Source organism: Trachypithecus francoisi, unplaced genomic scaffold, assembly GCF_009764315.1.
Source record: "Trachypithecus francoisi isolate TF-2019V2 unplaced genomic scaffold, Tfra_2.0 Lachesis_group18, whole genome shotgun sequence".
In the NCBI taxonomy this organism is placed as follows: Eukaryota; Metazoa; Chordata; class Mammalia; order Primates; family Cercopithecidae; genus Trachypithecus; species Trachypithecus francoisi.
Window position 1 is genome coordinate 45,086,204 of NW_022681463.1, and position 72,089 is coordinate 45,158,292.

The window sequence follows — 72,089 nt, forward strand, 5'->3', positions numbered from 1 at the left end:
TTTAAGAAGTGCCATAAAGAAAATAAATCAGTTGTCAAGACATGGCATAAAGGGATAGAAGGAAATAAAGTTGCTCATTTAAAATGGGTGGTCGGAGAAGGCTTCTTTGATGAGGTGTCATTTGAATTATTTTGGATGAAAGAGTTAACTATAAAAAGTGAACTTTAAGTAGAAAAACAGTTATCGAAAAGATAAGACACTTTGTATTTGAAATGCAATGGAAAGCTATGGAAGGTTTTTACATAGAAAAATATCATTGTGTGTTGTACATTTTTAAAGGATCAGTAGACAATGATCAGAGGAAGCAGATAAAATAAGAAACTACTGGAGTTCAGATGAGAGATGGTGGTGACTTGGTGTGTATATATGATTGTGCAGTCTGTGTATTGCACACCTCTAGGTAGTGTCATTCTCATAGACGGCAAAGTTTATGGTTTCCTAAAGAGTTGTACAGTTAAAACTTGTACAACTGTATACAATGATCCTGTTTACAGGGGCCGTGGGATGCAGCAGTGGTAGATGGACAGAACTGGCAGGATCAATACATAGAGCAGAATAAATTATGCTTTTAATTGTATGGACATTGGTGGGGAGAAATGGGAAAATTTATATTTCTTTTACAACTTAGCAGATATTGGTGCTATTGCATAACTCTTGACTGCTTCTATAATTTCCTTTCTATATTCATTGTTATCATAAGCCATTGAATACATTATAAAATTCATTTTTTAAAATGGTTTTTAAATTTTTTAGAAGCCCTGGACTAATTTTTGCCATATGGATATGATATGCATTTCTTTTGTTAACATGAAAAAATTCTATAAAATATTAGCTTAACAAATTGGAGACAATATGGTCTTTCAAAAATTCAAGCTATACACAGTAAGTGGTCAATAGCTATTTATTGATGGTGATGATGTTGTCTGCCCTTTGAAGGGCAGTTAATAATACAATGCAAACAATGTGCTGTTAAAATCACTTGAATGGGTTATTTAATAATATGATTAGACTAATTTACTGCAAGATTGAAATTCTTATCTGGCATTAATATGGACACTAGACTAGGCTTTGAAAAGAGTCACATTATGCACAGTGCGTTTTTCAGAAGATTTGCTTTTGTATATTCATGTAATTTGGCATTGAAATATTGGTTTAACCTATTATCGAATTCAAAATGTTGCGATTTCAAGCCTTCTCTATAGAGAAGTCACTTTTTTTCTTCTTCTCAACAAAGCAAAACATATTAGTTCTTTGGAGGGTTTAACACACTAACTTGGTCTTAGAGGACTGGTGTTTTAAAAAGGAAAACAAATAACTTCATTGTAAGGAGAATCTTCAGGGCTCTCTGAGAGGATTGGCAATTCATCCAATATTTTACTGCTGTCACTCTGTAATCTGTTGATTGGTGTTCATAATTCTTCACAGAGATATTGTAAAGATTAATGAAACAGAGTTTGTAAAGTATTTTATCTCCGCAAACGCTAGTTCTGTGAGCTGAACGTTTAGAAGCCTCATTATACACAGTCTATACTGTGCCAGAACTCTTAAACTGTTAGTAAAATCTCTTAAGTGTTGTACTTTATCATTGCTGTCTCGATAATGCAGGGCTGTGCTTATCATATCAGTTTTTGTCTCTTCAGGACTGTTTAAGCATAGTACTATTGATACTTGACATTTATCAGAGTTACAGTGATCCTTTTAAATTTGGAGGATACAGAATTTGTATGTTATCTATCTTATAATGTTATCTAATAATGTCAAGCTCTATATAAGCACAACCCAGAATTATATAAAGAGCAATGCTCTTTAAAGTCTAGCCTCTGTATTATGAACCTCCCAAAGGTTTGCATTAAAAAAATTGCAGTATGTTCCTCTCCCCACACAGCTTCAAAGTATAAAAAAGTTATTCAAATGGTGAAAAGGTAGCACCTCATATCAATGCAACTTCCTGCATCTTACCGTAAAATAACAATAATTCCATAATGTAATTTCTTCTGGAAAAATCTTTAATTTCTAGAAGAAAGCAAACATAAACGTCCTTCATATTATTTAATTCTACCTTGGAGTAGAAGGTGGTGAAGCATAGAGAGGTGAGGGAACTCTAGAGTAACCAAACACTATTATTGTGAGTGATAGGCGAAGTGGTTGAATCCTCACTCACAGTTGCTTATAGGTTTCTAGGGACGGTCATGCTTAGGAAGGCAATCAATACCACTGAGAAGATACCAAAACACAATACAATGTTCAGTCACTTACATGATAGCGTTTCTTCGGAGGAGGAAATGTAAGCTAATCTTGTATAAGTCTAATTTTTGTTGTAAAATTTGGTTTTTCTTGCTATAGTTGGAAGAATACAATAACATTGTGTGTTCTGAAGAATGTAGTTATTTAAATTTTGTTATATAATTCATATAATGTATTTATTTGGCTTTATGATGTAAGAAATGTCATCCTATTTAGAATAAAGAATTTGTGTAACTTTTTCGTAGTTTTCTGACTTGTTATACACTTCACAAAATATTTTCTAACATAAGAGTTTCTGAGAGAGAGAGAGATATATACATATAGACAGATATATATACACACATATCAGAATATATAGGTATATATTCCTCTCCCCAAACAGCTTGCATATGTGTGTGTGTGTGTCTGTGTGTGTGTGCGTGTGTGTGTGTGTATACCTAAACAAACTGAGGAAGGAAAGGTAGTGAAGAAAATGGGGGAAATAAGATGAGACACATAAAAATAGATATAAGATGTGAAGATCTAGCCATCCTAATTTTGTTATACTTTAAAATAATGCCCTTGTTGTAGTCAAATGTTTGCTTTTAAGAAAGATATATTTTTAAAGTATAAACTGTAATTTTAATTAGAAAGTGATCATGTTGCTTATAAGATATTTTAAACCACTATTCAAGCTGTAATCATCTTTTAAATAATCAAAAACAGAGACTATGTTTCTATAGTACATTATGTAGATATTAAAAAATAGTATATGTTTAATGTGACTACCTGCTTTTTGTGAGAAGAAAACATTTTATAAACATGTCTTTTTAGTGTAAATTTAGAGAAATTTATTCTAAATAAAATATTTTTATAAATACATCTATATTTCAAATTACAAAATTATCAACTACCATTTAGAAAGATGTTTGATTGCTTGTAATCCTCAGATTTAGTTAAATTAAAAGGACTCAGTGTAAATAAACAAATCCTCATAAAAGAAATCCAGAAACAAAATTATGTTTTCTTTTGCTGAAATATTCTACTTATGTTCACTATTTTAAAATATTTATTCTAAATGCATTTTGCAATAATATAAATGCATGTTTCATTTTTGATAAATTTCCTGTAAATCTTACAGTACGTTTATCATGATAGCAATATTTGAAGGGACCCTCTATCAGATATTCCAAAATGCTATTTTACAGACTTTTTCTACCAGGATAAGTGGGGAAGAATTTAAAGACTAAAGAATCTGAGTGATAATTTCTGAACATCGCTACAGGAAAATTAACTGAGAGTTCTCTTTGAGTATGATCACTGGTAACAAAATTTGATGATGTATCGAAAGATAGTTTTTAAAAGCTGGCAATAATTTAAAACCTTATCAAATTGCAAAAATTAAAAATCAACTTTTACTAGTTAGAATATTTGGCATTCGGTCGGTAGTATTGAAGATTTGTAACACTTAATAAGTTTGACTCTAACAGGATTCTGAAAACAAGACTGTCAGAAAGGGGAAAAGCGCCACCTATTGATCAGAATATGCAAATTATGTATCGGTCTTTGAAGTACCTGTATAAAGCAGAAGAATTTTGGAGCTTTGCTTTGGAGCAAAACAATTTAGGAGTTGAAAATTTTAGCTCCTTAATATAAAACTACTTAAGTCATAGTCATTCTCCAGAATATGATCTTTCATTTAAGGATATATTAAATACATCTTGAAGCACAGTGTTTTACTGGCCTTCTTACTATGTTATCTTTGTAAGCAACAAATTACAACCCTCTCAGCAGTGTATTTGATTAATTTCCTACTGAAATTATGAAACATAGGCATATTTTTAACTCAACAATGAACGTTGTAATTAAAATGAAATTAGTCTTCACAATCCTGAGAAACTTGTGTTAAAAATGAAATTTTAGTGTAAGAGTCAGATGTGGTCAAATATGAACTGTTTGACATGACATCATGGAAGTAGCTTAATAAATGGTCTTAATATATGTAATTATAAATAATTATTAGTTACATATTTCACTTTAGAATCTTAGAGCTTGATAATGAATAGTTAATTCATTGAGTGACATTTCAACAAATTGTGTTGAAATTCATGAACCATGTAGGCTGAGTGAAAAGGTAACTGTTATTATTTTAAAATAAGATTTTATGTCTTCATAGAATTGAGAAAGATTGACCTTCACATGAGATATCTCCATTCTCCTATTACATCTCCAATATCAATAGAAAACTGTTTTTAATTTACACAAGAATATCTTTTATCCTTTCAATGCATGGAAGATTATCAGGCTTAAATCCTGAACATATCTACAGGCAGAAACTGCCCCCAATCTCTGAAGTTATAGGGAAGCAATGTTGAGTAACATTTTAGAATAGTTCTTGCTCAGCAAAATGTTAACCATGTAAAATCACTTAGCCTTCAAAAAAGAAACAATACTCTATGTAGTTAAAAGAATTACAGAATTGTAAATACTGCTAATTAGATTAAAATGTGCTAAAATTCCCATCAAATATGATTTCATATGCACAGTATTAAATTACAAAGACAGGCAATGTCCAAATTTCCATATTTTCTAAAGATGATGTATAAAGATTACAGTTTGTGTATCTGTTTTACTAAAACGTAATCATAATGCCTCCATTTTACTAGCTTCACTGTGAAACTTTACAGGTTATCTTTGTTCTTTTCCAGATCAATAAAGTAACAGCAGATAACTATTAATATATTTCTTTGCATCTGCACAGTGAAAACTTTAAATATTAAAACGAAATATTGCAGCCCATATATCATCTACTCTTACAAGACAGGAATGACAGTATTAAGATGCACATTCAGGATAGCACTCTTTCTACTTTGAACGCTGTCAAGAACAAAGTGCTTTACAGACTTAAAATAAATCTAGGTACTAATCCATTGAATTTCTGACAACAGGAGCCCAAGGTTTCCATGCACTTAGCTGAGTACTGCATAAGAGCTTGTGCATTATTTATGTCCACTAATGGTGTTGCAATGCGCTTTGTGTGAAGCAGTGACAGTGCAATCTGCTAAGATAGCTGCTGCTGTGGACAAAGCCATACATTTTCTTGAGCTTGAATTTTTGACAGAATACTCTATTAATGCCAATTCTGCTTAAGTAAATGCTGAACAGGGGTCAGTTTTTCCTTCCCCCCACCTTTCTCTTATTATTTAAGAAAACAGTGCCATAAAATTGAAAATGATGTTCTAAGGTTTACTGAATTTTTCAGTACAACAGTGGCTGATAAAGGTCACTCTACTTTTTTGTCTACATTTATGATTTCGTGTGATGGTCCACAGACTCAATAGGAAAGCTCTTAGCACTGGAAAAGGGAGGTGCTATTAATCCCAGTTTCAGTGCCATTATACTCTTCAGTGGATCAATAGAATTAAATGAGCTGAGATATTAGGAAAATATTGAAAAAAGCAGGAGGGCTGTATTGTTTGACCAGGGTTGGGATGAGTTGAAAATACAGAACCATCTAAAGCAGCTGTCAATAAATCATGAAAACTATACTCTGAACCAAATGGAATATAGCACGAAGACTCAAACTTTAAATGCCTATAATATCTGTTGTGGTTTTTTTAATTAAACATTTTATTTGAAATATCCTTTGCAGTTCCCTTTTTTCAATCATGTATTTTTTAAAGAAAAAATGTTCTTAAACTGATATTTATATGAGGGAAGTTCCACGCATAAATTACAAAATATATTTTGGTATATGAAGCACATTATAAAAGAAGTGGAAAGAGATTTCAAATATTGAGAAATGAAATGCAAAATTCTTTTCACCTCTGAACATCTGTATTGGTCTCTCTGTTTCTCTCTCTCTCTCTCTCTCTCTCTCTATATATATATATATATATATATATATACACACACACATATATATACTTCTTGAATTATAGATATATGGCAAATTTTTCTCTTTATTGTGGTAATGTTTTACCATTTAATTAAACAGTAATATTAAATAGTAATAAGTCAATACATTCTAGTCTTCTTAATAGCAAAACTAACTTGTGTTTTCTTTACTTTAGCCAAGAATAGATATGTTACATTGAGCATTAATGATATAATGGTTTCTTCTTTGAACAAATAAGAGTAGTAAAGACTTATCAATTCCAATTAAATGAAATTGGAAGCCCCAGATAAAGGTTTCACAATCACATATTTAATTCTTGGTTATTAAGCCTGATCAGATGTTGCCACATTGTAAAATTACCTTGCAGCAAATAAATTTAGGATATTGTAACATCTTTATTTCCAAAGCTTATCTCTAAGAAAGATCTTTACTTGAGAAAAATATTTTTAATCTCTGAATAATGTGATGGAGACTGAAAATGGTTCATTTAAACTTATGTTCTCTTCATCCTGGACATGCCAGACTATGTGTACCTTCCTCCCTTGCTGTTAGGTGTGGCCATTTCTAGAAAAAGTAATGTGAGAATGAGTGACATAGCCCATTTCTAGGCTGAGGTGTTCAAAAAGTGGCCTTGGCCCCTCTGTGTCTTCTTTCCTCCCCTCTGAATGAGTGCAGATTAAAGGGATTATAGAAATAGTAGGGGTACAAAAAGGAAGAAACATGGACACCACAACAGCTGCAAAGAATCGCTACGAATTGGAAACACATACCTATGTGGTGAAGCAAGCAAGAGTGATCATCAATGACACCTATTGGGCCTATTTGTTACCACTGCTTAGGCTTCCCAAAACAATAGAGATATCTTTAAGTAAGGATCAGTGATTTTTGACACGTAATGGCTGTGAAAGATAAACACACTACTAAGTAGAGCACAAGAATTACTTTTCATTTCTCTTCCAACATTTCAGATTGTTCTATGTGTAGCACTCTAGTCTATAATCTGTTTTGCTTTTGATGATCTAGAAGATGACTTCTCACAAAATGACAAATTGTACTTGAGATGGCCCGAAAATGAGTTTAATTCAGTTGTGTATATCCATTGCTAGTAGAATACAACTTCATTTGACTATCCTGCTTAAAAACAATATTCTTATTTTAATCAACTATTTTGTTGACTAAGAAATTATGAATCTGTCCCTTGAGCAAACAAGAGAAGGTTTTATTTCCCTGAGAACAACTTTTGCATATTGAGCACAAGACTGAGTATTGAGAAGATTCAATAAGGATTTGGGGTGTCATATGATCTGTCTGACTTCATGTTGATACAGTCTAATCTCTATTAATTATAATAATAATAATTATTATTATTATTATTATAATTATTATTATTATTATTATTGAGGCAGAGTCCCCTTCTGTCACCCAGGCTGGAGTACAGTGGTGTAATCTTGGCTCACTGCAACCTCTGCCTCCCGGGTTCAAACAATTCCGCCTGTTTCAGACTCTCGAGTAGCTGGGATTACAGATGCCCACCACCACATCTGGCTAATTTTTGTATTTTTTGTAAAGATGGGGTTTCACCATGTTGGCCAGGCTGGTCTCGAACTCCTGACCTCAGGTGATCTGCCTGCCTTGGTTTCCCAAAGTGCTGGGGTTACAGGTGGTACGTCGCGCCCAGACTCATCTCTATTGATTTTTGATAAGAATTCTTCAAGTTGCTAAAGAAAAATTGGTTAATGTGAATGATCTTGGAACATAGTACTAACTCTCAGTGATCCATCTTAAATTGAAGACCAAATCTGAAGGGACAGATTGAACCTTTAGAAGACAAGATCACTCAGAATTACTGTTTAAAACAACTTTATTTTTCTTCCAGTTTTAGAAAACAATAATTGTATAACAAAAAAGTAAACCCTAAATTCCCTTCTCCTTAACTTCCTCCCTCAATCCCCAATAGCCTTTTTCTATGTACATCCTCAATGTCAGTCCATATGTACTTTTATACAAATGGTAGAATTAATTTTTAATATGTATTTACATAAGTTGTCTGATGCCATATTTATAGCATTTTCAGATTTCTAATCATAAACATTTAATGCATATTTGTAAAATAAATGAACAAATTTATAAAATAATATTGGCATTAACCAGAACACTTGGGTCCAAAGAGATTTTGCTCGCCTATGAAGTTTAACCCTTAAACTTCCATATCTCAGAGTACAGAGTCAGCTTAACATCTTAAACCTAGTTGTTAATCAAATGAAATGTATAAATTTCTAACAGCATCTTTTTTCAGTCTGAAACTCTGCAGCAAAGTGGAAACCAAGGATGCAAGCATTCCTGTGCCCCTAATAACTTCTAACGTGATAGAGCAACTGTCAGTCTTCAGAATGAGGAAATATTATTATTCCCCTTTACATTAGCCAAATTTCCAGACATATAGATACATTTGGTAGATTCCAAATAAAGAGGAACTTTAGAAAAATTAAGTAGAGTCTTAGAATAATTGAGATTAGTTAAGATTACCTAATTTGTGAGCAGGAAAAGCAGAACATGACTGTCATAAATTAAACAGAACATGACTGTCATAAATTAAAGGTGACACTTATTGGAAATACACTAGAATACTTTACAGATTAAAGGAAGAGTTGAATAAGAGAGATTTGAGAAGCAAAGAAGCCAGGAATAAACAGGGTTCTGGCAGCAACAATGCATGAAGACTTTACCAAAGTAATGTTGTTGGTCATGTCCAATTATAGGCTCCTGAATTCTCTTAAGTGGACTATGAGCAACACCTAATGTAATAGTATGCAATTAGAAACTACAAAGATATAATTCCCAGGGTAGTTATTGATTTGTAAAATGTTTATTTTTTTTAATGTATTTGTGTATACTAAGTCTATTGTTGTACATATTTCTTACTGTGGTCCCAGTAAAAAGTTTTAAGTCAGAGGCTCCAAAGCAGTGCATTTGATGTAATTCAGTTTCACTGTATTCTAAATACTAAGTTGCTTGGGAAAACATTTGATTAATTTATCTTGGGCCATATGTCTTCCCAAATGTATTAATTCAAGCATGACTATGAATACAAAGTCCAATAATATGGACATGGGGGTGGCTCCCGAGTTCCCCCCCAACCCCAGGTTAGGTAGATTTTCCAAAAGATATAATTCACTGTATTTATTAAATTCATGGACTTTGATTTTATGAATTATTGAGATGATTATTATTATTACAATATGCATCATTATTGGAATACCAGATCTATGGAACAAAATTGCTCTTTTCAAATGTGCATTTAATAACTGGGAGAATCGAACCATGGGTACATAGCAATGTTTAGAGTAACTTATTTTGAAGTAGGAGAAATCACACTCTTCTTGTATTAAGTGAAAGGTAATGTAAAATATATATATGCTGAGCCTCTATTCTGTTTTCCTGAAAGAGGTTTAAAGTGTAGCTAAACTCAAGAACATCTGGAATCTTGTGGTTGGAGATAAGGCTTAAGTTGCAGACTGAGAAGTTTGATAGGCAAGCTATTTCCACCTATCCACCTCATGATAATCAATAGATAATTAATAGGTTAAGTTAATATGGTGTCAGTATTAGTTAAATCTACATGGTAGAGTAAGCTGGCATTATAAAAATTATATTCTAGAAAAATGCTCAAAAGTATAGAAAGTTTTAAATGATTTAAAAATTGAAACAAGCAAGTCAAAATAGTAGAGTATAATCATGTATTTAAAAGATACATATATGTCTGTGGTACAGAAATATGATATATGCAATCATTATTTATACTGATGCAATTGTCCTTAAATATGCAATCATTATTTATACTGATGCAATTGTCCTTAAAAGTTATTTTGCTAATGTCTATTATAACCAAATTTTCTACAGTAAACACCTTCGTAGAGTAAGAAGAAAGAGAATTTTACTTAAAACCATATGTAAACCACACATATAAAATTGTGTGTATATTTATTTTGTTTAATTGATAGCTTGAGTGATCTTTAGAAAGCAACTAATTCAAAACTCCAAATAGAGAAATTAAATGATTTTCTCAAGCTCAAGCAGCCCAGAGACGGCAGATTCTAATGCATGTCTTTGTCTCTAGATCCTAAGTCAAGTCTACATATATAATATACATTTTCAAAATGAAGTTGTTGGGTATGTGAGGGTAAAGACTTAAATAATTGTTTTAAAAAGTAAGTACAATTGTGTTTTACATTTAAAATTTAGACCTCATTGCTAATTACTTTTAATGTTTTCTGGGCACTCAATTGCCACTTGTCCACTTTGTCTATATAACATCCCTTCTTTTGGTTTGTAAAAATCAATTAGAAGAGTTGTCAGTCGTGGTTACCACTGGGGAAACTCATGCCAAATTTACGATGGCAACAACGTTATATCTAATTAACACTGGGTGCTATTCTAAATATCCACGTTAAAAATCTTTTTTTTTTTTAGACCAAGTCTGATCAAATTTTCTCAGAAACATTCTAATGCAACATTATTAATATTAGCACATGAAAAGGAATTGCTACCTTCTGTCTTTTTTTGTTTGTTTTGTTTTTGATTTTGTTTTTGTTTTTGTTTTGAGACGGAGTCTCGCTCTGTCCCCCAGGCTGGAGTGCAGTGGCATGATCTCAGCTCACTGCGAGCTCCGCCTCCCGGGTTCACGCCATTCTCCTGACTCAGCCTCCCGAGTAGCTGGGATTACAGGCGCCCACCACCATGCCAGGCTAATTTTTTTGTATTTTTAGTAGAGACGGGGGTTTCGCAGTGTTAGCCAGGATGGTCTTGATCTCCTGACCTCGTGATCCGCCCGCCTCGGCCTCCCACAGCGCTGGGATTACAGGCATGAGCCACTGCGCCTGGCCCAAAATCTTAAAATAATGTCATAGTTGAATCTGATCCCTAGTAAAATTTCAATGAAGTTAATTGAAATGTATTTATTAAGCCATAACCCAGACCTTGTAACACCAGGGCAATATCCACAGATCTGGGGAAATAAAAAGGTAAACTTGGAATTATAACTTAACAAAACTTATTCACATAAACCTGTATCTCTAGTAAATATATAGCAGATGTGCTAATGTGTCCTAAGGTAAATGCATAATATTTTCTCCATAACATTTTATTTCTTTCACCTGCTTGTCTTTTACGCACCTGTGTCTTATTGGCAGTTTGCTCAGCTTGAATTTGGAAGACGTAAGTATCAACAAACTATATAACTACTATTTCCCCTTGTATGTTTAAAGTTGTTCATAAAATGTTTGCATAGAGTTCATGAGTCCTTATAATAAGAGTGAAGTTTCTGAGCATTTATAGTTTTTCTTGGGTTGCCCGATTTTTTCACGTAAAAGAGGAAAGTTAAAAGTATACGTAGTATGAGGTGGTATGTTTTATAGTTTTAAAAATGCTTTGCAGCCAGACGGCATGGCTCACGCCTGTAATCCCAGCACTTAAGAAGGCCGAGGCAGGTGGATCACCTGAGGTCAGGAGTTCCAGCCCAGCTTTGCCAACATGGTGAAACCGTGTCTCTACTAAAAATACAAAAATTAGCCAGGCGTTGTGGCGGACACCTGTAATCCCAGCTACTTGGGAGGCTGAGGCAGAAAAATCACTTGAACCGGAGAGACGGAGGTTACAGTGAGCCAAGATCGAGCCATTGCACTCCAGCCTGGGTGACAGAAGGATGCTCCATCTCAATAAATAAATAAATAAATAAATAAATAAATAAATAAATAAATAAATTTTAGAAATGCTTTGCTTTTGCTGATTTTGCATTTTTTGGATATATTCCATTTTTTAAAATCTTACTCTCAGCAACTATGATTTTAGGACACCTTTTGTTCATGAGAAAAGCAAGATCAGATGTTTTTTACTAGTTGTAAATCTTATTATTCAATTTCACATTTTTTATGCTTATGGAGTGAGTAATGTTTTCTGTCTGGTAGCCTAGGTCCAGATTATCTAACTCTTAGAGGAAAAACGCAGTTTGGAAAAATATGATTTTTTTCTAGTCATAAATCACGCTCACTTGGGGATAAGTTAAATGTTGTCATTGAGTCCTACCTGTTTATTCACATATTGTAACTCGAATTTTGGTATTAAAATCTGAGCTAACAGCAGTATTAAAACTGCATGAAGAAACTATATTAATCATGTTTTCAGGTATATATCATGTCCAATGTGAATCTTGGAAACTAAATGAAATATAACCATCAAATTGAAAACACCAAAAGGTAAGGTAGCAAGTGAACTTCTGAATAGAGAAAAAACACTGGTATTATTAGTCGTGGAAAATAAATGGCAGAGGGCAACTTTGTTGTTGCTTTTTATTATATAACAGGATATTGCATGACATATTTGCATGAGACATTTCCACATAAAATATAGAAAAAAATGGAGTTATATAATACTATACATGATATGATTAATTTGCTAATAGTAACAAGTTAGATGTCCTATAGGGAAAAGAATATATTCAATAATCAAGAAGAGTAGAACATGTTTGTACCTTGAGAGAACCAACTCAATAAATACCTGTTGACAGAAGAAAGAGAGAAGGAGTGAGAAAGAGAGGGGATGAAAGAAGGAAAGAGAGAAGAAAGGAAGACAGAAAAAAAGAGAAAGGAAGGGGAGAACAGGTGATCAAGAAATAATCTAGATCAAAAGGCGTTTTAAGACATCATGGTTATTTTCTTATATCATAAACATTTCTCCTATAATAATTCTAATAGAAACATTATTTGATGAGATGCATAATTTTCTGGAGTTTTTTTTTTTTTTTAACATATTAGACAAAGTTTTCGAACCTCTGATTTCAGTTTCCTTAGCTGGTTTTAGTCCACTTTTTATTTTTATCTTCTCTGTGACACTGCTGAGTATGACATGGTTCCATTTTATCAGCTGAAGTTGGACTAATTTTCTTGACCCAACCAATCTTGCAAATATTTTCAATCCCTGATGTCACAGGCTCTTTTTCTACTATTTTGTCCACACCTCTTTTCCTATATTCTATTTTGTCCCACTGTTTACACATTTAATATATGTCTTTTTGCTCAGAGTATAGACTTAATTCTCTGCAAATATAAATCCCATATGATTATTTATTAGTTTAATGCTTCCACATTTCTAGATAGTTTTATAAAATAATGCTAAACTTTTCAACAGTCTGTTCTTTAAAATTATAGATAACTTGAGTACTCAAATAATGATGCATTAGTACTTTCTAATAAAGATACAACTAGTAATTAATAAGAAGTTTCCACCTAATTGATAAATTATTTTAAGATGAAATTTAAATCAGTGTTACAAGTTTTTTGTTCAGATGAACAAGATATAAGAAATATTTTCGTTCATTTATATTGTTATTTAATTTCTACTGTGTTGTAAAGGACTACAACAATCTTTGTAAACAATTTTAAAACTCCAATAAGTTTAAATAAGGAAACAAAAATAATTATGGCCAAATTTTCCTTTGCAACTACAGTCATGTGTCACTTAATGGATATATATTCTAAGAAATGCGTCACTAGGAAATTTCATCTTTGAGTGAAAATCACAGAGTATTCTTTCACTAGACCTACTGCTAGACTAGATGGTACATAGTATAACCTACTACACACCTAGACTCTATGGAATAACCTTTTGCTCCAGAGTACAAACCTGTACAATATGTTACTAAACTGATTACTCTAGGCAATTATAATCCAATGGTAAGTATTTGTGTATATAAACATATCTAAACATAGAAAAGCTACAGTAAAATATGGTATAAAAGATTAAAAATGCTATTCCTCTATAGGGAACTCACCATGAATGGAATTTGAAAAACTAGAAGTTGCTCAGGTGAGTCAGAGAGTGAGCAGTGGCTGAATGTGAAGGCCAAGGACATTACTACATACCACTGTAGACTTTATAAACACCATACACTTAGATTATGCTAAATTTATCTAAATTTTTTTTCAATAAAAATTAAATCGCATACCAAAACTTTTTGCTTTATAAACTTTTTAGTTTTTTCTTTACACTTATGATTCTCTTATAATAGTTTAAAACACAAACATCGGCGGGGCACGGTGGCTCACGCCTATAATCCCAGCACTTTGGGAGGCCGAGGCGGCCGTATCATGAGGTCAGGAGATGGAGACCATCCTGGCTAACACAGTGAAACTCCGTCTCTCCTAAAAATACAAAAAATTAGCCAGGCGTGGTGGTAGACGCCTGTAGTACCAGCTACTCAGGAGACTGAGTCAGGAGAATGGCATGAACCCGGGAGGCGGAGCTTGCAGTGAGCTGAGATAGTGCCACTGCACTCCAGCCTGGGCCACAGAGCAAGACTCTGTCTCAAAAAAAAAAAAAAAAGTCACAAACATATTGTACAACTGTATAAATATTTTTATATCCTTATTCGATCAATTTTTTGTTTAAAACTAAAACACAAATGCACACATGAGCCTAATCCCACACAGGGTCAGGATCTTTAATGTCACTGTCCTTCACCTCCACATCTTGTCTCACTGGAAGTTGTTCAAGGGCAATAACACATATGTAGTTGTCGTCTCCTATGATAACAATGCCTTCTGGATCAGTCCTGAAGGCCCTGCGGAAGGCTGTTTTACAGTTAAGTTTTTAAAAATAAAAGTAATAATATACATGAAATAATGGTAAAAACTATAGTACAGTAAATACATCAATGAGTAACAGTCATTTATTATCAATATCAAATATGTAGTATACATAATTGTATGTGCTATACCTTTATATGACGGGCAGTGCAGTATGTTTACACCAACATAACTACAAACATGTAAGTAATACATTGTGCTATGTATTATGTCATTAGACAACAGGAAATTTTCAGCACCATTTTAATCTTCTAGGACCACCTATGTATATGGGATCTGTTGTTGATGGGAAAATTCATTATGAGGTGCATCGCTATATTTGCTACTCATTTAACTAAACACTTTAATTTTAATAAAATGTCATAACCTCTTTGTAACAAAAATGTTAATTATTTACTCAATACAATTCAACTAATAAGTGGTAGGGTCAGAATTCAAACAGAACCACAAGGACTGGTATTCCCACTATTTCACTTAATGAAAAGAATAAATAAGAAATGTTTACAAATCTCTAAAACACAGGAAACTGTCCACATCATTAAAATGACTGTTTAATTTTCTGTTAGAAAAATGGATAACTCCTAATATATTTCAGAGTTTGAACTTTGAGATCCAATAGGCTTGAGTTCAAATCCTGCCTCCTCCTCCTATCATATGAATTTCCTTCAACCTAATCCTTTGACCTCATTATACACCAGTTTTCTTATATATACAACTAGAACAAAATGATAAAATAAATTTGAAACATGGTGTCTGACATATGTTACATGTGTAAAAACTGTATCTAATCATTATTATTTTGATTTATTTGAGACTTAAATATTTCCTGAATAAAAAAAGAAACTGACCAATAGGCAAATGTCTTTCCCTTTCTCTTGTTTTCTTACACATGCTTCTACCAGGAGGAAAAAACACTATATTTATGTAGCCATTGACTTGCACATTCCTGTAAACAGGATTTATTCTTTCTAAACTGTAGATAATTCTTTCTACATCTGATATATTATGAATCATATAAAATGAATTACCATGTCTGCATCCTTTCTCTCCCTTCCTAGACAGATAAATTCAGAGACCTATATAAACCACATATACACCTTTTTATGCTTAGATGTTATAATCCAATCCCTATAAATGTAAGTTAGTTTGACTCAACTAATTAGAGAGCGTTGAATAACATAAGTAGAAAAGTAACAAGAAATCTCACTTATCATCTGGTTCTTTTATTCGGATTCTGGAAACACTCTAGCATCAAGAGAGTAAATATTAGCAGGAATCAAATTGTTCCCATAAGTGTAATATTTAATCTTATCACAACATACTGTCTATAGAATTTCATGGTATACCTTGGTAGAAATTTGGCATGCAACTTTGTTAGAAGTAGTTTTGTGTTCACCATGTTCATTTTACATGAGGTTTCCAAGGCAAGAGGGGTTACAAGCTTGACTAACTCACAACCAGCAGAAATTTTATTGCCATTCTTTTTTAGTAGTTTTAACTGGTACTTATCCCAGAGGGATGTACACTAAAAGACAGATGTTGGTTGGTTCTTTTTCTTTCGTCTTCCTTTTCCTTAGGCAAGAAACTTTTCTATTTATTAATCAAGAGTAACACATATGCTGACTAATTACTACTCAGAGATTTTAAAACTGGATACCTTTTATTACTTTATCTCAAATTCTTTCTATTATATTCAGAAACGGTAAACAAGAGGCATGATCTTATAATTTAGCTTAGCATAAAATAGCTTATGTCATTTGAACTGGCTAGCAGAGTACCTAAATTTTATGTCTTCAAATGGTGACTTTTGTATTATTAAAATAAATGTCCTCTGATTTATTTAGCGTAATATTTCCATTTCCTATTTTAATTTCACCTTTATATCCAAGAGGAAGAATTCTTTCTTTCTTTCTTTCTTTCTTTCTTTCTTTCTTTCTTTCTTTCTTTTTTTTTTTTTTTTTTTTGAGACAGAGTCTTGCCCTGTCACACAGGCCGACTGGAGTGCAGTGGCGCCATCTCAGCTCACTGCAAGCTCCGCCTCCCTGGTTCCCGCCATTCTCCTGCCTCAGTCTCCGGAGTAGGGGGATTACCGGTGCCTGCCACCACGCCCGGCTAATTTTTTGTATTTTTAGTAGAGACAGGGTTAGCCAGGATGGTCTCGATCTCCTCACCTCGTGATCCTCCCACCTTGGCCTCCCAAAGTGCCGGGTTTAGAAGCATGCGCCACCGCGCCCGGCCGGAAGAATTCTTAGAAATTTGATTCAAAATATGGAAATAAAAATGGTAATGTCATAAAAATCTAGAAGTTTTAGTATTTTTAGGTGAGACAGTGTATTTATTTATTCCTGGCAGCAAACATACTGTTTCTCATTTCTCAACCAAAGAACATTTCTCCATCAACATAAGAAACCTGTACTTTTCCTTCCTAAGATGAAACATTCACATGAAGCTCTGAACGATAAGAAAGAGGACATTCTAAACGATTAGAAATTTTAAACATTTTGGATATGATTGTAAAGTCAGGATTGTCTCAAAATATCTAACGCTGTTCTACTCTTCCATAATAAAAATAAAATCATTTTTGACATAAAAGCTTAAACAACACACAAACCAAAACCCTTGTGCTTTACCTAGGAGAATTCACTTGCAAAATGTATGTAAGAGAATGCTAATAACTAGAAAGTGAAAGTCTTTTTAATTGCACAAGTATTTGCCTTAAAATGAATTTACATCAGAAACATTTCTTTAATTCTATGCTTAATGAAATAAAGAACATAGAACATTTTCAGAATTAGATCTTACATATGTGTATATGTATTACATTACATTGTGTTAAAATGTAGGACAGGTTATATGAATTTCTAAAAGGAATTATTGATCAAAAATTGTTCAATATTTTTCTTTATAGTATAAATCCCAAAATATTTCTACTGTTTGTACTGTAAACATTATACAATAACTATATACTTATGAGGGAAAATATATTTTATAAAATATAAAGCGGTTGATAATACTGAAAATCATGTAATCACATTCCATATTTAAAATAAAGTTCTGAGAGGTAATTAAACATTAAACATTTATGAGATAAAGTGTGACAGTATATATAAAATGTTTTCACCGTGAGTTTAATGTCTTGTCTTGGATGAAGAAGGCATTGAATTATACAGCAAAACATTTTCTAATAAGGAGTAGAATTTCATAAAACATAAATGGGATTGGTAGTTCAGTTAATTTTTTTTTTTTTTTTTTTTTTAGAAAGAGTCCTGATCTGTCGCCCAGGCTGGAGTGCAGTGGTGTGATCTTGGCTCACTGCAACCTCCGCCTCCCGGGCTCAAGCAATTCTCCTTCCTCAGCCTTCTGAGTAGCTGGGACCAAGACGCTGCCACCACGCCCAGCTAATTTTTGTAATTTTGTGAGACGCGTTTCACCATGTTGGCCAGGCTGGTCTCGAACTCCTGACCTCAAGTGATCCACCTGCCTCGGCCTTCCACAGTGCTGACATTACAGGCATGAGCCACCACCCCTGGCCCAGAAGTTCAGTTAAATCTTGAAGACCTGTATGAGAATTATTTACCTGAAGTTAGTTCACTACTCCTTCTTCTTTGTTTTTTTTTTTTTTTTTTGAGACGGAGTCTCGCTCTGTCGCCGGACTGGAGTGCAGTGGCCAGATCTCAGCTCACTGCAAGCTCTGCCTCCTGGGTTTACGCCATTCTCCTGCCTCAGCCTCCCGAGTAGCTGGGACTACAGGCGCCAGCCACCTCGCCCGGCTAGTTTTTGTATTTTTAGTAGAGACGGGGTTTCAGCGTATTAGCCAGGATGGTCTCGATCTCCTGACCTCGTGATCCGCCCGTCTCGGCCTCCCAAAGTGCTGGGATTACAGCTTGAGCCACCGCGCCCGCCTTTTTTTTTTTTTTTATTGAAACTGGATGTGCTTTGTTACCCAGGTAGTCTCGAACTCTGACTCAAGCGATCCTTCCTCTGAAGCCCACGGAGCAGCTACGGCTATAAGCACAGGCACTGCTCCTGGCTTTTTAATGTTTACAAACTTTTTAGCTTAGATTCTTTTGCAAACATTTTATATTTCTTCACTGAGAATATCCCATGACTTTTGTTTGTTTTGTTTTGATTTGTATTTAAAATCTGTACCATATCCTTGAAACCACAATATATGTTGTATTCCATAATTTTAGAATTAAATTTTTTGTGTAAAATTTTGAGTAGGACTAATAATATTTGTAATTGAAGTGAGGAATATTTTTAGAAGTTCTAAGGGTTAAGCTTTTCCAATGGTCCAAAGAAGGTACACACAGAATTCTACAGCACACACACAAAACCCATTCTAGTTTTAATAGATCTAACTTATGTTGCATATTTAAAAAAATAAGTTAGAATTAAAACCTCAACTAGACCTGCTCTCAGAACAGATGTATGAGAAGTAAAAACAAAAAGCATACTGAAATTTCTCTATGGGAAGCAGTGTCTTTGCATAGCCAACAAATCAAACACAAACACAAAGAGACTAGCCAAAAATCAATCACTAAGGTAGTCATGCAGATCCTTACAGTCATGAGAAAAAAAGAAAAAAATACAAATGAGGAATATGCAAAATTTCAATTTGAAGGTTCCTGTGATCATTGGGGAATCTAATGTTTCCCAGCCATTTAAGGAAAAGTCAGCAGTCTTGTGAGAAAACAACTATTGGGAAAAATCCCGCCAAAATATGTAATAGGAGACAGAATAACAGCAAAGGCTTCATGCTGTCCCCAAACAGCACCTAGGTTAATATCTCAAGCAGCTGTCCTGATCTCTGTGGTCTAAGCTTTTAACTAACTTTAATTAAATGGAACCTTTGGTGTGCAAGGGTACATATGCCTGGGATATGAATAAAAGAAACAAACAGCAGAGCCTGGCATATGGTTGAATACACATACATCATTTGATTTTTGATTTTTTGCAACTATATTTTAACATTCATGAGAGGTTAAAAAGATGAGAGCAGAAATAGAATTATCTCTCTGGACTTCAACTTTTTGCCTGCTATTTCTACCATCACAGCTAGTATTAAAAAGCACTATAAGTCTTAATTGTCAGATGCACAATCTGCAATGTTTAAATGGACCCTTGTGGATTTTGGTCCAAAACCAAACCAATCGGTTGCAAGCTATTTTTCTCTTCTGTTAGATGTTCTGCTGCAATATTTGCATAAATGTAACCGTGCTGTCCGTCTTTTAACTTTCACTCAATTAATTATGCTTCCAGCCCCCTGCTGATGGACAAAAATGAGACTTCATCTGCAAATAGCTTCAGCAGTTTACAGCTTATTAAATGCCAAAATCTAGTTAAGACAGTTTGAGAATTCTCATGTCAGGCATTTCAACATGCCATTTTTAACACAGAATTCTTATTAAAAAAGTGAACCCACTACTCCAAGTCAAGAAAAAAAAAATCACTGGTATAAAGGTAATGAACAGATTAGAATTTTATACAAATTGTGTACTTAGCATATGTGGCTTACTCTGAGCACACTTAATTGGTTTGCCTAATAATGAAACAGCTATAAGAAAGACTACCAAGTTGACAAGAAAATGGTCTCTATAAATTACAAACAGCTTTCATCTATAGAATCGCCTTTTATAATTTATATAAAAATCTGAAAGAGAGGCAGATGAATAAGAAGTATATACTCAAATATTCTTTTAAAAATAACCTTTCTTACTTAATGTGACAGGTTTTACATATTGCATCAAACATCTGGTGCATTCACAATCTAGTATTCTTTATACCTTTTGTGGTTAGCTCCTCATTTAAGCCAGAAAGAGAAAGGAAGAATATGTCTGTTAAAACAGAATGAATAGATAAAACTTCATATATCTTTTTGCATTGTTATGAAAGGATTGAAATAATTCCATAATTCTATGTGATGTATTTGACCTCCCAATGTCTCTATGAGCACTCCTATAAAATTAGATTAAATAAAAACTTCCTTGAGAAACGTGTGTGTGTGTCTGTGTGTGTGTGTGTGTGTGTGTGTGTGTGTGTGTGTAATCTAGTATCTGGAATATAGCTTAAATGTTTCTGCAGATATTTTATTTTCTATGTCTGCTTTTTAATGATGCTTTTATTGATAAAATATGTGGTTACATTTCCTCATTTTATGGAGTGGGGGAAAATTCTATTTATTCCACTAAAAGAATTAAAGTATTTGTTATAGTAAATAATATTTTCATGTAATTCAGCATTAAGAATATTTTAGTTATTGTCACAGAAAAGGCAGGGTAAGTGTTTATGACGATCGACAATCAGTTTCATATCTGAAGTGGTTGATTTTTTTCTTCAATCTTATTTCATATTACATGGGACTCTATTGCATTGGATTTTATTGACAAATTGTGTCATGTTTATATTCTCCTCTTATGCACTACCATGACAGAGCTGAATGTGACATGATGATTTATGACAGAAATGTCAAAGATTATTTTAAAAGCAATTTCTTTCTGATCATATACCAATTAACAGCTTTCATAACAAATCCCCAAATTTGTAGTTGACATTTGATCAAAAGGAAGATATTTCATTGCTGATATTTGAATATTTGGGATATATAAAAGAAATTTGTGTTTCACTCTTAATGGCTACTGTTGTGGAAACATACAACAGTTTCAGTATTGCTCTGACACAAAATATAATGCATTACACCAAACACATGTTATAGCCCCCCTTTCTAAAGCTTCTGATGAGGAGAAAAAGTACCAAAATTAAGTCAGGCATTTTCTTTAAGTTTTCATGAATGCTGCATGATTTCTTAAATATATTTGTTAATAGCACATAAAAGTGTAGACTTCTGGAACCAGATGAAAGTGAGATGATATTATAGTCTGAATGTGTCCTCCAAAATTCTTATGTTGAAACCTCTTCCCCAATGTGATAGTAGTAAGAGATGTGGCCTTTAGGAGGTCCTTATGAATGAGATTAATGGCCTTATAAAAGAGACTTGAGGGAGTCTGTTTCCCTGCTTCCACAGTAGGAGAACACAGCAAGAAAGCATCATGTATGAGGGTCTTCATCAGACACTGAATGTGTGCCTCCTTAATCTTGGATTCCCAGCCTCCAGAACTGTGAACAATAAATTTGTGCTGTTTATAAATTATTACCCCATCTAAGGCATTTTGTTATAAGAGCCCAAATGGACTGAGACCGATGATTTTGCTAACTTGGAACAAAGGAATATTTAAAGTAGATGGAGCTTTAAATAACATTCAAACTTTGTGAAGATACATAAATTTTTTTTTGGACATGGTTAAGCCACTCTAGGTTAATTTGGGATTTGTTTTTCTATGGATAATTAATATGTGACAAGTGAGAGATGGAAAAGGCTTTGTTTGGCTTTTTTTGTTGATGTCTCTTGGTTAAAAAATGTAAAATTTTTAAATTTTCTTATTTCTCAGAAAGAAAAAGAATCTATAAAATTCAGTTATGTGAGTGTGGTTGTAATAAGATTGAGACATGTTAGACATGTTCTTAAGATATTTTATGGGGGGCTGTGTATTGTAATATAATAGAGTGTAGTGCAACTGCAACTGATATGTACAGCTGATGACCATTTTATCTACCATGTCTGACAAGAGAGTAACAAATACACAACTCTAGTGTCACAAACAAAATGATTTATTAAGCAAAGAAATAGCTTATTAGCAGAGAAGTAGAAGAGTAAATACAATTCAGTCCCATGAATTCTCATTTGTCCATAGTGTAGGCTGGAAATAGTGGCTCCACATGTGCCATGGCCAAGATTCTAGCAGAGGAGGCCTGCCCCAGTCACAGGCTGGACATAGGATATGTTATGAAGAAAGGGGTTCTTCAAGAGATAACTAGCTTCTCACATACTTGTGCCCCATTGTTTTACATATTTACAGATTAGCCTAAGGGGTTAGAAAATACTGAAGTAAAAGAAATGTATCATTAAAAGATCTCCATGCTCAGAAATAAATACTAGAGTGTGAAGACTCAGTCCCTTAACTTGCCTGCTAGGAAGCTGTTATCAGCCCAAGGCCTTTTCTCTGCAGACTGCCATAGCGAGCTGAGCCAGCTTTCTGCTAAGAAATCCAAAAGGGGAAGGAAGTAAGCCACCAGGGACATCCAGACTTGTCTCCAGTCAAATAGAAACTTACTCTTGGCCTTTTAATTGCCTTTAACCATTGTTAGCTCTTATTGCTTGTTGAAGAACTGCACATGATCCATTATTTTTCTTGTTATAAAGTTATTTACTTTATTCTTATATTCTACCAGCAAATGCTCCATTTTCCTTCCTCATAGTCAAACTACTCCAAAGGGTTGGCTGTCCTCACTGTTACTGTCACATTACTATCCCTTACATGGTCTCTAAATCAAATCTGGCTTCTGTAGCTAAATGCCACACTCTAGGTTTTCCCAATTATTCATTGGCCACTACCCTGTGGATTTCTTGGCAAATTTATTCTCTATTAACCAACCAGTGTATATTGGAGGTCTATAAGATCTATTCTATTGATTGATTCTATTTCACGTTTTTTCAGTTTTATACTCCAACTAATTTCATTCATGCCAATGGCCTCTATGACTACTTACAGGTCCATGGCTTCCAACTGTGGCTTTCAAAGTCATAGCCTCATCCCACATATCTTCCCTGAGTTCCAGAAATGCATATCCCTCTGCAAATGGATACTTCAATTTAGATTTTTAAAGCATACCTCAAAATATGTAAGTCCAAGATAAAATTCATAATTTTCATCTCAACACTGGTTTTCTTATGTCCTCTGCAACAGTGAGCAATATCATAAAACCTTCAGTTGGAACTCTCTCCTACCATGGGCCTCTCCCATTGTGACACTCAAACTCAGGAAATTCTGTCAATTCTGCCATTTGAAATAATTCATAAACTTATGCTCAACATCACTTACGTACATTATCTCATCTATTGCATTTGTCTTAACTAGCAATAACATTTGCTTAGATAATTCCCATAGCCTGGCATTTTCTCTCTTCATATAAGCACCTGTGTTGCAACTGGACTTACTTTTTCAAAATAAAATCATACAATTAGACGCCACACACATTAAAGCCCTTCAATCATTTCCTATTTTTAATAAAATAAATTTCCTAACACAGGTGAAGTCATGTTCTATTTTAACTATGTTTATCTCTTCAGTCTCCTCTTGTACCACTTTACCCATTGCCCTTTGCCCTCTGGGCTCTTTGGGATTCTTCCTGCTCTCTAGGATTATGTAACATGTCTACTCCCTACCTTCGTATCAACACCAAGGCCTTTCCATGGTGTATATTCACTTTGTCAGGGTGAAAGTCAAGAGCTAACCACCGGTTTTACAGCCATTCTTTTAACCTGATGGAAGCCTGAAGATTTGATCCTTGAGCTAATCCTCATCACAATGTGAAATCAAGGCATCTATAGACAGATATGGAATCTGAGATAAACGAGAAGCTGACTGAGAATACTACATCTAGAAGCAAGCACCTGAACCTCGTTGTTGAAGTAATTTATTGAACAAAGGAGTAAAGTGTAACTGGTAATAATGAGATACAGCTGCATTGGAGAATTGGTTCCATTCACATATCCCTGAGGGGTACAGAACCAGTAAAATATAAATTCCAAAGGAGCCTGCAGCTGATTGAATTCCTGACGTGGTATTTTGTACCCACCAATTCTTTGGCACTGTAAGCATCTCAAGTGTGGGGTTCCAGAGGGTTATGTGACTTATAATATGTTTTTGTCATGAACTTTGTGTTCCTGTCTACCCTGTTATCTCTCTTAAAGCAAAACAAGCTGGTATTGGATGTAAACTAGTGTGTCCCACTAATGTATTTATTATTGATCACGAATCAAGAAAACTATGGCTAGACACACAAAATAGATATGTCACAAGAAGAGTACTTGTATGTGTACTGTGCCACTTTTAAAAAGTTTGGGGAGACTAGTTCTTACTCTGTTGCCCGCTGGAGTGCAGTGGCATGATGATGGTTCACTACAGCCTCAGCCTTCCAGGTTCAAGTGATCCTTCCACCCTCAGCCTTTACAGTAGCTAGAACCACAGGCATAAGCCACTACACCTGACCCCATTCATTTAAATATTCCTTCTCCTCCTGATCTCATCTGCATGAATATTTCCTCTGTGAAAACTATACTTAAACACCAGTTTACAAGTTCTTGTACAACTTTCTTTCAGATCCAATATATCTAATTAAAATCTTATAAAATGATTCTTCTACCATATCATAGTCATGATTTAAGCTCCAGGAGATTGTTCACCATATCTGTTCCAGATCACCATTACATCCTCAAGTATTCTCAAATCCTAATATCATACCTAGTATGCAGAGAGTAAGTGATTATCTGTTCAATGTAAGTATGCAGAGCAGGTGTTGTGAAACAAGTATCAGAGGCATATGCTCTAGTGTAATAGCATGAGGCTTAGTTCTACATCCCAGGATGTAAAGTTTGCATAAGTGACTGGACGAATTAAAAATATTGTATTTGAGGCAAAGGAAATGTCGAATAATTCTGTGACATGGGGGCAGAGGGTGGAGGTAAGCATGTCACATTAAAGAAATGGAAACAAACAAACAAAAAAACAGTATGGTTGGATTATAGCTAATATAAGCCTGAGGCAGAAGAGGTGGCAGAATTCACAGTGGTCAGATCAGGAAAGCTTAATGGCCCTGTTAAAGATGTCATTTATAACTTAGTTAATGGAACTCACTGGAGAAAAATAAAAAAGATACATTTTCCTTCTACCAACTTTGGTTCTAATTCTTAGCCTAATTCCTAACCCATTCTATTTGCAACAGCCTTTGCAAATTCTTAGCATCTCATTTCCATGTCTATAATTGGTATTTGTTACTTTAGGTAATCTAGCATTAATAAACCGCAGAATCTGAATGACTGAGTACAATGGGAGTTTGGTTTTTTTTTTTTTCTTGCTTAATTGTTGAAATAACAGCTCATAGGTAGGAGGCTTTCTTCCACTTAGTTTTTCAGGAAACTGCAATCCTGTCTCCTTTTGAGTCTTCTATTAGCCAAAGCTTTGGTTAGAACAGGACACATTTTTTTTTTCCCAATCATATGTCACTGGCTACGTCATGGTAACACAATAAATACAAGTGGACTGGGAAATGTCCAGCTGTGTGCTCAGAAAGAAGAGAGAAACTCTGATCTTGGAGGAGATTTAACAGTCTCTGCCACAGTTCGCCACAAATATCTGTGCAAATTTTAGTTTCCAGAGACAGAAAACAATCATTCTTTCCCAAAAAGACTCAATCTGAAATCCCATTGAGTTCATGACTATAGTTCAGTGTCAAGCGTTGAGTTTTTCTTCATCAGGTCTGAATACAGGTCCTCTTGACCTGGGTTGACACACTTGTTACCTAATCCCACCCTTATACTCGACCCTTCACTGTGCTCCCCTCAAATACTTAACATACTGTTTTAAAGCAGAAACAAGAAAATATAATAAAAACACTTTTTCAGAAAAAGGAAAATTTTGTGAGACCCGAAGAAGTCACTGTTAGCAATAATAAAATGCTGATGGCAAGCTTTGTAAGACACCTTCCCCACCAGGGGCAATTTCCTTGATTAACTCCCTACAGCTCTAATAATTTCCTGAGTATCACAGGCCCATGAATCATGCATATAGAAAAACTGTTTGCTTGTTCTAAATACTCCCGTTGAATGGTTATAAAAGGAAAAAAAAATAAACTTCAACTGTGTTTGAGACATATATTTTGGGGTCCATTTGTTACAAAAGCTAGCGTCTCTCAAGCCAATCAAACGCACTCAAAAGCAATGTCAGTTTGTGACTGAGGTCACATTAAAAGAAGGAAAAAGCATTTCCTATGGAGGCTTTAGGAGTATATTCAGGAAGAAACAGGAACATTAATTGTGTGACTAATTCTGCTGACCAGTTTACAACATATAATGTGGTAATTGATAAAGACTGTAACTTAATTTATTTAAGGATTGCTGTGTGGTTTTTGAAAAGAAAAATAATTACTTCTTACAACTAAAAGCTTTCCTCGCTTAAAGAGAATCTGAAGTGAGTTAATAAAAGTGATAAGCATGAGTTGATTAATCACTGGTCTATTGGGGGAAAATGATAAATGTAGGCCCTGAAAGTCATAATATTTTCAAGTTGAAACTCAAATGTAGTAGCTTTCAGAATTGAAAAATAGGATGTTAAAAATGTTTGCAAGCATTTGAAGAAAAATAAAACATTTTCATAAAATTGCAAAATTGCCGATTATTAGAATGTCGTGTATTAGAACTTTTTTCTTTTTCATTTTTATTTTTATTTTTTTGCCTGAATTAGTATAAAAACTCTGCTTGCTTGTAGGTAGAATTCTGGAAGGCTTCTATCACAGTCGCTCTGGGAAAATAAACTACCAAAGCAAAGCAAAGATATATTTTGGGGACTAGTTACAATCAGGTTCAAATTCAACAATAAAAAAGACAATTTATTTTTGTATTATCCCCAATTTATCCTCAATTCTAAACATTCAGCGCCCACTACTACCTATTTATGCAGCACCTCTTTCGCACTAACCTTTCTGGGAAACAACTTACTCAGGAGAAGATCCCAAATGTGTTCCTTTCTTTCCTTCAACTTTAACTATCTGCTGTCTGTCTCTTTCATTCAAAACTCTGCATTTCTTGAGTAACAGTTAATTTGATAAATGTGCAATGTTTGAGTGACTCTTCATATATTGAAGTGACTTCTTTGTTTTTATATGTAATATTTGTGTATCATACAGCATTTCTCTGAAGACACAGCATTAATTCACTAAAATAACACTAAAGATGCTGGACGCTGTGGCTCACACCTGTAATCCCAGCACTTGGGAGGCCAAGGCAGGCGGATCATCAGAGGTCAGGAGTTCAAGACCAACCTGGCCAATATGGTGAAACTCCATCTCTACTAAAAATACAAAAATTAGCCGGCCGTGATGGCTGGCACCTGCAATCCCGTCTACTCGGTGGGCTGAGGCAGGAGAATCGCTTGAACGCAGGAGGCAGAGGTTGCGGTGAGCCGAGATTGCGCCATTGCACTCTAGACTGAGCGACAGAATGAGACTCCATTTCAAAAAAAAAGAAAAAAAAAAAAAGGATTTCTTATCTTCATACGTCTTATTTTCTAGTCTACTAATTCATTTTTGAGCATTGTATCACATGTACAGGGGTGTGTATTAATGAGTTTAATGTTATCTGTTTACACCCGCTAGCCAATATATGCTTTTATAATTTCCTGTGCATGCCATACTCTCTTTCTTGCGTGCCTTGCACACGTTTTCCTCAAGTGAAAGTCCTCTGCAATGATTCTTATGCTTGATATTCAACAAAATTTTCAACACAACTCAAGGTCACTTCTTTATGACGACATCTTTCATTCTTGCCTGTGATCTGTCAACATCCACAATCTCTATCCTCTAATTCATTGCTTACCAAATTTTATAATAACTTTTCTAATTCATCTATCTCACAACTAAACTTTGTAAACTTATTGAGGGCAGAAATTTAACATTGTATCTTTGTAGAAACCAATAATTTTCTTAGCTAGTTACAAAGAAATGTTTGTGGAGTGAATGAATAAATGCAGGAAAAAATGAAAGAGTAAATTTGAAGTGGAAATATGATGGTGGATAAGTTGTTGTAATAATGATGTCAGAGCCAACATAAGAATTAATGAGAAGAACACACGCAAATTTTAATGTCTGATCAATTGAAAGTAATTGAACTATGGTTGATCACCTTTTTTCATGATTATTATGTAAAATATTTCAAAGTGCACCTTAGTTGATATTTATAATCCTTCTGAAATTCAAAATGGAGCATTATTACGATTCCTTTTTGATAAACTCTTTCCCAGCATCAAAATAACTTCATTCTTATTATTTGCTTGTTTTGTTAGTGACGCAATAAGTGAAAATTGACCTTAGGCCCATTTCAGGAAATCCCAGTTCAGTGAAACCCCTATTAGATTCACCAAATTTTGCCTCGCTTGAGCACGAAAATGAGAGTCAAAGCTTGTCAGTAGACATTGTAATAAAAGTGTCACCTCTACTTCCATCCCTGTTCTCTGGATTTGGGACAAAAGCAAATCATATTCTCTGCCTCAAAGCATATACTATATGTCACAAGAAAGTAGCCTCACAAGATAATTGTCTGCCTGCTGTAACAATAGCCAATTTTTACTTGTCCTTTTTACTATTTTACAAGGCCATTTGGTTCTGTATTAGATAACCAAGTACAAGCTAAGACCAGTGAATATCAAATGACTCCTGTTACTTCACACCATGAAGTAAACTTAGATACTATGTTTTGCAGGATGTCATTCAATGAGCATTTCTAGGAAGGATAAGGCAGGAAAAAAATCCAAATTAAGAATGAATATGTGTTACTGTGAGAAACATTGCTAACTAGGTCTTTCCCCCTTGGTGAAGGGGGTTGAAATATTGTCTCCTAAGGCTCAGACATATGGGAACTTACCACAAGCTATGGGCTGCTCCATGTTTGGGAACTCAGCAGTGAGGGTAAGGAAATGTCATAAACCATGTTTTTTTAAACCATAAATGTCCATAATCCACTGTAACAAAATTTTCAAAACAACAAGCTTATTTGCTGTTTTGTCTTTTTTTTTTTTTTTTTTAGTAGTTTCATTGCTGCATTATAAAAACCAAGACCAAGGTCTGACTCAGGACAGGAATTCAATAAATATTTATTGACTAAAGATATTCATCCCTGTATCCATGGATGCTTTGTTTATGAAGCCATTCTTTGGTTCCACTAGACTGGCAGAAAAGGCAAATAGCAAACACCCTTAAAATAGTTTATCTTCCCATCCAAGCACCAACCAAGCCCGGCCCTGCAATTGAAACCGTAATGAAACCATTGTATACCAGTCAGAATGACTATTACTAAAAACAAAACAAAACAAACAAACAAACAAAAAACAGACACTGGCAACACTTGGCAAGATTGTAAGACTGTGAATAAATGGGGACAAATATATACTGATGGTGGGAATGTAAATTAGTTCAGTCATTGTGGAAAACAGTTTGGAGATTTCTCAAAGAAATTAAAACAGAACTACCACTGAACTCAACAATCTCATTATTGGGTATGTACCCATAGGAAAATAAATGGTTTTACCAAAAAGACACATGCACATGTATGTTCATCACAGAACCATTCACAATGACAAACACATGGAGTCAACCTAGGTGCCCATCAATGGTGGACTGGAAAGGAAAATGTGGTACACATACACCATGGAAGAGTAAGCAGCCATAAATCATTCTACTGTAAAGACACATGCACAGATATGTTCATTGTAGCACCATTCACAATAGTAAAGATGTGGAATCAACCTAAATGCCCTTCAATGGTAGATTGTATAAAGAAAATGTGGTACATATACACCATGGAGTACTACGCATCCATAAAAAAGAATAAAACCATGTCCTTTACAGCAACATGGATGCAGCTGGATGCCATTCATCCTAAGCAAATTAACGGAGAAACAAAACCAATACCACGTGTTCTGACTTTAAGTGGGAGCTAAGCATTGGGTACACATGGACATAAAAATAAGAAAAATTAGACACTGGTACAACCAAAGGGAGAAGTGATGGAGAGGTGCAAGTGCTGAAAAACTGCCTAGTGCGTACTATACTCACTACCTGGGTGGTGATCATTTGTACCCCAATCTCAGTCTCATGCTATATACTCATGTAACAAACCTCCACATGTACTCCCTGAAACTAAAATAAAAGTTGAAGTTATTTAAAAATTTATTTTTCCTGACTATTTGGTTATTTAAAAGCATATAGTCTTTGGGAGGCCGAGACGGGCGGATCACGAGGTCAGGAGATGGAGACCATCCTGGCTAACACTGTGAAACCCCGTCTCTACTAAAAAAAAATACAAAAAAAAAACTAGCCGGGCGAGGTGGCGGGCGCCTGTAGTCCCAGCTACTCGGGAGGCTGAGGCAGGAGAATGGCGTGAACCCGGGAGGCGGAGCTTTCAGTGAGCTGAGATCCGGCCACTGCACTCCAGCCTGGGCGACAGAGTGAGACTCTGTCTCAAAAAAAAAAAAAAAAAAAAAAAAAAAAAAAAAAAAGCATATAGTGTCTCTGGTACATTTCTTTGAGTGAGAATCTACAGCAGAGATCTATAATTTCAGATGTGATAGCCATTCCAAAGCATCATTCTTTAGATTACTTGTCCACCCTCCTTTTCACCAATCATTGTAAAATACTTTCCACTACTCAAAAATCTATATATAGCTCTATCCAATCCTGTCTTTTTAAATCATTTAAGAGCAACATACACTATTGGAAATTATGGTTATCCAGAATATTCTCTTCTCCACTAGCAAGTACAGTCTCCAGAATCTAGACTCTTAAGCCTAGTTGTATATTATTAGCTTTCAGCTAATGCTGTGTTATTGTCCAAAGACATTTCTAAACCAAACTTGACTTTTTATTTCATTATTAGTCTACTGAATAGAGCTAAATTCCGTATGAGAAATAGATTGAAGGAATAACCTCTAGAAGAGTTTCTCTCTGTTTTCACACGTCAGAGGAACGTCAACTGATAAAATGGAACTGAAATGGCTTCCCCAATGTTAATGGAAGAACACATTTGTCACAGACTACCTGGCATGGTGGCAGCAGGGTAAATTTAAAAATCACATCTCTGAGACTGGGCGAGGTGGCTTGTGCTTGTAATCTTGGTGCCTTGGAGGATCAAGGAGGGAGGATTGCTTGAGGCCAGGAGTTAAAGATCATCCTGGACAACACAGCTAGACCCTATCTCTACAAAAAAAAAAATAATAATAAATTATCTGAGTATGCACCTGTAGTCCCAGCTACTTTGGAGGCTGAGTCAGGAGGATTGCCTGAGCCCAGCAGTTTGAGTCAACAGTAAACCATGATGGCACCACTGCATTCCATCCTAGGCAATAGAGCCAGACTCTGTCTCAAAACAACAACAACAACAAAATCACATCCCTGGGGACAAACTGACACTGACATCCCCGGTTATATCCCATGAATTGTAGGATTACCACAAATAAACTTAACAAAGTACTAAAAGCTCATTTGATTTATATATTGGCCACAGAAAAGGAAAGAAACAAACTTCTGGTTTTGGCAAACAGAAGGCTTCAGACACTACATTAGATATTCATGGACTTTTCCCCAATTTTAGATTTGAGTCAGGCACCACCCTGAACTCTTGAAGGTTAGGAAGGTGCCCTTGTGGAAGGACTCTGTATTTATCTTTTAGACATATTAGAACAGGTGCCCTCTTACTTTATGCCTTTTGCATAATATATACTCTCTCTGGTGGTTTAAGGGAAATTTCAGCCCATCCTCTCATACAACTAAATTTTTATTTCACTTTTGTCATATTGAAATTTTCTTCATCCTTGTTAGATTTATATTATCCCCCCACACAGTTGTGATATCTTAGAAATCTGTGATACACTTTTCAAATTCAATATTCCAACTTGAGTATCTTTCCATATGTTTGTTGTATTGCATTGAACTGAAAACATAAGTTCTTTCAAAGCATTTTTCCTACCCAAAACAATTAATTATAATAAGATGTATTTTAGAAATATGTTTTCTCTCAATTCCTTTATATTTTTAGACTTAGAAAGTTCATAAATAATGACAAATTTGAAGAAGAATATGTGAGACATTCCCAAATCTTTGGTTATGGTGAAAAATGTTTATTATTTTAAGTGAAAACAAATACTCTATAAAAATATATATAAATGTTCCATATGTATTTTTCTCTATTGACACTGTTGGACCATAGAGAGGTACACTGGTCAATTATTCATAGAGACAAACTATATCACAGTGGTAGCAAGGAGAGCAAAGAGAAAAGAAAAAAGAAGCAAATTCTGTTCTCTTGTTATGCTGCACTTAATACCATTCTATGAATCATAGGTATGACACAATCATAGGTATAGTTTTTGCACAATTTGTAAAATACAAATCAAATATTTATCTTTTACTATTGAAATTACCCTTCGTCTTTCTGATAAAATCCCTATTCTTTAGTATGAAATACGAAGCGCGTCGCGATTCAATCTTTACTAAATTCTCAGGCTTCACCATAAGTCACCTCTTCATCCCCAGCTATGACAATTACTTGCATTTTCTTGAATCACGCTCCTTTGACATCTCTATATCTTTTGCATAGGCATATATCTTTGAAATCTTCTTCATTTTTCAACTTCGGTTCTTCTCATCCTTTGTCTTAGGATTTTCTGGAAGCAGATCTTGAGATGAGATTTAGGTAAAACTGATAGTAGACAGGAAAAGTGGGAGAGGGAAGATCTGAAAGCAAATAAGCTATGTGCTGTTAAGCAAGTTAATACTGAAGGCAAATGGAGGTTAATCCCGTGAGATCTTTGAAAATATGCAAAACAAGCCACAGGCCACATGCAACTGTGATGCTAAGGTATTCACCAACTCTCTAGTCATTTGGTCATTTATTTTTAAAAGTTTGTTACCTTAATTTTCTCTGTTGTACCAGCAATATTTATTGTTGGATCTTTATTTCACTTTTTTGTCCCATTTCACCTTGTGGACAAAGGATTTCTGAAATATGACAAAATACAACTCTACACGTGTTTCTGAAAATGGGAATATATACCTTCAAATATTTCTGTTTTTACCATAAAATGTATTAGAGAGCTATCCATAAGAAACATTATGGAAGTCTACATACTGACCATATCTTTTTGGTTGTTTTTAATCCACTTTAGGAAATTAATTTGAGAACAAAGTAAGCAATTTTAGTCAAGGCGCTATTCAAGTCTCCGTTTTGTTTTGTTTTGTTTTGTTTTGGGTTCTCAATGAGAGTTGAGAAAAGTTCTTCATTATTTTAGTTTTCATTTGCTTTTTACTGTTAAAATGTCAAATCATATACAGTATATCACAGTAAAAGCAAACATGTTAACCTTATGGTGCTTTTTTGAGTGTTAATGATGATGTTTTTCATTGTTTTTGTAACAGAGCATTATGGCAGCATTGGAAAAAAAATTTTGTAAAACATTATCACCTATTCATCTTAAACAAAAGTTTCATCATATTTCAATATGGTACAATATTGCAGTACAGAATTATGCAAACTAAAAGGCATTTCAACCTGCAGAAAAACTGATTGTTATTACAGAAGCTGAGGAATGAAAGCAGATGAAGAAAGTTACCTGTGTTGTATTGCAGCAATAAGTTTTTAAAACACTCATAATCTAGTGTTGTCAATAGCTCAGTGATGATCAAATATATATTTTCATTTTGTGCAGATTTTCTGGCCCATGCTGAAAACAAGTAAGATGCCATTGAGCATAAGGGGAGAAAGAAAACAAATTTAAAAGCAAGTGACACAAAAAATTGCAATCTAAAAGCAAGTGACACACAAAAACATACTGTTATTGTGTACCAGAAAAGCCTGTAAATCATTTTGAAAGATATGAGCAAGTGTTAGCTGTCAGAAGAGACTATATGAAAATATAAGATCCAAATATTAAATTCAAGCCATCTTGTAAAATATTCTGTTCATGTGGACTGTGATAATCACATTTAGAACTCTAGAGTTCCAACACTTAGTTGGTTTAAGTGTTGGAACTTACACCACAGTGGAAGTTACCACTGTGACCCCACTGCCCAATCTATAAAATTTGACTGTTAAAATAAAATAAAATAAAATAAAATAAAATAGGACTGTTGAGGTTCTCTTCATAGCACAATTTCTCAAGGTGTGCACTGTGGACCACCTGCCTCATATCACCCAGGAGTTATCTGACAAACGATGGCAGTGCCCATCTGAGATCTACTGAAGAGAAACCAGAAGAGACAGAAATCCACCTTTTTAACAAGGTCTGCTGCTGATTCCTGAGACCTCATGACTATAATACGTAGTGTTTGGATGTGAGTTGAATTACTTTGATTTCTTATATCCTAATGTTTTTTCAAGTATTTGAACGCTGAAATTACAAAACATGTTAAAAGATCTTGTTCTAAATCAAAGACCTTATAAAGTAATATAATTAATAATAAAATTTTCCTCATAACTGCAATAAAAGAGATAATGTTTCAAACCTATCATGTATGAATGAAATTTCAAAGTATTTTAAATTGTCTCTGAAGAATGTTCGTTGTTGTATTGTTTTTCATCTCTATCCATTAAAAAATATCTGTCTACGATTACTAATCTGTTAAACTTTGGTTCTAAAGTCACAAACTGTTCCTCTTCAGACATTCTACTGCAGCTGCAAAATTTCAGGACTTGTGGTGAAATAATCTGATTGGGTGCTTAGAACATGATTCTCTAATAATAAAAATAACTCTTTATGTACCAACTATTTTCTATCTATTCCAAAATGTACTTAAAATACTACATGTGACTTCCAGTGAGTATCTATTTTTAAAAATTAGTACACAGGGAAAATGAGAAAAAGATAAAGTATATAACACAGAAATTCATTCTGTAAGTTACTGTGCAGTTATTACAGATAGGCACCAAATTTAACTTACTTACAAATTTACTTAACCAAGTAAACAAAGAAAGAAAAAAGGTAGTGAATGAACAAACAACAAATAAATAACAAGCCAGGTAAAAATCTGATTTAATTCTATATTATATTATATGTAAATTCAATCAATCAATCAATCTATCTATCTATCTTTTTTTTTTTTGTAACTCAAAAACTCTGCTCCAGAGTTCGATCTTGTGACCCACTTTATACACCTTAACACACAAATACTAATAGCACATCTTTCACAGGTAGAGGATATTTAAACCAACCTTTGTGATCTGTATTATCCTCAGGGACCCTCTCTGATAAATTGGATACCATGACAACTGGCTTCCATAATAACCTGTGAATAACTATGTTGTAACACCCTTTCTCCACCCAACATTTTAATTCTCTCTCAATTCCTGTCATTACCACTGGAGTAAAAACTACCAGACATCAAGGATTGTTTCTCCTTTTCTTGGTATCTCCAGCACTGTTCTATCAGAGTACTCCACGAATGTTTGTTGAATGTTAGGATCAAAAGAGCATTTTTCTGCAGAAAATTGAGGGTTATCTTCATTTCATGTCTTGTTTGGAAGAAATAATTTCAGTGTCCCAGTTCCCATGCATCAGTCACAAGTTCTTCCGTTTTTTTTGCTGAGGTTCATTTTATCCGTCTGCAAGCTGAGTTTCTCTGGTAAGTAGGAGTTCACAAGATGCGTATTACCTTCTTCGGAGACCTTTATTAAATTCACATAATGTAATACATGGGAGTTTAGATCATTTAATTCTCTTAAACGTATACTATGAAGAAAATAAAGCTCAATTTATCATTGCTGAGTTGCAACCTTAATCCATTCCAGGGGATTTTATTTATTTTCATAGCTTAGATTAATATATAATAATTTTATAAACGCAATCTATTTTGCCAATGATTTTAATATAGATTATATAATTTCTTAGTAGTACTAAAGACTTAGTCACAATACCATATAATTTATTAAAATTAAGCAATTTGTGACTAAATTAAAGTTGGTGAAACTTGGTTGTAAAGAGAGAGCAGAAAAAAAATTACTCACGTGGCAGTAATTTCAGTTATTGCTGAATAATAGTTCAGGTCAGCATATTCTATGAATCCTAAAATATCTGAAGATACTTGGATATATAATTCATAACACTTGGGTTACAGTTTTTTTCAATTTTGTTTGAAATTGAGCTTTCACAGAACTAATAAGTTGATTGGATTGTATTTCTTATTTTTTACATATTTCTTACATGACCTTTTGTAGAAATGTTTTTCTGTTGTTAGAATCTAATACATTCCTTGTAGTTTCCAGATATGAATCACTTCCACTTTCATTGACTACTTTTCTTTTAAACTATTGCCATTAGTAAAAGAAAGGCAATTAAACTGATTTTTGCCATTTTATTCCGTAATTTTTAAAATTTCAATTTCACAAATACAAACATCTTGAAATTTTAGCTTTTCTTGCATACTAAGGAAAAATGTGTCACATATTTCTCTTTAGTAATGTCTGCTGTTTCCATTAAAGCTTCTTTAAAATGGGTTAAGGGTGGTTAAATGGATCAGGAATACGTTGTAATTAGTAAAATTGAATATTTCTTTGCCTAAATCACAGTATTCCTTTCCTTGATTTACTTTCATCAAAGAAAGTCATTACTTGAGAACGTATAATTAGCTTCTTTTAATCTTATTATTTTCAGACACCTACTAAGGTAACTAGTTTTCTCTTTTTTTTTTAGTTAGAAAATTACTAAACGATCAATGGACAATACATCGTTTTCTACTCTACGCGCCAATTACTTTAATGGTCAGTGTAAATTTATTGATTTTTCTTATTAGTATATTATCACCAAATATTTATAGCATGGTGTTATTAGCAAGAGAAATATAGATTTATTTGTAAATAATTCTCATTCTGTTAAGTTTCTTGCCTAGAACATGTACAGTTAGTATGCTACCCGTTAATGGGATGTGGAAAGAGGTTAAGGATAGAGTTTACTTTTCATTCCTGCGGTATCTGTAATTTTCTCATTTAGACGTGTCATGAAGTTAGCAAAAAATAAAAAATAAATCTGCTTATGTAAATTGCAAAGTTAGAAAAAGTTGTTTTTCTCGCCTTTGTTTTCAAACTGAGTTTATTTATTTTTTCTTGTGATCAAAGAATACATTGACAGGTACATTGTACCCTCTTTACAGTAGTATACACTTTATGTCATTGGTTATTAACATAACTTAAAAATTACAAAGATGAAGTAAATATAATGTGATACAATGATGGATATATTTTTTGGTTATTTGTATATTTCTCTTATTCACTTACTAGATCAAAACTTCCTGAAGAGCAAGAAATGGGAGTGAAAGAGAAGGGAAATATTAAGCACAAATTATGCATGCCATTTTGTCAAATGTTCTTATATGTCATTTTTTAGTTATTTCTCTTTTATTCATTCATTCAACAAATATGCAAAGTGCCTACTATATGCCAGGAATTCTAGGATTCTGGGATATGGTGGAGAACAACATTAGAACCATGCTTTGGTGAGTCCCATATTCTAATATGCAAGACAATTATAAATGAATAATTAGGCCGGGCGTGGTGGCTCAAGCCTGTAATCCCAGCACTTTGGGAGGCCGAGACGGGCGGATCACGAGGTCAGGAGATCAAGACCATCCTGGCTAACACTGTGAAACCCCGTCTCTACTAAAAAATACAAAAAAAACTAGCCGGGCGAGGTGGCGCGCGCCTGTAGTCCCAGCTACTCGGGAGGCTGAGGCAGGAGAATGGCGTGAACCCGGGAGGCGGAGCTTGCAGTGAGCTGAGATCCGGCCACTGCACTCCAGCCCCGGCAACAGAGTGAGACTCCGTCTCAAAAAAAAAGAATAATTATATAACAACATAAGTAAAATTCCACTCAATATAAGAAAGTTGCATCAGGGATTATAAAGAAAAAACAAGAATCATATTTTAGATGGGGTAATCAGGGAAGATCTCTCTTTGAATATGAACTTAGAACAGAAAAAATATTGAAATACATACATATTCACGAGAATATCTGAGTGAACAGAGTTCTAGAATTAGGGTCCAGTAGCACAGATGTCCTGGCTAGAGCATGGTTAATGGAAGAAACATCAGTAAGACAAAGAGTGGGGTGTTGCCCCTACTTTTTTTTTTTTTGCCTCTATTGGTTCATTTGTTCTTTCTTATTTATTTGTCTATTTATCTGTTTCTATGTTGATGTTGTCATATTGATAATTTTTGTTGTTGTTGTTTTTGTTTTTTGCTTTTTTTAAGGGGTTGAGAAGACTGAAAAAGGCATCCCTCAACTTGTGGCTATACATATATTCTACTATATATTTTTTTTAAATTATAGTTTTATATATTTAATTTTTTAAACTTTTAGAGTTCATTACTGAGTGAGATATGAAGTAGATTTTGTGATTAGTACGTATTTTGTTAAATTAATATCCAACCAATCTAACCTCACTCATTGTCCATTCTTTCACATTTGGTTTGAAATAATATCTTTATCACATACCAAATTCCAGTTTACCCATATATCAATGTCTATGCTCTACTTATTATAATGACGCCCATTACATAATTATTTTATTTTAGATACCGTATATCTATAATTTGCCTGAAATACAATATGCATGTTTTATTTGATACTTTGTTTTTTAAAATTTTAAAGTAATAAAATTTTAAGAACCATACTGTCAATTGATATAAAAAATTCCTAGATTTAGTTTGGAAAGACATTGACTTAATTGATTAATTAGTCAATTCTCATTTCTATAATTTTTAATATTCTTTTTAAAAAATTATACTGTAAGTTCTGGGATACATGTGCAGAATGTGCAGGTTTGTTACATAGGTATACATGTGCCATGGTGGTTTGCTACACCTATCAACCCGTCATCTACATCTGTTTTTCCTAATGCTATCCCTCTCCCAGTCCCTCACCCCCAAAAAGGCCCCATTGTGTGATGTTCCCCTCCCTGTGTCCATGTGTTCTCGTTGTTCAACTCCCACTTATGAGTGAGGACATAAGGTGTTTGGTTTTCTGTTCCCATGTTAGTTTGCTGAGAATGATGGTTTCCAGCTTCATCCATGTCCCTGCAAAGGACACGACCTCATCTTTTTTATGGCTGCATAGTATTCCATGATGTATATGTGCCACATTTTCTTTATCCAGTCTATCATTAATAAGCATTTGGGTTGTTTCCAAGTTTTCAATATTCTTGTGTGCAATCAGGGCTTCAGTCCTCTTTGACAGTAAAGATGTATATAGTTTTTGCAATAAAGGCTTATACGTTTCATATTTAGTTTATTCTTAGGTTCTTTATTAATGTTACTGATATCATATATGGAATATATTTGTACAATTGGCTATTTTTGTGTTATGTAATTTTTTGTGGTTTTTAGTAGATTTCAGAAGAAGAAAGCTTGATGTCTGCTTTTGAATCTCTTATTTTCATCTAAATGTGAATTTGAAAAGTAACATTAAGCTTTTGATGTAATTGTACTCATATATAATAAATTACAATGTAGATTGTTTCAATAAGCTGCAGAGACTGTAATTCAACCTTGAAGGTAGATTATGGCTTTAACGTTTTGCCTTGGTGGAATTAAGTTCATATATTTTAAAATGTTAACATTAGAGTTACTAGTGTCTATATATTTTCTATATTTCCTTCGTTAGCTAAGAAGAGTAAGTTCCTTTCAGGGAACTTAGCTTTGAGGGCTAACATGCTCCATATTCTCTTATATACATAATTACTTACTCTATTGATCTTGAGTAGGATCTTTATTTTCCCCTGCTGCCTAAATCCATTATTATTGATGATTATGTAAAACACAATGGGAAGGCCCATTTAATGAGTAATTACTGATATACTCAGAGATTCCTGAACATAGTGTAATATTTCTCATATTTTAATACATTTTGGTTACTAAAAAAGTGTAACTTGTATGCATATGTCTTAACAACATAGATAAATATTCTTGGGCTTAGTACCCTAAATATTTAATTTAAACTAATATTAACAATTAACCATTTAGGTTTAGATAACAGTGTCAACTCAGCATTTTGGTTTGAAGTACTTTTGAAAAATAAAATCTACATCCTATCATATACTTAGTAGGATGCTAATTGATATCATTGATTCAGAGAATGGCTTGTTTCACCTCTCTCTCTCTCTTTTTTTTTCTTCACCGTCTCCGAAAGGCTTTATTACTTCATCACAATCTCATACATACTCAGAGACACCATCATGTGTTTCCATTTGTTATCCTTGTGGCTTTTCATAGTGTTTTCTCTTAAACAAGAACATTTTGAGTAAACTCTGTACATTGCCAGTTAAATTTTTCTCAATAATTTAAAAATGTTGTTGCTGTTATATCGTCGGTACAAAAAGACCAGCAATAAAAGTACAGTACAAGGAAATTCATAATGTATTACAGTGGAATAGACTGAGTCACATTTAGGTAACGGCGAGGACACAGTAGCAGAATATACATGCACCGGAAGACGTGCAAGCTAAGTAGGATAATACATGGATCATACAGTGAATTTTCTAAGCCCACTGAAGACTTCGTACTTTTTCAAAGATGTCCTGTATCTCCTCCAGTATACAGAATATGCCTTGTCTACTGGCTTCATGGCTTTTTCACTACAAAAAAGTTCACTGAAGCAGATCGTCTGAAGCACTAAAAAGTTCTTAAAAAACAGTAACACTGACAAAATAAAAATAAGTTAATCCACTCTAATTCAACATAGAAATAAACCGAACCAAAATGTGAAGGTGCAAATTTAACAGAGAGGCAGTCAGGTATTGACAGCAATGGTGTGCAGAATCTCTTAAAGTGTACATTTTTAAAAACTTTTATTTTTTAAATCCATTTATACCTTATCTACCGTTTTGTTTAATATGCTGTGTGTAAAAAAATGGAGACAAAAATAGTTTTCTGAGCTATTTAATTGTTTATTTATTTATTTATTTCTGAGTCACATTTACTGTGTCATTTTAGAAACATCTCAGTTTCACAGGTTGAACATTCAGCAGCTATGTGTTTTTCTAAAAACATTCTTTGACCTTGAGAAAACTAGCTCTCTCCTTTTGGGCATTGTTTCGTTCATGGCGATGGTGTGGTTGTGCAAAAAGTAGTGAATTATACCGTGATAATCCATGCAAGCTTGTATCACGGTATGGCTTCTCCTCGGGCGGCTCCTCACCACTGTGCTCCTCCAAGGGCGTCGGGTCTCCGGGTGGCTGAGGTTGTGAGGCAGTGGGGGAATGTGGGACCCAACGGGACGGAGGATGACGGTTTGCTGGTCTCTGGTGCCTGGAGAAGCAGGGCTCTAGGGATAGAGCTAGTGCAGAATAAGGTAGTTCCTCCATGGCCCCCGTCTCGGCTGTGTCCTTCAACGAGTGGCTGTCTCTATGGGGCCCTGGCGCCCATGGGCAGCCTGCCTCCTCTCCTCCTTTAAGGCATGCTCCAGCAGCTTCTTGTTGCGGATCCGGGCCACGTTCTCAGTGAGTGTGTAGCCAGGGGGAGCAGGTAAGTCCTACCTCACTGGTATGCCCTCTCCCTCTTGCACATCTCTGAGCCCACCCCAATTGGGCTAGGCGACCTTCCTCAGAAATCGGTGCCTTTTCCTGGCCTGGGCCCAGCTCTGGTCTGGGATCTGCTGAGCGAGACCCACTGCCGGCCGCAGCCCCTTCTGGAACGGGTCCTGCACCATGGGGCTGTGGTCGATGATGTTGAAGAGGTTGGAGACGCCGTTATTGATGGTGGTGTGCACGGGGCTCTCTCTGGTGGTGGTGGAGCGGGCCCAGGCTGACTCACTGTACCAGAAAGCTGGGCTATCCCTGGTGACGTCCTGTTATTTTCCTGGGGAGGGGCTTCCTCTGCAGCTTGAGAGAACCGTACTTGGGGGAGCAGCATGTGCGTTCAAACTTGGCCTGCACCTTCTCGATGGGAGGGGGCCCCCTGTCAGCTCCTAAGGCTTCCAGAAGGAGATGATACAGGTGTAGCACCACCCCCAGCCTTTGGCTTGAGACACTTGTGGGGACTGCTGGTGACACCCCTGCCACGCAGGGTTTCAGTCTGCAGGCCTACACTGATGGTCTGAATAGTCTGGGTCCCCACTGTCCATAACTTCTCTTTTATAATGTGATCACCACCACCTTGAAAGTGCTAACTTCTATGAAGAGACATTGATGTATTGCTGTCTCTCACATCTTATTTCTTTTCTATTGTGACTGCCTGAGTTGTCCAGATTTTAAATGTAATCATTTCTTAATTACTTACTTATATTGGTAATATTTCAGAGTTTGGGCTCTGGAGACAGAGTGTATTTCAATCTGAATCCCAATATTTCTCAAATGCTTGAACTTCAGCTATTAAGTTTACTACTCCATGCCTCAGTTTTCTAATTTTTACAATGACAAAACACAGTAATTACTACATGTTGCTATTATCAAATGTATTATTTCACTTTTATTGATGGTACAGTGTCAGGCACTATTGGCAATTATTATCATATTATTATTATTTCTGAAAATATTCCCTCCCTATTAGGACTCTCACATTCTTTCAGCTTGTATTTTTGTAAGTAATTCCATCAAGTGACACGATGATTTCATAAATCTTGCCACCTCAAAATTTTATGGTGCGGTGAAATATAAGTCCAGTTGTAAACAGGATACCAAAATCTTGTCCTCAAAATTTTATCTACTGGGAATGTCCATTTGGTTATATATATTTAATATAATCATTTCATATCCTCAAATAGGTTCTCCTCATGTGTTTCTGAGTTTAGACACAATTTTCCACTATTTTCTTCGTTACCCAAGTTTTAAATATATGCTCACTTTTGAGCCACTTATTTCCATTGCTTTCCCAGACCTGTAATTATTGTTACTAGAAACGTTTACCTTTACTGCATTACTCACAGTCTACTACAACCAGAATCTTAAGTCTCCAGTTATTTTAGCTTAATATTATTTAATTGATGTCTTTTGCTCTAGAATTTCCACACTACAGCCCATGCTGGTCACTACTGAGGATTAATCTCCCTAAGGGGAAGTTCAGGTCAAGCATCTCCTTTTTTTTTTTTTTTTCAACTACTCATAGGTATTTTATTTAGCTTGCATTATAAATGTAACACACAAGAAGATGTTTTTATTACCTGTTGTGTTTCCAATTACAAGTTTAATCTGTACTAGGATTTAATTTTTACTTTTAGTTTTCAAAAGATTAGAATAAGGTTTTAAACAACAAGATAAATAGTTTCTGGAGAAAACTGGATTTGATACTTTGTTCTGACTTTTGTTTAATTTGCAGAGTAAATACCATATCATGCTCTATAAAGTGTCACTAAAAAGAAGAATTTGTATTAAGCATCAAATATGTAGCTGAGACTATGTTAGATGCTTTTCATATGTTCACATTTATCTCTCTATCAACTCTATGAAACGTTATTAACCTAGGTAATACCATTCAGGACAAGGCATGGGCAAGTACTTCATGTCTAAAACACCAAAAGCAACGGCAACAAAAGCCATAATTGACAAATGGAATCTAATGAAACTAAAGAACTTCTGCACAGCAAAAGAAACTACCATCAGAGTGAACAGGCAACCTACAGAATGGGAGAAAATTTTTGCAATCTACTCATCTGACAAAGGTCTAATATCCAGAATCTACAAAGAACTCAAACAAATTTACGAGAAGAAAACAAACAACCCCATCAAAAAGTGGGGAAAGGATATGAACAGACACTTCTCAAAAGAAGACATTCATACAGCCAACAGACACATGAAAAAATGCTCGTCATCACTGGCCATCAGAGAAATGCAAATCAAAACCACAATGAGATATCATCTCACACCAGTTAGAACGGCAATCATTAAAATGTCAGGAAACAACAGGTGCTGGAGAGGATGTGGAGAAATAGGAACACTTTTACACTGTTGATGGGATTGTAAACTGGTTCAACCGTTGTGGAAAACAGTATGGCGATTCCTCAAGGATCTAGAACTAGAAGTACCATATGACCCAGCCATCCCATTACTGGGTATATACCCAAAGGATTATAAATCATGCTGCTATAAAGACACATGCACATGTATGTTTATTGCGGCACTATTCACAATAGCAAAGACTTGGAATCAACCCAAATGTCCATCTGTGACAGACTGGATTAAGAAAATGTGGCACATATACACCATGGAAAACTATGCAGCCATAAAAAAGGGTGGGTTCATGTCCTTTGTAGGGACATGGATACAGCTGGAAACCATCATTCTCAGCAAACTATCACAAGAACAGAAAACCAAACACCACATGTTCTCACTCATAGGTGGGAATTGAACAATGAGATCACTTGGACTCGGGACGGGGAACATCACACACCGGGGCCTATTATAGAGACGGGGGAGGGATTGCACTGAGAGTTATACTTGATGTAAATGACGGGTTAATGGGTGCTGACGAGTTGATGGGTGCAGCACGCCAACATGGCACAAATATACATATGTAACAAACCTGCATGTTGTGCACATGTACCCTAGAACTTAAAGTGTAATAAAAAAAAAAAAAAAGAGGAAAAAAAAAGACTTAGCATAAAAATATTTTTTTAAAAAAAGTGTGGGGGGCTTATAAAAAGAAGGTATAATAAACATCTCCTTTTTAACAAACCTGAAATTGCTTCACACTCTCCCAGGTCTTCAGCCTGGAATTCACTGTCCCCTGCAACTTTGCCTAATTTAGTAAAGTCTCTTTGATTAGTTACTCACTTTCCCAGTTCTCCCATTTATAGTCAATTCCTCATCCTATATGGTCTACTTTCCCATTTTTATTCCCCTAAATTTTTTGCATTCCTGTTAAACCTGTTTTGAAGCTTTTTAGGGTGAGTGAAAACCTTTTCACTGCATTCCCGACTCTTGTGGGAGACCTGTGTTCTTTGTCTGCTTACCCAGTATCCTAATTTCATCATAGCTCTCAGATGTGCCACGGAGAAAGCTGGATGAAAATTGGATGGAGCTCATTCTATGCTTGGTTCCAAGAGTGGACACAAAACTTAGGAATGGCTAATTCATCAACCGTATTTATTTTGCTAGAGTGATTGGTTCAGGTTTGGACACATGGTCCCATTATTGCTAATAGTAAGTATTTTCTGAAGGTAAAAGGAAAGAAGCTCTTTATTTTCTGGTAGACCTGCAGTGGATCACTAAATGGATAAGCCTCTCTCAGAGTTAAGCCCATATGGAGAAAAGCAGGACCAAGCTATGGGGAATGAGGAAAACAGATAGCATAGAAGCAGAAATAGAGCAGAAATAAAAGTAGAAGGAGAAAGAGAGGGAAAAGATCCATGATACCTGGTGATCTGGTGAATCCTCGAATCTAGTGTATCCATAGATTATTATTTATTAAAAAAATTAAGCCTTTTTACTTGAGACAATGTGAGCTGGTTGGAATTTGTTGAGGTTTAGACAAAGATGAAGAGGGAAATTCTATTGCTAACCATTAACGTAATAAATATGCAAGTACCTAATAACTTGTATTGTAGACTCCCAATTTTTGAATTGAAAGACACTTGTATACATCTTTGAAAGGTTAAACATTTATATGAAGACAACAACTTCAGGGTTATTTTTCTTTCTGGTAACATGGATGATTATGTAAAATAAAAAACAATATCTCATTTTATTATACCTTTCAAATTGGTTTATAGATTATCAGTAGAAAATGTTTTCTTAAGTAGGCATGCTATATAATTTATATGACTACAGTTTATTTGAAGAGGTAGTTATTTAAACTTAACACAGACCATCTTTTATAAGCAAAAGTAAAGGTTATCAAAATAACTAGGCTAAAAATTAAATTGAGCGTATAACACAGGAGGAGGCGCTGCATGAAAAGTGCGTGTACTTAGTCTTTGATAATCAACTTCTCCAAATAATGCTTCTGTAATTCTATTTCTTATGGGGCACAATCTGTTTATGATAAGACCATATAACTTTTTTTTTTTTTGGATGTTACTGTATCTTACTGTGTTGGGAACGTTTGTTCCACACTATCCTTTGAACTTTTTTTTTTTTTGGATGGGCTATATAGTTCATTTCCTAATAAAGCTGATAGGCGCCTGGCCTGGGAGGTTGGTCTTTGTCTTTGACTGTGTCAGTGCAGACAATTAAGATGAAAAGCACATTTACATAAGAGTAGAAAATTGAGATTAAAGACAGCAGTGTTAGCTTTTGTTATCTTAGTAATATTCTAATTTTATTTGCTCTAGTTGTCAAGAATAGACTGAGTTCAGGGATTTTTTTTTTTTTTTTATTCACAGAAGTCAGTTCACCTGAAAGTGAGGTCGATTTATTTAAGAGACAGGAAGAACATAATTGACAGAGCCTGTGGCCCTGCTATCTTTTTTGTATGCTTGCATGATTTTGTAGGGTTTCCACTACAAGTGTGGCTGTTTGAAATGGTTGGGGTCAGATAAAACAGCAAGTAAGTTGGGAGAAAAGTGGAAAATTATTGAAAAAACACATAATCCCAATGGAATTGTTACTCTGGATAGTTGCCAAACTCATTTCTGTTACACTTATTTGTTGTACATGGTCTGTGCTTTCATTATGAAGTGATTTTGCAATGGGGTATACTAAGCACAGCTTTTTTTATTTTTGAAATATACTTTCTGATTTATACATATACATACACATACATGTATGTGTGACAATATTCTACACAGGCAAAATTTCCCTGCTTCTATCTCCCTGTGTGCATTATTACATTTCCTCAAATAATAGTATTACATGATTTTTCCCTTTCTTGTCAAAAAGATGGATGTAGCAAACAAATGGAATGCTAAACCAGTGTCAAATTATGTTTCCACTCTAAATGATTGCTAGTCGTTTCCCAAATGCTTGGATTAAGAGACTCTGTGGCCATGTTTGGGTAAAGTGAGACACAGCTGTGATTAATGCTCTAATGTGTGATATGTGTACAGCACTGAACTATGTGCTTCCTGTACATGTGTAGAGAAACAAGCATTGAGCAACTGTTCATTTCTTCATATTTAAAACGTTAGTTTTATTTTACTCATCATAGCCTAAGTTTACATGCATATTCCATTTTTTCCATAATACTTATACTTTCACAAATATTTCTCACAGATATTTAATGTCTACAACCTTCATATCTGGAATCATTACCCTATTATTGCCCTAAGGGTAACCTTTCAGTGTGTGTGTGTGTGTGTGTGTGTGTGTATAGATAGATAGAGATATAGATATATATTAGATGGAGTCTCATTCAGTCACCCAGTCTGGAGTGCAGTGGCGCGATCTTGGCTCACTGCAACCTCCACCTCCCAGATTCAAGCGATTCTCCTGCCTCAGCCTCCTGAGTAGCTGTGATTACAGGAGTATGCCATGATGCCCAGCTAAATTTTGTATTTTTAGCAGAGATGGGGGTTCACCATGTTGGCCAGTCTGCATATATGTTTTAATTCAAGTGGTATCACACACACACACACATACACACACACACACACACACACAATTTTGCATTATCTTGTTCATATGTTGAATATAAAAAAGTTAATCTCGTAAGTAGAGAGTAGAATGGTGGATACTAGAGGCTGGGGTGATCAGGGGTAGCAGGGGCTGTGGAGATGTTGGTGAAAAGATACACAATTACAATAAGGAAGAATACATTTAAGAGGTCTAGTGTATGATATATTTTATTCTCAAAAATACTGGGTGGATTTTGTTTTCATGTCAAAAAATTACTATGTGAATTTATGCATGTGTTAATTAGCTATATTTAACCATTTCACAATGTATGTATACTTCGAAATATTATCTTGCACACATACAGTTTTATATGTCAGTTCAAAAAATAAATAAATTTTGAAAAATAATGGTGGACTACTATGTGTTTAGGTATCCAACTCATACACCTAAGTCGTCATCCCTGATGCGGCCCATTCTGTGATTCTCCCGTCTTATTAATTACTGAAGCACATAGATGTAACCTCTAACTTAAGGTCCACAGATGTATAGATGCCATCTTGCTGAAGACTTATGTGACTGATCAACATTATGGTCCCACCCATGGGAATTTGTGTTTGAATTAAAATGTATTTGTCATTCAGATTCCAAATACTTATGAATTATGTACATGTGCTTCTAACTCAAAACCCACTATCCTCATTCAGACCTTCAGTACCAGGATTACGGTAGCACTTTCCTCATTTTCTCTCACCGTCCATCTGCTAAACTCCAGAAAATCACTAAACTAACCTATATAGAGCAAAACCCTAAAATGATATTCCCTCTCTTAAGGCACTTCACCATCTCTCTATTGCCATGAAATACAGAGAAACTCCTTAATAGTCTCCAAAATCCCACCAAGATTTAATCCCTGCCCACTTTTTCATTCTCATCTCAATGTCCTGCTTCGCTCTTATTCCTTCACCTTATATATTTCATGGTATTTGTCATCTGAGTTTTGCTTTTGTTGCTGTTTGTCTAAAATACATTTATTAATTTATTTAGTCATTCATTCAAAAATATATGTTAAAGACCTTCTTATTTGAGACATAATATAAGGCACTAGAAATGACTATTCTTTTTTCACTTTCCAACATTTTGCTCAGCCGATGCTTATTTTTCTGGCATCTCTTCTTCAAAAGAGGCTCTCCTAAATTATCTTCCCTCTGCCAGGCTGGATCGTGACTATTTCTGCGCTCTCTGTATTACAAGCACCTTTATATTTGTATAGCTGGTATTTTTTTATATAGTAGTAGGTATTTTACTAACAAAACATATTAAAATACATGAATATATTTCAAACTTTTTAAAATGTGTGTTTTCTAATATTTTGTGCAAGTATAAAATACATAATAATTTACAAATGTTACTTGTTACTGAAACAGCATCATGTTTTAATAATAACTGGATGCATGTTTTAGTTTTACTTATTAGCTCTGCAGCACTAGTTAAATTCATAGTGCCTCAGTTTTTCATCCTTAATATCATGAACGTTATCACTGTACCAAATATAAAATATGTTACTAATGGTGACATATGATTGTGTCCTAGTTCAAATTTAATATCCTGTAAACTGAGGCAAGTGACTTCATCTGTCTGAATTATAACATATTCATGTATCAAATGTGGCAATAATATATGTCATTCACAGTGTTATCAGGATCTAATAACATAATGAACATAAAATATTTTATAAATTATAAAGCATAATGGAAATATAATATTACCAGATAACCTGAGCTCAAATTTAATATCCTGTAAACTGAGGCAAGTGACTTCATCTGTCTGAATTATAACATATTCATGTATCAAATGTGGCAATAATATATGTCATTCACAGTGTTATCAGGATCTAATAACATAATGAACATAAAATATTTTATAAATTATAAAGCATAATGGAAATATAATATTACCAGATAACCTGAGCTAACATTTCAGTGGTGGATGTGATGGGACTGCTGGTGTACTGTCCATACCCTCCGTGTACCAGAGGGCCAGTGTACCAACCCCCAAGTTGCTATGAGTCTTGGTTGTTAAGGGCAGCCTTCAACTGGTCCTGTCTCTGCAAATTTCCCTTCAGGCTGAACAAAAACAGCCCTTGGTGGGCTCACAGACACCATCTACCATCTTGACTCCTCTGAGCGAGAATGCAAAATGATGGGAAAAGGGATACAAAATGCAGTCTCCTTGCCTCAAAGTTAGGCTACCTGTGAGATAGTCACTCATGTTGCAGAGCTTTTTAGTGATCAAGCTCAGACCCCTGCTTTATATCCTGCTTCCTTCACTTCCTTTTTTGTAGGAGTCACTCTCCATAAGTCACATACTCTGGAATTATTTTCTCAGGATCTGCTTCTGGAAATCCAACCTAAGGCAGTGCTTTATGTGAATTAGCATCCTCCTCCTCCTTTATTTTATCTTGAGACTCTTAAACTACTGGTTTAATAAGTATTGAAACAACTTTGGAGAGAGCAGAACATACACATAAAAGGTCATTTGGAAAAAAAAAAAATAATGTCAGCATCTTCACCTAAGATTTTCAATGGTTCAAAGCACTTTCAGAAAGAATGGAAAAGTAAAACTATTTCTGGATCAAGAAAAATATACAAAAAACTGGCATGTTTGTTTTTGAGGAGAAATTATCCTTAACAGATTTTTAAATATTACTGTGAAAAAGACAAATAATTTTCTTGAAGGGGACAGCCTCTTAGATTCTGTCTCTTGACTTAATTGAACTGCTTTATCTTGGTTATTCTAAACTAAGGTTTAAAACATGTAACTTCTACCTTCCTACATAATTATTCTCATATTAAATAATTCAAAGTATGTAAAAAGATCGACATACACTCAGAGGAAAAAAATCATGAAACTATAGAAAAGGAAAATATAAATACATTAAAAAATTATTCTCTATAAGTAAATTCCAAAATATTTAAATGTGCCTTTTAACATTAGCAGACAACTAATCCCATTATCATAATTTATTAACCAGATCTTTTGTTCTATGTAGTAATACACAGTGTTTCCATGCTGTGTGTGTGCGTGTGTGTTTTTATCCAGTGACCTAATTTGCTTAAAAGGAAACTCTTAAAACTCCCTGTTGTAATGAATAAAATGTTAATGAAGAACTACAGAGAAATCCCCTCTGCATTAGTTTCCTATTCCCAGGAACATCATCATAAATTTGTTTGCCTGGTTCTGACAATGGTAGTGATGTTCAAGCTGCACAGAAGCATAGTAATGCTAAGTGATTCTGATGGAGAAGTTAAAGATGTTCAAGGCACTGTCATCTGGGATGGACTATGGGAAGCTATCTTTTGGAGAAAGTGTTTGATGGATTTGGCTTTCATCCAATTTTTAAATATTTATTCTTTTCATTGATAACTACATTACTAGAAACTTTTCAGAAAATTGCAAATGAAAACTATTCAAGCAAATATGTTTTCATCAGAAAATGCAAGATTTTAAATTGATGTTCTTTTTTTCTCCATATCAACACAGCCCTCACTAATTTCTTCATTATATTGATACAAACATAAAATGAAAGGAATTATAATCATTAAAATGTCTTAAAGTTATTCTTGACTATATAATATAACAGCTAATGTTCATCTTTTTGTGTATGGATCTCTGCTCTACATGATGAATTAACAATTAAAAAATTTAAGTAAAAATTTGTGAATATTGACAGCTAAAATAAACCGCTATGAATATTTTTCCATTTCAGGGTTGATAAGCTTAAAAGAATATAACCCTGTTAAGATTTCCAATTGTAGTTTAAAATATTGATATTCAATTTGAAACTGAAATGTCTAAATCATTAAATATTCAACTTTATCAAAATCTAAACAACGTCATATTTCTGTTTCAAAAATTGGTTTTGGAAACTTTAAGATTATAATGTGTTAACATCAATTATAATCCCTCTGAAAGATATGTTAGGTGACAAGCAAGTTGCTACATTTTGATTTCCACAAAAATACTCAACATAATGTGTATACATTTGAAACAAAAAGGGTAACTAGACATCATACTAACATAACAATTAAGGAAAGAAATGGAAGCTGCAATTTGGGATGAAGAGAATACATAGCTAGTTTATCTCCTTTACCATATTCTGGGACTGATTAATATGTTTAAAAAGAAATATTTTTCAGTACTTTAGCTTCTGGGTATGAAGCTCTAGTATCATTTCAGTTTGGATTGCTTACGTTTCTATTACTTTTTTCCTTTTAACAATCAAAAGCTTCTTTCCTTGTTCAACATTCAGAGGAGCTATATAATCACTGAGTTTCCACTAACTTCAAAGAAAATGCTTTGTCTATATTCACATTGAAACAGAAGCAAAACCAATACAAACAGGCCTATGGTATAAGGAACATATTTGACTTTATGAAATATTTGGGAAAACAAAGGAAGAACCCGTGAATAGATTAAAATGGTCATGTTAATTAATCATCAGTGATTTTGCTTCACTTGACTTATGAAGACAGGAGAATAGGAAATGACTTCAATACTGAGATATAAGTTCACGCTTCTATGAACTTTTTTAAAATAAATAGTTTATCATTTCATTAATAAAAAGCAAATTATGCTGAGTTGGCAAGAAATGAAAAGAAAAGAATTTGTTAACAAGTATGAGTTACAAGATTTAGACATACTATTTTATGTAAGTTTTGAAAAGATTTTATTAAGGTAACAGGGTTGGGAGTCATAACCACACAATTTGTGAGTATGAGTATTAAAATTTGTGTTCAAGTGTATTTGACTCCAAATCCCATATATTTTCCACTACATCATAATGCCACAATGTTAATAAAAGGAGAAAGCTTTGATACATCTCAAGGCCAATTTGTTGTACAGTTATAAAGCTTCCTTAATCATAAACTTTCTTCTTTTTCTTTTTTTCTTTTTTTGAGACGGAGTCTTGCTCTGTTGCCCGGGCTGGAGTGCAGTGGCCAGATCTCAGCTCACTGCAAGCTCCGCCTCCTGGGTTCACGCCATTCTCCTGCCTCAGCCTCCCGAGTAGCTGGGACTACAGGCGCGCGCCACCTCGCCCGGCTAGTTTTTTGTATTTTTAGTAGAGACGGGGTTTCACCGTGTTAGCCAGGATGGTCTCGATCTCCTGACCTCGTGATCCGCCCGTCTCGGCCTCCCAAAGTGCTGGGATTACAGGCTTGAGCCGCCGCGCCCGGCCAAATCATAAACTTTCAATTGCCTGAGTTACTAACAATACTATGGGTCCTATGATCAAATAGTCATATATTTTCTGAAATTTGTGAAACTAAGATATTGTTAATCTAATTAGTGTCTACTTCAATTTTTTGAATGACAATCACCCAAAGTAGAATGTATCCCAATTTCTATACTTATAGAAAAAAAGCTTGTAACGATGTTACAAAAAGTAAGTGCATGTTTATGAAGTTGCTTGATTTCTTCATATACTTTAAGAAACTTAGGGTTAATCACCAGTGACTAAAATTTGAGTAGTAATTGAAAATTTTCAGCCAGATGCCATGTTTCAAAATTTTTTTCATGTTAGAGGGAATACTATATAAGAAAACCTAGGAAGTACTTAGAGACTCATCTTCTTGTGATCTTTTTGCATATGTCTGTGTATACATATACATGGGCAGATACATGTATGGCATACACAGAGAGGCAGAACAAAGAGAACATGGGTCTTGCTGACAAGGCGATGAGGTCTTCACAATGAGATTAGAATCAAATAGAGAAACAAAGTCCAGGTAAAACATAACAAAAATAATAGAAGGCAATGGGTATTACTATTAAAGGACATATTAAGAAATTAGAAAAGAAAGAGGTGTGTGAGAATGCTTACAGTTTATAATGGCCAGAATCCAAGACAAGATGGTTGTTTGTATTTCTGTGGGGTCGGTGGTGATATCCCCTTTATCATTTTTTATTGCGTCTATTTGATTCCTCTCTCTTTTCTTCTTTATTAGTCTTGCTAGCGGTCTGTCAATTTTGTTGATCTTTTCAAAAAACCAACTCCTGGATTCATTGATTTTTTGGAGGGTTTTTTGTGACTCTATCTCCTTCAGTTCTGCTCTGATCTTAGTTATTTCTTGCCTTCTGCTAGCTTTTGAATGTGTTTGCTCTTGCCTCTCTAGTTCTTTTAATTGTGATGTTAGAGTGTCAATTTTTAAATTCCCTTTGAAAACGGGCACAAGACAGGGATGCCCTCTCTCACCACTCCTATTCAACATAGTGTTGGAAGTTCTGGCTAGGGAAATCAGGCAAGAGAAAGAAATCAAGGGTATCCAGTTAGGAAAAGAAGAAGTCAAATTGTCCCTGTTTGCAGATGACATGATTGTATATTTAGAAAACCCCATCGTCTCAGCCCAAAATCTCCTTAAGCTGATAAGCAACTTCAGCAAAGTCTCAGGATACAAAATTAATGTGCAAAAATCACAAGCATTCTTATACACCAGTAACAGACAAGCAGAGAGCCAAATCAGGAATGAACTTCCATTCACAATTGCTTCAAAGAGAATAAAATACCTAGGAATCCAGCTTACAAGGGATGTAAAGGACCTCTTCAAGGAGAACTACAAACCACTGCTCAGTGAAATCAAAGAGGACACAAACAAATGGAAGAACATACCATGCTCATGGATAGGAAGAATCAATATCGTGAAAATGGCCATACTGCCCAAGGTGATTTATAGATTCAATGCCATCCCCATCAAGCTACCAATGACTTTCTTCACAGAATTGGAAAAAACGGCTTTAAAGTTCATATGGAACCAAAAAAGAGCCCGCATTGCCAAGACAATCCTAGGTCAAAAGGACAAAGCTGGAGGCGTCACGCTACCTGACTTCAAACTATACTACAAGGCTACAGTAACCAAAACAGCATGGTACTGGTACCACAACAGAGAAATAGACCAATGGAACAGAACAGAGTCCTCAGAAATAATACCACACATCTACAGCCATCTGATCTTTGACAAACCTGACAAAAACAAGAAAGGGGGAAAGGATTCCCTATTTAATAAATGGTGCTGGGAAAATTGGCTAGCCATAAGTAGAAAGCTGAAACTGGATCCTTTCCTTACCCCTTATACGAAAATTAATTCAAGATGGATTAGAGACTTAAATGTTAGACCTAATACCATAAAAACCCTAGAAGAAAATCTAGGTAGTACCATTCAGGACATAGGCATGGGCAAGGACTTCATGTCTAAAACACCAAAAGCAACAGCAGCAAAAGCCAAAATGACAAATGGGATCTCATTAAACTAAAGAGCTTTTGCACAGCAAAAGAAACTACCATCAGAGTGAACAGGCAACCTACAGAATGGGAGAAAATTTTTGCAACCTACTCATCTGACAAAGGGCTAATATCCAGAATCTACAAAGAACTCAAACAAATATACAAGAAAAAAACAAACAACCCCATCAAAAAGTGGGGAAAGGATATGAACAGACATTTTTCAAAAGAAGACATCCATACAGCCAACAGACACATGAAAAAATGCTCGTCATCACTCGCCATCAGAGAAATGCAAATCAAAACCACAATGAGATACCATCTCACACCAGTTAGAATGGCAATCATTAAGAAGTCAGGAAACAACAGGTGTTGGAGAGGATGTGGAGAAATAGGAACACTTTTACACTGTTGGTGGGATTGTAAACTAGTTCAACCATTATGGAAAACAGTATGGCGATTCCTCAAGGATCTAGAACTAGATGTACCATATGACCCAGCCATCCCACTACTGGGTATATACCCAAAGGATTATAAATTACTCTACTACAAAGACACATGCACACGTATGTTTATTGCGGCACTATTCACAATAGCAAAGACTTGGAATCAACCCAAATGTCCATCTGTGACAGACTGGATTAAGAAAATGTGGCACATATACACCATGGAATACTATGCAGCCATAAAAAAGGATGAGTTTGCATCCTTTGTAGGGACATGGATGCAGCTGGAAACCATCATTCTTAGCAAACTATCACAAGAAGAGAAAACCAAACACCGCATGTTCTCACTCATAGGTGGGAACTGAACAATGAGATCACTTGGACTCGGGAAGGGGAACATCACACACTGGGGCCTATCATGGGGAGGGGGGAGGAGGGAGGGATTGCATTGGGGAGTTATACATGATATAAACGTTATGCACGTGTACCCTAGAACTTAAAGTATAATAAAAAATAAAAAATAAAAAATAAAAAAAAAAAGAATCCAAGACAAGAATATAGATATTCGACCCAGTAAATTAGATATTTAAAGGTATAATATTCCTGTGGCCTCATAGGTGTTGCTAGAGGTTGATGTAACTCAGCACCACCACATCACAATGGAAGAAAATATTTTCTTCAAACCATGTTTTAATATTTATTACAGACAGATAGCATCATGTATGACCAGAGATTACTCATGAATATGAATCCAGGGAAAACACTTGGAAATGATAACATAACTGCAATCTTTGTGGCCATATATAATGATTATTATAGGCATTGCATTTATCATGCATATATGTAATTTGTAAATGTTAGAATATCATCAGTTAGATTACTTTAAAACATCCATTTGCAGTGGCCTATTGTTCTACAAATTTCAAAATGTACGATTTCCTGATTTTTCGTAAGAGCAAGATATTGGAACACAGATAAAATGATCAGATTTTAAAATCAAACACTATTGGCTTTAAATTTATCTCAATAAATTTGTGTCTCTGTGAATTTCCTGAACCAAAGTTTTCCTCATCAGAAAAGTAGACAAACTAATGTACTAATTCCCTAGATTTAGTTTTTTAAATGGCTTACATAATGTGTATGAAAATAGCCTGGCAAGTTGAAGACCATTAATAAATGGGAACTATTATTATTCCATTCAGGCGTTCACTTAATTTTCAAACCTGAACTATCACTCCACTAATTTATTGTTTTCCCAAATTCATGTATGTCTTCATTCACTGAAATCATTTTGTGTAGGTGAATGACTCGGACTTCTTGCCTGCAAGAAGTCCACACACTGGTTGTAGTTGCTTCATTAGTGCAATTTTAGCCACATGAGATTCAGTCTTCTGCATTTATCCTATTTATCAAATGGGGGGGGGCAATGATGCAATTACTTTCTCTTGTAGGTACGTTTGTCCCAATGATTTTAACTGAATCTATTTAGTAAAAGTCACATTAACAAAGCAAACAAGAACACCCGAGGAAAACAATTTTCATAAGCAAATGTCTTGTAACAAAGATGGTAAGAGAAGTCCTTTCCTTTCCCCTCTTACAGAGTCTAACATTCCACGTGACTCTGTTACTGATGGAAATCATGCTGAGAGTCAATATTGTTGAGTTTATTTTTAGGTTTTAGTACTTTTTGTTAGCATTTTTTTTTTTTTTGAGTTGTTGATTTGTTTGTTTGGGTATAACCTGCCTTCTAACCCATTACTTCGTATAGTGCTCAAAAAAGAAAACATTATCTTATTAAAAGGCTTAAACAAAGAAATAAATGAGATGTTTTTGTTTGTTTGTTTGAAACAGAGTCTTGCTCTGACGCCCAGGCTGGAGTGCAGTGGACCTCTGCCTCCAGGGTTTAAGCGATTCTCCTGCCTCATCTGCCCGAGCAGCTGGGATTACAGGCACAAGCCACCACACCTGGCTAATTTTCTTATTTTTAGTAGAGATGGGGTTTCACCATGGTGACCAGGCTGGTCTTGATCATCTGACCTCATGATTGGCCTGCCTCAGCCTCCCAAAGTGCTGGGATTACAGACATGAGCCCCCAGGCCTGGCCCAATAAATGAGATTTTTAAAGCAAATAAGCTGACACATCATGGAGGCTTATTAAATACTGAAGTGTTCTCCTATATAATAAAATTAGATCTTGAAATGAGGTATTCGAAAGATGAAAGAGGGAGCATAGAATTTTCATGAATTCAAGAAAATACCATGAAGTTCATAAAATTATAGCAGATTAATATGGTAGCAGAAATAGTATAATTCTAAAGTCAACAGTAACTACATTTTTAAATACATCAAGATAGACAACAGGAAAGAAATAGAACTGTTGCTTAGGATATGTGGTATACTGATGCTGAAATGGTTTGAAAATGTGTAATGTGTGGAGTGACTGGAAAAGCTAAGTGTTTGGTAAAATACCTTGGCAGTGCTGGCTGTGATCAGTTGTTGGTGTGCTATCGTGAACAACAGTTGGTAGGGCAGAAGAGGTACTTACAAATAAAACTTATTGCAGTATATTTAAGTTCAAAATAAAATACTAAAAATTAAATACACACAATTTGCCAAAGAATGAGTATAGCGGTACTAGTAGCATGCAAATAAGCAATGGACATCCAATTGTAGTAGTTTATATTGAATGAATAATTAGAATATAATTTGGAGGCTAGACTAGATAAGCATCAGTATTTCATTTGCCCTTTAAAATACTACCTTTCTCTGAAAATATCCATTCTAAAATTCAGATATATTTGAGGTTATTCTTTCATGTTTATAATTATATACATAAGCTATGATTTGTTCCAATGTCTGAATTATTAAAGAGAGTAAAAATATGAGAAGGGAATACCTCTGGCTACTATACTCAGTCTCAAGTCAAATTCCAGTACAGTGCAGGACCTAAAAAATATGTAATAAATAAATAATTGTATTCGCTAATAGATATTATTTTATCAAGCAAAAAATGCTAATTTCAATGAGTCATAAAGACTTGAAGATATAGGACAAAAGAATAAACAAAGAATGACATGCTTAAAGAGCTTGCTGTAGTATTAATAAAGGGATCTGTAAAAGTAGCTGTAATATGTGGTAGAGAGTATAAAGTGATAAAAAGTACAAATTGTTGTGGAAGTTCAGGAGAACATAAATCACTTATAGTGATCATGAAATTCACCTATTTGAACTGGGATAATGGAAAAAAATGCATTTTATCAAGTAATAATATTTGTAACTTTCTATGAAAGCAATAAAATTAATTCTTCAGTAAAGTTTCCATAAAATTGCAACTAGTTTATTATTCCTAATTTAGGCTGCAGTATGATAAGTAATAGATAAGCCAAAGGAAAATCATTGTCTATGTTCTTATCTTGGTTTATTCAGTCTAAATATTGTTTAATGAGTGTTTCTTCCAACAGCTATAAAACTGGGCATTCATCTACACTTTTAGTCAGCAAATTATAAACAAAAAATAGATGAACATGTGCCAGCTGTTGCTTTAAGTCTCATCTGCATGTAATCATAGTTCCTACTCTCAAAGAACTTGTATTTAGTGAAATGTTGAAAGTGCTCAGATAAAAGAAATACAGTATTATGGCAACCCACAAGAAAAGAAATCTAATTCCAATATTGAAGCTCAGAAAATCTTTGCAAATTTCCAAAAAATTATAATTTTTCTTCAGGAAATTTTGGCAGCCTAAGAAAATGAAGCTGAGGTGCTAAACTGGACCCTAAATCTCCTACATATTTAGACAATTGATACAGTTATTTTTACTGCCTTCTGTAAATAATGAATTATTAGTTGAGGCATTTTTTGATGGAGAGATGTCTTTTTAAAGTTATTAAAGGTGTAAATAATGATGTTAATAGTAAAAATGATACTGCTGACACATGAGATATTATAAGATGCTTTAGTATAAGCTTAAAATAATTACCTTAAATACTAATGCAATCTTTTATTTTAGCTTTAATTAAAAAATTCTTAAAGGCCAGGCACGGGGGCCACACCTGTAATCCCAGCACTTTGGGAGGCTGCGGCAGGTGGATCACCTGAGGTTAGGAATTCGAGACCAGCCTGGACAACATGGTGAAAACCCATCTCTACCACACACACACACACACACACACACACACACACACACTAGCCAGGAGTGGTGGTGGGTGCCTGTAATCCCAGCTACTCAGGAGGCTGAGACAGGAGAATCGCTTGAACCCAAGAGGTGGAAGCTGCAGTGAGCAGAGATCTTACCTCTGCACACTCCGGCTTGGGCAACAGATCAAGACTTGTTTCAATAAATAAATAAAATGCTTTTAAATTAAATTCTGCATTTTTATATTAATTCATTCTGTTTTTTTCAAAAATCATGTAGGAAAAATATTTCTTATTCAAATTATATAACTGATAATTAGATTAAGTGATTTGTGATTTGTGCAAAATCATGTGGCTCATAGGTTTATGCTTCTACAGATAAACTTGGGTCTTCTGACTTAATTTTCATCCATAGAATGAAAATATAACACTGTAAATACAGAAAGTACAGAAATAACTGCTGCAAGATCTAGGAAGGTTTATAAGGAATAAGAAATATTAATATTGATCTTGGAAAAAAAGAAGGGTAGTATCTAGTCAGGTAGGAACTGTTTATATGTATTTTGTATCCATTTCCAGGGAAGCTCTTAATTAATGTTCTTTTATGTAAAGGAGGTGTCATATGATGGACTACTAGATTAGGAGAGGTGCTTATATAACTTCAAGTACAGTTATACCCAATTCAAGAATTATTTGTAACTGCCTGCTTGTTCCTGTCTTGGGTTGTAAAATAAAGATACTAAAAAAGAGTGTGCCTACCTCTAGCCTAGAAAGTATAATTCTATTTAGAAAAGTTGTTACTCAGTTATCAGAAATAGTATTGGTTTTATCAATTTTGTCCAAACTGAAATGTATTTTTTCTCTAGTCCTCTTATTTAAAAGGTAGATTTTCCATATAAAAGTAAATGAAGAGTTAGTTCACCGAGAGGTGCTATCACACTTAAAATAGTTTTGTGCAATTACCTGTGTTCATTTAAAGAAAAAATGATATACATTTAAATTGTTAACAGTAACCTTGATTCCAAGGCATAGCAGAAGACTAAGAAAAGAAAAGCTCAGCGAATGTCTCTTATTAATCTACGTTTAAAAAGGATGAATAATATGTTACAACCTCTCTGACATATGGTGAGGTTTGCAGCAAGTTTGGCATAATGGTTTCACTTAATAAACACCTGATTAGCATTGTTTAACAGGTTTGGAGTGCATGAAAACAGTCAAATAGCAACATTCTGTCTAGTTAATTCCTCATTAGCCAACTCACAGTCACTGCATTTGACAGATTGTATACCAGTCTTGACACAAGGTGACCTCTTGCTTGGACCTGTTCATCACCTTCCGTCTGTCATAAATGAAGTCAGTATAAATGTCAGAGTGAATGTGACATCACCAGAGACTTCATCTGATGCCTTGAAGGTTATTATTTTCCCGATATTGTTATTATAGACAGAGTGAAACTATATGTAGCAACAAAATAGGGTAATAAACCAGAATAAATTTGATTAATATATTATTGTAATAAAGAATGTGACCTTAAAAGAAAATTCAACATTATTTATTTCAGTTTCCTGTTATTATTATTTTTTAAAGGATGTTTAACCTTGAACCAGAATGGAGAAGAGATTTTGGAAGACTAATAGGAAAGTTTAACTGCTTATTAATAATGTTTTCTCTATTTATTATATCTATAACAATGTTCTCTAGTCATAGTTTATTTTTAATGAAAAAATTGCAAATATTGAGAGAGATAGACTTGCAGAATTAAACTGAGCTAAAAAAATAAATATGACGAAGGCTTCAAGGAACATATTTTGTGAAAAAATATTTGATCATTGTAATATTGAACATTTATGCATTCAACATTTCCAAGAGAACACTTTCCAAAATTCCAAAGAAATACTCCTTTACCACTTTCATCAGGGTTGATAAATTATCTCTACAACAAATCCCCCTGTATGAGTCACAAAATCAATTATACGTTTGTACAACATTTACACTATTCTACTTGACAAGTTTCTGCTTATCTGAAGGAAGTCTTTATTAATGCAATATGTTATTAGGAACAAAACAAAATAGATATAACACATCCTTGCTTTTTCATTCCTCTGTCAATTTCCAACAAAACATGATTTTTTAAAATATTCTTATCACACATCCTAAAGCATATAACAAAACAAATTTTTGAAGCCAGAAGGTGTATATTGCAAAGAATGCAAAATAATCATTTGATAAAGGACAATTTTAGTGCATATAAAAGGTTAAAGAAAGATTAAGTTATCCATTGAGTTTTTTTTTCAACATTAAAAAAGAAAATTAAAAATAAATTCTAACTTCACTGTAAGAAATGAGCTTTAAGGTATAGACATAAGGATATATGTATTAAAAATATTTTAGGGATTTTAAAAATTACATTGTATGTAAAGTACATTCTTCTCTTCAGCTTTTAAATCATTTTCTTATTTATGTTGTACAACTGTAAACAACACTTAAATGATTATCATAATTATAGTTAATTAATTATAATGAAATAGTTATTGGGCTGTCTTCTATATCTCCTTTATAATAAGTGTGCATTATTTATTCTAGGCAGATATGTGGAACTTGGGAAAAAGGTGAATATGAATAAAGTGTGAATTAGTCTAACTGGTTTTAGGATCCAAATGATTCTATACATCAATTTTTCTTTGATAATATATACTTGAGCTAGACCTTCTTACTACTTTGTAATATTCATCCTTGACACAGTTCTTGGTGTAGTTGTCAGGAGAGGAAAGAAACTCGAAGTTAAGCAGCTTTCCCACAGTCTTATTCTAAACTCAGCAATATGTGATTTCAAAATTCATCACTACAACTTACCTAGTATCCTCTCCAACTCCATGACACAACATTTTCATATTTTCTTCATGGCTCATTTTATTTTATACAATTTTTTTCCTTTTATTATCTTTGTTGTTCAATAGTAATCTTCGTTTTACTTTCAATAATAGTTTTCCTACAATTGCTTTTTGCTACGTTTATATAGGCATCATACATATAGTTATTTTCTTGGTTTGTTGTGTTTTATCTCACTTATAGTTTATAAATATTATCCATACAATCAAACATCTTTCATTGTCATCATTAATTAAGTATAGCCCATTTTCCTTTTGCCCCCAACTAATTTCAAGCGATTCAATATACTGGTGCACAATTTTCTTAATAATACATGATGTATTACACCATGGGCAGCTGATCTATAAATGCTCATTTTTTCAAGTACAATATTCCCTTATATGACTTTGTCAAATGTCGTTCTTGAATGCTTTTCATTATTTTCTAATTGTCCAAATGTATTTTATTCATTTTTATTGTCAAAGACAGGTTTACCTGAGGCAAAGAGTTAAGGATATGAAACAAATCAGATGAATAATTTTATGCACCTGGTTAATTAGTTATTTCTATTGTCATTTTAGTGATTAGTTTCTAAAAGTCAGAGATATGTATAATATCTTTTAAAAATAATCTTTTAAATATTTCTTCGAATACTTGTGAAATTGTTGAATAAAAATAACCAAATTGCCCTTGTTTATTCCAAGAAATCAACATTTTAAAGTAAGACTTCAAGAATCCTACCTCATTGTCTTGATAGTATTAGAGGCTAAGAGGGAAAGGGAGAAAGTAAATTGTTTTATTTATATCAGTATATTTTCTCAGAGATAACACACTGTATCTGTTTTTTATATTTCAATTTCATAGTCATTGGCATTTAGCTTCATTAACTTTAGAACTTTGGGTGAGAACATTTAAGGAACAAACACAACTTTCCCTGGTAAGATTACTGTTTGCTTTCTCTAATTATGCAGGGTCAACTTAAGGAACAGCAGCCTGATCCAAAGAGGATTGCCAATCCTGTTATCAACCTTTATATAAGATTAGAGACAATTATTTTTATTTCACAGTTCCAACGTTATTCATTCCCTAATCCAGAATAATAATAAAATCTGAAGCTTGCTGTAGTCTATTAGCTTGGCACATATTTATTCTGGTCATCACTGTACTCTCTGCTATACTTGGTATGTCTGATCAATCTTGGGTAGAATTAATCAAACATCTCAGTATATTTGTAGTTTCTCTCTGTCTCTGTGTCTCTGTCTCTCACATGTTTCTCCTTGCATTTGTTTCTTTCTTGTAAAGTTACAGACTACCTTGCATAATTATTTTGATGCTGCTCTTGTTTTAATGCTAGGGTCAGACTATAAACTAAAATACGTATTGTTTTATTAACCAAACAAAGTATTATTTAAAGTGCATATTTTGTAGTATTCACTTATGTTTATTACTTTTATTTGGTTAAAATAAAGACATACAATATTTGCGTGTGGAACATAGCTCCTCAATTTACAGACCTAATATCTATCATTGGATTTCTGTTCTCAAAGAGCTATTACAGGATTTCAGTAGTTGCTTAAGAAAAGTTTTACAACACGTTTGTAAAATTTGGATGACTCTAGTGTTTTAAAAATGCTTGGTTGTTCAAACATTTTGACAGACAAGTGTGTGGAAAGATCTCATTAAAGAGATCTCATTAAAGAGGTGAACCATTTCTGAATCTTATGATTGTCAGTACAGATCTAGCCATTTATGGCAAGATGTGTATAATACATCGCGAGTATTATGAAATATTACTCATTTCTAATTCATTACAAAAATACTTTCCTAAACTTGTATATGTGATGGATGGCAAGAAACCAAGTATTCACATCCAATTATAAGGGTTTTTCTGTGTGCTGAAATAGACTCTATTTATCTATCAGTGCAATCAATCCATGCATTTTTCTTTGTGTCTGTCATCGTACTACCTAAGCACTTAGCAAAGACATTAAATTAGCCAAAAAGTGTGGAGTGGGATGTTTTCCTTATCTTTACTACATTTATATAAGCCAACCTAAAGCTAAGCAGACTGTGACTAATATTGGAAGCCTTATTCTTATCGCAGACAGAGTTGTTTTCATTCTTGTTATTATTAATTGGTTGAATGCCAGCAATATATTCAGCACAGGACATAATTGCACAATATGTTCTTTCTCCTGCAACCTAGAAAGGGATCAACCGCTTTCATCTACTAACATTGATGCCAAAGTGATGAATGCCCTTTCATAACCCCCAGTTTCCTCTCCTGCCTCCCTTCCTTTATCTACTTCCCTCACCAGTTTTCCTTTAAAAAGAGACCCATTCATGGTTATTTCTTCATTTTCAAAAAAAGATTGTAGAAAAAAGTACTTTTGGAAAACTTTCTCTTGTTAAATGTCATAGTATAAAAAAGTATATATGTTTATTTTATTTCTTTGTGTGTTTTAATGAATATATGCTTATAGTTTTTACTGATACATATATGAAAAATATTAATATAGAGATATATATTTAACTCACATATATTTTATCTATAATTTAATCATATAAATATTTATATAGACACTGTATATATTAGATTCGATTATAGGCAGGAATTATGTTTATGTTACCCTATACGTATCATGCATGAGATGTTCAGATATAGAATTTCATACAATACTGTTTCCTCAAAAATGTTGATTTCCTTTCGTACATCTTATCCTGACTCTAAGTGCACCATTTAACAAAGAATATGAGTTACTTGTGTTTCTTTGTTTAGTTTCAGAACTTCTTTTTGGAAAGAGATAATTTTGGTTTGTCCTTTTTTAAGTTATGTAATTCCTTGAGAATTGCACTTATTAAGTCTAAAATCATAATATATTTGTTAAAAGTAGGAAAAATAAAATGCATTAAATTATTTTTGCTCACGGTTAATATGAACAAATATTGTAAAATAGTGTTTTATGTTGATTATAAATGGTCACGACCATTAGTAAATTACAGTGTACTTCTATTTTATGTATTATGTTTGGCCAAGTGGGAATTCAGACTGATCAGATTTACAGGGAACGAGTGGCTGCCATATCTAGGAAATCTGAAGCATGAACAGTATCGGAAATACAAACTTTACATTAGAAAAGTCAAGAGTAGGTAAGTTACTCTCATAGTTGTGGTGCACCCATTATTTCTGTAGATGCTATACTTTGTGATTTGTACTGCTATGATATTCTAAAAATGTAGGTCATCATATTTCAGGACTGTGCAGAAACTGAAACTAGCGTAGCAAAGGATTAAGTGTGTTTATTAGTATAGCTTGTTTTATCGAGAAACAAATTTCTAATATCAATATATCAGAAAGACTTGAGAATATAGGACAAAAAAAGAAAAACAGAATGAAAAAGTCTAAAGAGCTTTTTATAATACTAATTAATAAAGAGATCTCTTAAAGTAGCTATAATTGGTGGTACAAAGAATAAGGTGATAAAGTTACAAATTGTCACGGAAGTTCAGAAGAACATAAATCATTTAAGTAACATGATTATGAAACACATCTATTTGAACTGGACTGATAGGAAGAAATGCATTTTAGCAAGTAATAGTATTTGTGACTTTCTATGAAAGCAATAAAATTGATAATTAGGTGAAGTTTTCATAAAATTACAAAGGTATTATACTACAGATTTAATTAGGAAAAACAAACTAATTAAAATGCTTTTGTTTTTTAAATTTTTTGGAAAAAATCTACTCAATTTATGTCATAAATAAACCTAGAAACTGGATTCTGAAGGAAGCCAAAATATAAACCTTTTTGTACAGATTTCCTATATATTTCAACATTTCACACATACTTTGAATTATAGGTACCTTTAAATACAAACATATTTCGCATTCTTGGGCTATTTCAGTACTTGTGTCTTTTTTTTCTATAATTTCTTTCATAATTAAAGTGGAAGTTTAATAATCAGTTAGCGAATTGGTTTTATATTCAGAGTTCTATTGTTATTCTTTTTTTTTTCTTTCTTTCTTTTTTTTTTTTTTTTTTTTTTTGAGACGGAGTCTTGCTCTGTTGCCCGGGCTGGAGTGCAGTGGCCAGATCTCAGCTCACTGCAAGCTCTGCCTCCCGGGTTTACGCCATTCTCCTGCCTCAGCCTCCGGAGTAGCTGGGACTACAGGTGTCCGCCACCTCGCCCGCCTAGTTTTTTTGTATTTTTAGTAGAGACGGGGTTTCACTGTGTTAGCCAGGATGGTCTCGATCTCCTGACCTCGTGATCCGCCCGTCTCGGCCTCCCAAAGTGCTGGGATTACAGGCTTGAGCCACGGCGCCCAGCTGTTATTCTTTTTAAAAGGGTTTTTTTCCTTATATTTTCAACTATTTCTCAACAAAGGGAAACTAAGACACATGCATATTAGATTAATGTTAAGTGCTTAAAATTTAAGTGCACAACTCTTGAATGCTTAAAAAATATTTGAAGTTTCCCTTGCTCCTGTAACATTCTGGGATGATGCAGAGGTCAGAAGAGAGGCATTCTCCCACAAAATTATACAGAAACTCAGGGCAAGAGATGCTGTCCCATCTCTAACTGTGACTTCCAGATCATGCTAGTAATCTCATACCAACCTACCAGACAGAAAATAGACTAGAGAAGAGAGTGTGGGGGAGGGTTTATGGACAAGTTTCTGGAGTGGCACAGGTCACTTCCCTTCATGTTCTTTAATTTAGATGTCGTTGGCCTGTCATATGTAACTGCATGTGTGCCTGAGAACTATTCGGTAGCTGGTACTCAGGTTGATGAGGAGAATGCAAATTTTGGTAACAACAAACATTCTCTGTCAGAGGCCATTCTTAGAGTCACCAACTAACCATTTATGCCCAAGTCCCCTGACAGAGAAAGGAATTCACATATTCTCTGAAGAAATCAATCCAAAGTTATTTACCTCATATCTTAGTCTGTTTTGTGCTGTTGTAACCGAATACCACAAACTGAGTCATTTATAAAGAAAGTAAATTCATCCCTCATGTTTCTGGAGATGGGGAAGTCCAAGACCAAGGGACGGGCATCTGGTGAGGGCCTTCTTGCTGTATCATTCCATGGCAGAAGGTAAAAGGGCAAGAGAGTACACGAGAGAGAGACAGAGACAGAGACAGAGAGAGAGACAGAGAGAGAGAGCGAGAAGCATGCAAAGGAGGGCCAAACTAGTCTCTCATAAGAAATCCACTCCCAAGATAATGACATGGATCCATTTATGGGGGCAGGAATCTCATGGCCTGATAACCTCTTAAAGGTCCCACCTCTTAATACTGTTACTAAGAGAGTTGTTTCCAAAATATGATTATTGGGAGATACATTCAAACCATAGCATCCAGTAGCTACAAACAGCTTGAAGTCCAGTATTTCCATAATTCCTAAAGGTTTGAAGACCTACTAACTAGAACACAAGTAATTTGTCTTCACTTCCCGTTATACAACATAGGCATAGATAGGCACAGGAAAGTATGCACACACTAAACTACACATGTTCCATTAAAAAAAGAAGGAGGGCCATACAACTGTTCCTGGGTCATAGGCAGAACAGAATCGTGGCGTGTAGACTGTCTGTCATTTTCTGGAGAAAATTTCTTTATTATACCCAGATTCTAACTCTAGAATAAACCCTTACCAGTTTTTCTCTGTTGCTTTCTATTTCTACGCTCTGGGAGGTCCTAGCTCATCTACTATCTTTGATGACCACATCTTGGGAAGCCATAAAGTATATGTCCTGCTTGTGGTCTGTGCATCTTACATGATTTGCTTTCTCCTGAGGAAAGTCTGGAGATCCTAGATTTGTTTTTATTCTTATAAGCTTCTCAAGATAGAATCAAGGAAATATAATTTCTTTTGATTTTTGAATTTATTTGATATTTGCTTCAGGGCAGTCCTAGAGCCAGTGAATACATCCAAAGCCTTTTACTTGGCCTAGTTTTTAAATGTTTTATTTCTTCATCTTTGCTTCACCTCATTCTCTGCAACCATGGGTAATAACAGGGGTTAGTAGAAAGGTACTGTCTTTCTTGTAAGCATCTCACCTTTGCTCAAGAGTTAGAGCCTTAATTACCTGTGTGTGTGTGTCTGTGTCTGTTTTCTAACTGAAATGTTTCAATGGGATTTGTTGCTCTAAAACTTTCATATGCTTATATCCCTACTGCTCGGGATCCAGAAACTGCTGACTCTGACCCTGGGAGTTCCCAACTTTGTAAATGTTTTCTATTTTCTTTCATTTTTTGTTTGCAAACCAACCAATTCCTTTTTGAATCACCACTTTCTTGTAATATGTTTCTAATGTAACAGGCTAAAAAAAACTACATAGTGGCATTATGGCTCCTTCCAACTCTTTCATTTAGAACCACACACTTGGAAAACACTTGTCTTCCTTTCAAAATGTTGCTGGCAACAGTTTTACGAAATGCAAGGCAAGAGTAAGGCAGATTCCCCAGCTCTCCAATGTACTATAGGATTTCCTCCTTTGTTGTTGCCTGCCTTTCAAAACACAAGCAAACATCCATAATTTAGGATTTTTAAAATATTAGGTTGATGCAAAAGTAATTGCGGTTTTTGCCATTATTTTTTAAATGGCAGAAACTGAAATTACTTTTGCATCAACCCAGCAGTAGTAACCTATGTAAGGTACTAAATTTTCTATTAGTTAAAATAATGCTGGCTATCCTTACAAATAACAAGTCAAATATAAATACTAGCTCATACATAAGGGAATTTATTTCTTATTTGAGTAATAGCTCAGAGTGAGCAGAAAAGATAGTAGGATAGGGCAATTCTTTGTCATCAACTGGATATTCAAGAAGTCAGATACCATGGCATCTTCAGGATCTGGTTTTTGCAATGCTGTGGCTTTCTCTACTGCAACCAGCTAGAAAGGGAACAGAACCTGGAATGTACAAGTATAGTAATTGATGACCCAGGCCTTGAATTGGTACACATTACTTCTTCTCACATTCTATTGAATAGATCTTAACCACATAGTCATGCTTAATCACCAGTGAGAGTGCAAAATGTAATCTCACCATGTCCCCTGGCAGAATTTGAGTTTACTCTCAGTGGTATCCACATATCTGGTGAATTAAGTGAAACTGGAATTCTAGTCTGTTTACTAAAAATTTGCTTCACAATGTTTCTCTGAAATAAATAAATAAAAGAAAAATATTGACCTCATAGACCAGACTGAGCACTTTTATATTCAACAGTTTGTAGAGCTACAAAAAAGTAATTTAATTTTATTTCATGTTATTGCATAAAATGGCAGCAAGCTCCATCACCTCCATCAACACACCATGAAGCACCAATAAACAGTGATTCAATAAGAGGTTGCAGTAGTTTCTTTAAGCATATAGCACCTCAGATTTTATTGCTCATTGAAATAATTACAGCTTACTGAAATAAAGCATGTTGGTTTTCTGTTCAAGTGTCATTGATGTTTGAACATACCCATATTTTCTCAACAGGATATATCTTCACCTTCAAATTTCTTAGGAGTAAGCTGAAGATATTTCACTTTAGTATGAAGTCCTATTATAGCAGAAGTAACTTTGCCTACAATTTTAACCCAGTTGAATACATTGCAATTTGAATTTAGATGTTAGAAGAAAACCTTCATTATGGCAATGAACTCTCTTTTTGTTGGTATAAGGGATGTTCCTGACAAATTATGTTTTTGCTTCATTAAAAATGATTTTTTAAAAACTTTTAGACTGGTAGAAAGTACCATTCAGTTTCAGTTGATATGAAATGGGCTTTTAAAAGTGCCATTTTTCTGCTTAACAAAATCAATAATTTTTATTATATACAATAAGCATAACCTTCAGCCATTTCCCAATCAATAAAATCTCCTCTTCCTTCATGATATTCAAGTGTCTTAGAGACAATGTAGCCATTTGAATATTAATTCCCCTAGTGGATCTCACCTCTATTAACTCTTAAGGCAGTAACATTTGTCTTAATTTTACAACATTTTACTTCCCATAGAACATATCTGTGAAAAAAGATTGTCTTACAAAAACTAGATATTTACCTTGTTCGCTCTATTTAAATAAAAATTTCAGATCTTTATAGAGATGCCACTTGTTGGTAATTGGAAGTGTTACATTACTTGTCTTTTTTTTTTAGCATAATAATTAACTGTTCTTTCATTTAGATTGGTTAAACAAAATGCGTTCTGAATTCATTACATTTTCCTCATAAAGATCATTTATTAGTTAGAACTTGTATATCACTGTCAAATAATAGGATGCACTATGAATGGTATACATACATTAAAGATATCTGATAGCTCCCTTGAAGTCAGAGGGAAATTTCATCTCTTTATTTTTCTCGTATGTCCAGAATATACTGGCTTATGACACTATCTGGGTTTTGAAAAACAACAAATATGTTAAAGGAACTAGTTACATAAGTTTTATTAAAATATTAAATAGAATTAATCGCTTTTATGCTATCTCAAACATACAAAACATTTGATCATTCCTATATTTATATATTCTAGCATTCTTGGATGCTGAAGTACTTTCTTTTTATTTATATAATATATTTCTATATGATTTATTTGTGTTTTTGGAAATGTATCAAGTGAGTAGACACATGACATTTAAAATTAAATGTGTTGTTTGCTATGTATTTGAAATTATATGAAATGCAATCCATGTAAACTCAACATATAGATAAATAAAGTGATGTCTAGAGAGATGAGATGAGTTTTATTCAGGATCACACAGTTACTTTATAAGTGAAGAGGCAATAACACAGTTCTGTATCTCAAACTAGTACTTTGTAAAATCTCATCATGTCTATTTTTAATGGAAATATATTAATCCTGAGGAATATAACCCTGCTCTAGAAATGTATTGTTAAGCTTTTCTGCCCAAGTTCAGAACCAGTTAAAAGACGAATACACAAAAAATCTGACAGATATAAAATTATTAGCATTATTATTAATAATTTTAAGTTGGATGGCATGTTTGTTACAAAGATTAAAAAAAGCTTTTTGATCTCTGCTGTCCCTAAACAGTATTTACTTACAAAAAAGTGTCAATAGTGTATTTATTTTGCTATCGTAATTTTCATCTTATCCTTGCCAAAATAACCAAAGTATAATACTAAGGTTTTTAACGAGGAGTCTTTGGAAATGGTGGGGGAGTAAGGGTATTTGATACTGTCATTATTACTCAGGGAGCTATTGTCATTTGATGCCTGAGATCTAGGAATGATACATGTGGCTGAAAGCATGGATCAGCCTCACATATAAATTAAGCACCAGTTGAGAATCAGTCTATGAAGAGTAGTAGCATTTGTTTTTGAAGTACACGACAAAGGACAGAGCAAGGAAATCCTACATTTGGCCTCTTCAGTTAGGGGCAGAGTATAAAGAAAGATGCTGCCTATTTTCTAACAAAGACAGAACTGTAGATTTTAAAATATGGGAGACG